General features: G+C 36.3%; 2 protein-coding genes and 1 long non-coding RNA gene across 9 annotated transcripts; 1 reads left to right on the top strand and 2 right to left on the bottom strand.

Annotated features, from left to right (window-relative positions):
• Positions 1 to 4,515: 4,515 nt before the first annotated feature.
• Positions 4,516 to 19,204, bottom strand: LOC103998391 (zinc finger protein BRUTUS). Its single transcript, XM_009419853.3, has 14 exons — positions 18,725 to 19,204; positions 15,297 to 15,605; positions 14,169 to 14,363; positions 13,729 to 14,087; positions 13,135 to 13,363; positions 12,890 to 13,058; positions 11,541 to 12,794; positions 11,261 to 11,432; positions 10,966 to 11,187; positions 8,689 to 8,826; positions 7,414 to 7,648; positions 7,227 to 7,286; positions 4,926 to 4,997; positions 4,516 to 4,857 (listed from the first exon to the last, which is right to left on the bottom strand). The coding sequence occupies exons 1-14, from the start codon at positions 19,025 to 19,027 to the stop codon at positions 4,720 to 4,722; spliced, it is 3,855 nt and encodes a 1,284-aa protein (XP_009418128.2). The 5' UTR covers positions 19,028 to 19,204; the 3' UTR covers positions 4,516 to 4,719.
• Positions 19,205 to 24,163: 4,959 nt separating this feature from the next.
• Positions 24,164 to 34,722, bottom strand: LOC103998393 (uncharacterized). Of its 4 annotated transcripts, none has more exons than XR_010491332.1 (4): positions 34,323 to 34,722; positions 33,801 to 34,182; positions 33,603 to 33,733; positions 24,164 to 24,878 (listed from the first exon to the last, which is right to left on the bottom strand). It is a non-coding gene; the product is annotated as an uncharacterized LOC103998393 (long non-coding RNA). The 4 variants fall into 4 exon arrangements; XR_010491333.1 differs by lacking the exon at positions 34,323 to 34,722 and having other exon boundaries at positions 24,164 to 24,521; positions 24,713 to 24,878; positions 33,801 to 34,302; XR_010491334.1 differs by lacking the exon at positions 34,323 to 34,722 and having other exon boundaries at positions 33,801 to 33,970; positions 34,056 to 34,302.
• A 2,788-nt stretch (positions 34,723 to 37,510) lies between these two features.
• On the top strand, positions 37,511 to 53,014 carry LOC103998394 (chloroplastic group IIA intron splicing facilitator CRS1, chloroplastic). 4 transcript variants are annotated; one of them, XR_010491330.1, is made up of 9 exons: positions 37,511 to 38,469; positions 48,862 to 49,330; positions 49,568 to 49,698; positions 50,950 to 51,300; positions 51,387 to 51,543; positions 51,728 to 52,017; positions 52,114 to 52,173; positions 52,616 to 52,710; positions 52,811 to 53,014. XR_010491330.1 is itself a non-coding variant. In XM_009419855.3 (8 exons), the coding sequence occupies exons 1-8, from the start codon at positions 37,546 to 37,548 to the stop codon at positions 52,628 to 52,630; spliced, it is 2,394 nt and encodes a 797-aa protein (XP_009418130.2). In that variant the 5' UTR covers positions 37,511 to 37,545; the 3' UTR covers positions 52,631 to 53,014. The 4 variants fall into 4 exon arrangements, 3 of the variants coding, with proteins under 3 accessions (XP_009418130.2, XP_009418129.2, XP_064982148.1); XM_009419855.3 differs by having other exon boundaries at positions 48,865 to 49,330; positions 52,616 to 53,014; XM_009419854.3 differs by having other exon boundaries at positions 52,616 to 53,014.
• Positions 53,015 to 72,089: the final 19,075 nt, after the last annotated feature.

The following is a 72,089-nucleotide window of genomic DNA, read 5'->3' as shown; positions in this document are numbered from 1 at the left end:
CTCGGGCTAAAAAGTGCATTTTCCTTGGGTATGCTTCTAGGGTGAAAGGATACAGATTATGGTGTTCTGATCCCAAATCCCCAAAATTTATAATCAGTAGAGATGTTATTTTTGATGAATTATCTATGTTATCTTCTAAAGAGGAATCTACTAGTTGTACAAATGATAGTGCGTAGAAGCAGGTGGAGCTTGAGATTGGTAGTTCAGATTCTTTTAAGTCGAACTCTTCTACTCAAAGAATGCTAGTAGATGGTCCCGAGTCTACTGACGCAGATGATCCAGAGGAAGAGCAATATTCCATAGCCAAGGATAAACCACGGAGAGATATTCGACCATCACAAAGATATGCAAATTTGGTTGTATATGCTTTGTCTGTTGCAGAAGAGACAAGTGAAGTTGGTGAGCCTACTTCCTACTCAGATGCAGTTTTTTGTGATAATTCCGCTAAGTGGTTGATTGCGATGAATGAAGAAATTGAGTCTCTCCATCGGAATAGAACTTGGGATCTTGTGAAGCCGCCTTTGGATAAGAAAATTGTTGGATGCAAATGGGATACCATTGCTGAAAGAAAGGTCCTTGTTCAAAAAATTTATACGAAGGACAATCCAGTTGATATGTTTACGAAACCTCTTCCGGTTTACAAGTTCAAGCAGTGCTTGGACTTGGTTGGTATTCATTGTTGGTGATTGCCCGTTGGAGCTTTTGTGAAGAAGGTGGAGCAAGTTTTGTTGGGACATGCCAAGGTGGAGATTTGTTAGTTTGGTAAGTCTCATAGTCCCACATCGGGAAAATTAGACTTGTTGTCTCGTCTTGGAACTATAAATAAGGGCCTGGGCTTTGAAGTCAGATGTACCACAAGCAGCACAAGAGGCACCACAAGAAAACCTGCTTACGGTTTGGGTTTTTCTTGTTTAGTAAGCTGAAGGTGTTTTATGGCCTAGGAACATCTTCCTAAGGCATTTGTAAATGTCCCTCTTTTATAATAGTAATTTGCTCCTCTTTCTTCCGTGGATGTAGGTCAAAGTCAATTGACCGAACCACGTATATCTGGTGTTCTGATGTTTTGTTTGTTTTTGTCGCTTTTATTCTTTCCGTTTTATTATCTTTGTTGTATAGCCAAAATTATCCTTTGGTAAATTTCCTGGGGCTAGCTCTAACATCTACAAGGACACATAGACAAGCAAAACTTTACACTTGACCTAGATAAGGTAGACTGATCAATCTTGAGAGGTTTACCCACACTTAAGGCAAAGGGTCCCCACTATATCGAGTTGCAGGAGTTCGATAGGAAGTAAATCCAAATTGGCGCTATTTTAATCCTCTCTTTGAGAGGTTGAGATGAGTGACATGTCCTCTAATAAACCAAGGCCCTCCTAGTAACACTTTCTCTCTAAGGTGAAAGAAAAACAAAAGAAACTTGTTACTAGATCAATAATCTGGCATCCACATTCCAAATCTTAAATTTTTGATAAAAATATGCTTAATAATCTCAAGAGGAGGAGGATTGGATTCCCTAGAAACTTGAAGTAGGAAAGGCTGCACCGCTAGTTTGCACCGACCAAGTTGATAGCCTTTGGGTCTAAATCCATACAAAGGTAGGTTTAGCCTTGGATTTTTCTCCATGTCATCTCTATAGTAACGATTAGTTGCCGATTCTCCACACCATGCATATCAATCACATAAGAGATTGGCCCATGAACAGGATGGTTGAATCTTTAGCACTATCGGACTCACTTTTGGAGGCCTGTTTTGCAAAGCCCTGAGGATTGAGTCATCACTTCTATTAACAGTAGCATGTCCCCTTGAAGAGAACATTGGAGAAGAAACTTGACCATCACAAGGCAAAGGAAGTCAAGAGTCAAGAGATGAAGGCGAAAGAAGAATGCTCATGAGAGAGAAGAAAGGGAAGGGGGAAGAACGGAAGACACCGAGCTTTTCGCTAGAGTTAGGGGGATGTCCTAAACTAGGAGACATTCCTTCAAAATATATGTCAAAAATCTTTCTTCTTTTCTCTATATTTTTTTATTAATTGTAACCAGAAAAAACAAAAAAAAATTCATGCCCTTGTGGCCACTCTTATAATCATATATTTATAAGATAATATAAAATAATTATAAGATAATATAAAATATTCAGATTTGACATCATGCCTTCACCATTCACCCTCTTCCCATAACCAAATCCCTTACGCATCTTATTTAACTATAAAATTTTCATAAGTATTCTGATATTATCTAAGTTTTGTTAGAATTCTTTTTGGTTTGATCATCTAGCTCAACCTAAGAGGTATCAAATATTTATAATATTTAAAAACTCAACTCCTAAGATAAAATTTAAAACTATAATTCTATCTATAATATTATCCTTAAGATCCTCATCTACCACCATACCTATCTATATTATTTCATCTCTAACTTTTTCAATATGCCAAATCTAAATTCTAGCCTATAGATCTCTAGATTTTCTTCCTACCAAAAAGTTACTAACCAAATTCTTATTTGCATTGATCCAAAACAATATAAAAACTTATAACACATGCAACTTTATTATTTCATATCGACATGAAGTTTTTTTCATAGCTCAGTTGCTTTAGTTACCACATCATTATCTAACTTTATTATAAAAACTTCATTTTTTATGTTTTATTTCTCACTTCATTCTCTTCCCAATTTACATATATTGTAACTTGAGTACTGGTAGGATGTACATGTTCTAACTTGAGTATTGAAAGAAATATGAATGTCTCCTTCCATTTCATAAACTCATTAGTTGAATATGCTCATCTCGGCACTCACATGTACAACTTGACAATATTCATCTTACTTTTCTGGAAATTTACAATGTTCCTTTAGGTAGTCATTCACCTCGAATGAAGAACTTAATTTTTTTTTTTCCATCACAATAGATATTATTGTTTTCCACTATATTATGAATTTCTTATATATATTAATTTTGAACGATATAATCGTCATAGGCTAGGTATAAGCATGACGTTAATTTAATAAAAATATATTATATATATGTATAATTTGAAATTATATAAATTAATAAAAATATATTATATATGTATATATTACAATATACATATATTATGGCGTTTAATATAGCAGTACAAGTATATATATATATATATATATATATATATATATATATATATATATATATATATATATATATATTATGATATGTGAGGTGAGAGTATATAGATATACTATTACTGACTATTGCATGTATTATAACCTACTCTTGCCTATGTGTATTTTGATTTACTTTGAATCAAAATTTTACCTTTTTATTATTTATCTATCATGTTACATGTATAAATCGATAAAAAGTTGAGTTTATCATGAAAAGTTTTATACATATGATTTCAAAATATTATATATGACATGATATACACTTGCCTAAATAAAACTATAAAGGCTTATATTTACCGAGTTTTATCGATCATCATGAACCTTATTTTATAATAAATGACTCTAGTACCCTAATCATATGGTGGGCAGGGATGTGAACAGGTGTGGGTCCATGCTGATACATATAATATATATAGATAATAACCTTTGAGCATATTTTTATGTATACAATTTTTCAACTAAACATACATGTGATCCTTGTATTTTATGTGGTTGTTAAATATCACTGTGTATAAGAGAGATTTTGTTTAGTAAGTTGAACAAACTTAAAATTTATCCCCTTTTATCACTATATTATTGTTGATTACTTAAATATGAGAATATCCTTTTTCTTATAAAAATGCTAGTTTTATACTCATAAATTCTTTAGATCGATTTGGACTAATGAACGATTTGAGTTACTGAGTTAACTCAGAATTTCCTAAACACTACTTTTCCTCGTCACCTCCTCCCCCGCCTTCTCCGCCTCCTTTTCTATCTAACAATAACTAAAATGACCGAAGGCATATCTATCTATTTATTAAAATAAATGTTCCATATGACAAAAAAACACTATGGGAACAAATCACTCTTTCTTATATTCACAAGATTTAGAAAATTAATTCATTTCAACAAAAATAGCAAGATCAGTGATTCGACTCTATTGTCCATGATCATTAACGTATCCGATCAGATCAGGCGCATCATGAAGCAAGCAGCCTTTGTAAGATGGATAGAGATCTCATGATCTTGATTTCTTGAGGTGGGGTTTGCTAAAGAAGCAAGTCAAATGGCACGTAATATGTATGATAATTCCTATGTCGCATTTGGAAGTTCAGCAGACAAATTCGAAACAGGGGTTTCCTACCAACTTCAACTAACATTGGCCTCAACAGTTCAATGTTCTAGTTAAGACGGCATGACAAAAAAAAAGTTTCATGATGCTAATAATTTAACAGGAGAATTCAGATAATCGCATAATATAAAAATTGCTAGAAGCAGATCCAAAGGATTTTCATTTCAAAAATTATTTGGATTCCCAGATAACACAATGAGTTGAAAAGATCCCAAATTTCTGCTTGCATAGACAACAAAAAAAAAAAAAAAAATTGCAAATAAATGGGGAAAGCCTGTTTGATTTATATTAAAACATTTTCCAGACGAATACTCGCATTTTTCTGCATTTGTGGGAAAAATAAATGGACATACTATGAACTAACAACGAGTGCTACAGCAAAGGCATAAAAAGTTGCTGCTAAGTGCATAATATATATACACACCTGAAAGGGGAAATCGAAAACCAGAAAGAGAAACAAGGATTCATTCACCGATCTGATGTGGAGCAGTTGATTGCATCGGTCTTGATCACCCTTGTGTTGTACGAACCACAAAAGCCACATTTGTGGTAAAGCCAGTGGAAGTGAGATGTGCCCTTTTTACCACAGTCATTACATAGTATGTCCTGAAGATTACCGTATTATAAGTAATCAGTTCTGTGTCAAGCAAGACATATAGAGATAGTTCTGTTACCTGACACCGATCCCAGTACTCCTCAGGAAGCTCTTCAGCAGCCAATAAAGCATCAAGCATGCCGAAGTATACCTGCACGAATAAATCGTGTTTCCAGTATGAAGGGAAGAAAGCCGAAGAACATTGCAGAATAATGTCTTCTGTCAAATATACTCTAGCAAACACACACATGTTTTCAATTGTCATTTTGCATGCTTATGATACAAGGTTCAAATATGTTGTTATGCAAATGACTAGAAGGAACTCTACCTAGGAATGCATTGTGAAACCCATTTGTGAAACTCTACATGGCAAGGACAGTTGTCTTTGGTAGCTCACAGCTGAAATTTTTGTTCTCAGGTAATTACATTGTTGGGATTAGATTGTCACCCGGAAATAATGCATGGCATCTTCATGGAGGGATGTTTCAAAGAAAAATAACAGGTTAAAAGGTCACCCATACATTGTGAAGATTAAGGTTATTCCAATGTCTGCACTGGTACAGTAAATATGTAAAATTGTAATATCAGAAACTTTCAGGAAGGAGTTAAAATTATATGATACAACAAAAGTATCTGGAAAATCTAAAGAAACTAAAAGTCACATCTATGAACTTTGATATAAAGAAAAGGAAAACAAATAAATTTCACTAAAGAATTGAAGCAAGATTTGCAGGATCCCTAATTAGGTTTGAGATTGATTGTGTGATTTAGGATGACGACAAGTTCAGATTGGTTATATCAATTGAATCAATAGTAGTAAACAACAGCAACCAAACAAAACTTGGTCATGATTGACATGATCAGTCAAAAATAATTTGGGATAACTGTGATTGGCTGGATATCATCTAGAACCAGCTGACACCAACCAGAATTAGTTTGATGGTTGGTATCGGATCAAGATCTAAAAAATTGACCAAACCAGTTGTTACGAATCAGTATATTACCATTCTGATGGTCAGTTAATACAAAGACCAGGCAATCTCGCTCGGTCCAATTGAAAACAGAGCTTATACCGCCTGGTAAACTAACTGAACCCAACTTATCGAGTGACAAGTTGATTGGTACCAAGCTATACAGGCTGATTATGAGTAGAGTTTTCTTCAATTTCTGTTTTTTATAGTTGATGACAACAGTCTTTTTCTATTTCCTTCCCTTTCTCTCCTCTGTTTCCACTGCAGCCTCTCGTCTTAATCACCTCTTGGAACTCCTTCGCTGCCGCCACCACGACCCTCATCTCTTTCCCTACCCTAGCCAAACCCATACCAATCAACAAGGGTCATGCTGATTGCTGACACAATTTTGCCCAACTGTACCAGTAACCTACTGGTCTGCTACTGGTATCAGTACCAATTCAAGATTAAAAACTTTTGACTTGGATTACCAGAATCATCTTGGATTTCTATGATCAACAGTTGATCTCAATGATCCCCCCAGACAGTCCGAAGCCAAACCAGATTGGAACAACCCATGTGTTGGAAAGGCAAAATGAACCAATAATAGAGTACTAGTTTTGGAAATTATGTTAGTGAAAGTGATACATTATGTGGATGCTTGAATAAAACTAAGCGATCAGATCAAGCAGGGTGTCTAGGAAAATAGAGATAGAACCTCTTAGGAACATTGGCAATTGAGGAACTTTTCATCAAAAGGGATTTAAATGAGCATATGGGAAAAGAAACATGGAACAGTTGAAGGTTTAAATATAATAAATAGGTATAAAGATTAAAAAAATAAGTGGAACATATGATTCTAGATTTTGTCACATCTCATAATCTAATTGTCTACACAAATTTAAAGAAAAGAGAAGAATGTTTTATTATTTATAAGCAATCAAAATTATAACTTATTGTGGTATGGATAATAATATACAATGAAAAAAGATGGAACTCATAATCAATAAGCTCAAGTTTACAGAACTTCAGCTAAAGAAGCAATGAACATAGTCATCATAATTAAGAAAGATTAGGGATCAAGATTTTGTGCAGTATGTCAGGAAATAATAGGGAAAAATAAAACATGCCAGACAGCAATTTAGCTTTAATATTATGTTCAAGTATCTAGCACCACAAAATGGGGTCAAATGATTGGATTCATACAAGCAGATGCCTATGTGCCTGCACACACATGTGCTTATGCACTCATGCTTACACACGAAATCACAATAGGAACTATATTCATTGTTTCATCTATTTTACAGGGTTTGAGAACAAAGGGACTATAGTATATCCAACATGTATAATGTGAAGCTCTCGAAATTAATTATGCAAACAAATGAAATGTAACTCGATGCTTAGTCATGGAAGAAATATCAATATCTTACAGCCATGTCTCCCAAGGATTTGCTGCAAATTGGGCATGTGTAATGACTGCAAGTATAGGCCTAGACAAAAATAGAGAGAAAAAAGCTGGTTATCAACCAAACTTCTCTCGGTCAAAGAAATGGAGGACAATATAGCTGGTAAAAAATTCTCAAAAGAAAAAGAAACTTAACAGGAATAAGAACATACTTGGAAGCATGCTGAGTGCATGAAATGTCCACACGGCAAAGCTCTGACTGCTTCACTTGATGTAAATAGAAAATCACAACAAATTGGGCAATTTGTCTCTAGACCTTTCTCACGACATTTGTGTTCTTTTAATCTCATTCCCAAGCAACAATTGCATGTCATACAATGAAAGAAGTCTATGCCAAGTCCTTTTCCAACACGACACAAGTTGCAAAATGGGCAGTGGTACACTGTCCTGAAATAAAAATGTTGCAGCATTAACTACTTGAAACATAAGCAATTGTTGCAGCATTAGGAAACTTCTCATTCTTCAACTCTTTTATCTATTTCTCTTGCTTTTCCTTTTTAACAATTTTTTTGGCTGACACAACCAATTATGAAATTATTACTTATCTATGTAATAATTGCATAGTGAGCTGGAAAATGATTCTTTTGTTTTCCTTTTAGTAACAGCTAATGTAGGAAATGTAGGAATGTGAAGGAACTTGAAGCTAAGTGAGCTGGAAAGAATATTTATTTGCTAAATATTTTTAAAACACATGTGAAGAACCTTCAGGAGTATCTACATTGAAATTCCTCAGCCTTAAATTACAAAAAGAAATTGATAACTGAATTAGTATATACAACCAGAATTGTTGATGTAAAATATGGTTTTCACACTACGTGTAAGATGACTAGAAATCCAGATGAATCCAAGGAGAAGGAAAAAGAATATGGGGTTTCTTTATATATCCCAAGGAATATGGCAATTTTTTATATATCTTAAACATCAACTTCATATGACTAGACAAAATTTGAGCACCCAAAGAAAGAAGAAAGATGCAAACCTTCTCTTGTCAATCTAGAAGGACCCAATTGTTTCTCAAGAATGATAACAACAGCTATTACTCAATGAAGTGGACAGAAACAAATAAACTTCACCTATATCAGAAGTCATTGCCACAGAAAAGAAGATCAATTGCTGGCAGCAAAAGAAACTGTTGTGCAGGATGCAACAAATTTTATCTCTAAGAAATTTCAAATATAAACAATATGTTGATGTGCTGAGGTAGACACTATTTGGTAGATTAGGAGTATTTGAATTAATAGACTTCCCTTAAGGCTATTTATATCTATGCACAAAGATACATCTTGAAATTTAATACCTGACTTTAATACTTCGTATAAGAAGTCAAATAGAACTTAACAAAAGTTCTGTTAAAAATAGAACAAAAAGTATAAAAACACTTTTCCAAATGCCAAAGTCAAATAATAAGAAAGCCTATCATCACCAACCTCTCATCATCAAAAAACTTGCAGATATTGCAATAATATTTCGCAATTGAGAAACCACCACAGGATGGCGTCTTGCACGTTGGGCCAACTGGTTGAACCTTTAAACAGCGCATACACATCATTTCAGTTGTTGCTTTTCTGCGAAGGTTGAGAAAATAATGGTAAAAATTATAACTAACATTGGTATTAATATATCACAATATCAGGACACTAGCCAACTGACCGAAAACTGTTTGTCTTTTGAGTAACAACATGGTATTTTCATAGAGGAGGTAAGTGCATAAAATTTGAAATTACAACAAGCCTTACGCCAATAAACTCAATTAAAAATATAAAAAAAAATTTGGAGTAGCCCTATGCAAGCTACATGAACAAGGACTCAATTAAACCTAGGACACCCAAGAAAAAAAGGAGCCCTTTTATCAATATTTTGGGTCCTAAAGCAAAAGGTTCCATGGGCCAAATCATAAAGCTACAAATGTTTGGAAGTCCGAATGACCTTTAGTTGGATATACGGGTCCATAATTCCCACATCAGCTGAGTCAAGCAAACTTGTCACTCATAAACATGGTTCATTCCTTCTCAAGCATCTTTCCCAAGGACAAAACTATGAGCCTCATGAACTACCAAAAGCATGCTCACCAGCCAAAGTGGACGTACCTCACACAGGACAAAAGACAACCATATACCCATATCCAATCCAATTGTAACCAACATCATAATAAAAGATGAAGTGACAGCTAGTAAGACTGTACCAACTAGGTACAGTTTAAAAGTAAAGCTAACTGTAATGCAAACTTGCAAGGTGTGGATTGGCATGCACCATATAAGTAAATAACAAGTACTACAGACCAAGGTTCGTAATTTTGTACTGTACCGGAGTATCGAGCTTAGCTCAGTATGGTACAGTTCGAGTATACCGAGCGATACACGTTGGCGTACCACTCGATATATATATATATATATATATATAATAAAAAAAAAAGAGAGACGTCGCCTCGTTTCTTCTCCCCGCGAAACCTCAACGATGTCACTGAGGCTTCTTCTCCTCGTGCGGATGAGGAGAAGTCGTCGACGACGCCGAGGCCTCATCGCCTCAGACAAGGAGGAGATGACATCTCATCTGCGGCATCCGACGAGGGAGGGCGGTGACGGAACAAGATCGTAGAAGAAGAGTGGCGCCGGATCTCCAGGTTCTCTCTCTTCTTCTCCCTCTTCTTCCTTCTCCCTCGGCAAATACCGCCCCATAGCGGGCAGCGACGATCGAAACCAATCGTCACCGACCGATTTCGTGTGGTAACGGGGCAGAAACAACCCCATACCGCCCGGTAGCGGGCGGTCTGCGTACCGATCTGCTGGCGGACCGGAACAAGCGGTATCATTCGAAATTAAAAACCCAACTACATACTACAAAAGGTTAGTAACTTTGGACACTGTGCCTATGCAATAAACATGAAAATGGTGTGCCTACGCAAGGAACATTAAAATGGTAAGGGCATCACTAATATGCATCAAACTCAACCCATAAAGAGCTCTCGCAAGTGAACTACGACATGTCAGCAAGGTCATGCATGTCTAACAACATAAATGGTTCTTGGCATCAAATGAGGGAAAGCACTAGCCCACAACGAGCTATGTACATTAAGCTGCAATCTCATCCAACATAGAAAATAGTCTCTAGCATTAACAAGCTGAAAACAACAAAACTTTCCTTAAAGAATAGGCAACACAAGCTTTTAATGGCTAACAATATGTTATATTTGTTATGAGAATCAGCCTAGATAAAGTGGACAGTTGTATCTGTGCTGTCAATAAATGAGTCAGTTATGCACCTCAACCAGTAATTAGCTTGAGTTCCAGCTCACTTTAGTCTTACTGAACACTAAGTGCTCACATGAATGTATCAAAATTTTACATCCAAATGTCAAAATACAACAGATTATCATCATCACTGCCTTTTTGCTATAAATCAATTTAATTCCCATAGAACAGCTAACACCATAAAAGCTCAATCTATGTTCCAATGTACAGTCTTGGGTGATTCATAACCAACTCCAATAATACAGTACATGTAGAAATGTATTCTTACAAATCAATTTTATTTTCACATTAAAGAAAGGATTCCTGAAAATCAGTGGTATTAACATTTTATCAACTTGGATATATAAATTTTTAAAAGCAGACTAAACATGTTAGTAATGATGGAACAAGGGCAGAGCATGGTATTATTAGAATTTACACATGGATAAAATATTTTAGCAAGAATAACAATGATACCTGTCCATCGAATGGTCACTAACTTTGTCGTGGCAAAATCTGCATGTGAATAACTTGTTACAACATGCAGCAAGGAGTTTGCAGTTCCTCTTGTAATGCTCACAGCCAAAGATTTGTGTATCTGGATACCGAAAGGATGGAGAGCATCCAGGTATATCTTCCTCATCTATAGCTTCCTCAGTTCTAGACTCAGGTAATTTCTGCTGAGCTGCTATCCAGCGACTGCAATATCCATCTGAATTACTTATTTATGTGCAATACAATATCTTGTGCAAAAGATCAGACAAACACAAACCTCGTCATTAAGTTTTGTATAAGATATGCCTTTCTTCGTGGATCAAGTGTTGGATCTCGTGAAACCTTCCGTATCTCTGATTCAAGCTCATTCTGATTCATCCTAAATATATCATTCCAACCAGGCTTGAACATCTGGTCACATTGCTCAAGACTTTCTTGGTAATCGGTACCTAAATGGAACATTTATATGGTGAAAAAAAGTCAGCACAAAGTTATAAGTTCCACGACTTTAAGAACCACAGAGTATAAACAGAGAAAGACATAATTAAATCAAAGACCTTTTGGAAGACTCGAACTCTCTGCAGAAGATGTAGACAATGGAGGAGAGCCCTTCCACCACTCATTTAGCCACTCATTAAACATTGTATTTTTGGTTGCCTGCCTCCATGTATCCATCATCTTATTTTGTTCCTCTTGACTAAGAGCAGAAGTTACCCATGGTAGCATTGATTGGAGGACCTCTGCTCCTGTTGTTCCTATTATTCGTCCAACAATCTTATCTTGCTCATCAACTGAAAAATGTTTGTCAAACAATGGCCATAACTCAAGCTCTTCTCTGAAGACATGATTATTCAGTGTAACTCGTAGAGATTTGCACATTCCTTGAAGCTTAGTGACAAGCTCATTATGTTTCCTTGTCTGATCAATTAAATGAAGAGAAGAATCAGACTTACTTCCACTTGCAGCATCCTTATTGTCATTTGTTACCAAGCCATCATGCAGTTGTGAAAGCTCTGAAAGCACTTCAGAAATATCTTTAAAGACCTTCTCTTCCTGCTTGTGGTCAAGGGTATATGAATGGCTCACGTTATGAAGAGTTTCTCTTGATTCTAAAGCTGGGAAAACAATATCATCCTCAGCATTACTATGAGCTCTATATAGACCCCACAATAAGCGAAATCTCCCACTGAACTGCCGAAGAATGGCTTCATTGTAAGGTATAAGATTTCCAGATTCATCATCCAAATACTTCACATCTTTGCTAATTGCCTTATGAAATTTAAATATGTTGTCAATCGGCCTCAAAGTATTCTCACTAGTACATGAATTCAATTCCATCTCTGGAATAAAGAGACTGGAGTTTAAGGAAGGAGCAGAAGAATTGTAAGATGAAAGAAGCAAAGATTTTGTTGCATCAAGTGAACTTATTCCCATGTTACTGCTAGCAACTCCTAGACCTGGCACACAGCAGGGCTTTTTGCAACATGGGATAGTATTGATGTCATTATCTTTTGAAGTATTGCTTTCACCAGAATTTTCACAAAATCCTGAAAAGTGGCCTCGTTTAACAGGTCTGGCATTTTTCTCACTTCCCAGAGCAGTCAAGTCTTTCTTACAACCAAGTACACGAGCACACACACACAATTTTTCTCTGAAATCTTCTTCTGATTCAGCGTTATCTTCGAAACTAAAGCAACTGATTGCCTTTGAAGTCAGGCATATAAAGTTGCCAGAATTGGTTATACCCTCACTCCGAGCCTTGCAAGCCCAACCAGAGAACAATGTAACCAGTGCAGATTCAGATGATGAGGCTGTGTCACAAAACATAAAGCTTATATGGATCATTGCAAAACAGCAGAAAATTGCAGCAAAAATAAAGAATAAAATACATGAGAGGACAACCAACCAGCTAGGTGCATATTCTGGAGAAATGAACTTGCCTCCTCATCACTTAGATTTGCAACAAACCATGGCAAAACACGTTCCAACAACTTCAAGGGCATAACACACAGACTTTTGAACATAAGCTTGCGCTGCTTCTCTGGAGAAAAACGCAACCTGGCAAGAGGAAGAACCTAACAGAGAACAAAAGCAAAAACTCAAATACTCATAAAAGGAACTATAGAGTTCACATTTCTAAGATCAGCCTACCTCAGCTTCCTCGTTATGGAAATGCTTCTGAATAGTGTCCATTATTTGATCAGCATGTGAACACAATTCTGAGTAGAATTCTGCAGAAGTAGAATTGGCCCCTGCACTTTGGATTTCTTCAATTAAGCACCTAAACTTGTTAAACTGAATTTTTTCATTTGCATGCTCCTGCAAAAGGGACTCCATTCCATCTAATACTGCTGGAAATATTACTCGATCTTCAGCATAACTGCATGTGCATAAATGACTATTACTAAAATATAGATGGCTGCTAGTGACTAAGTTCAAAAATTAAGGTGAAGGTATAAATTTCTGATCCCTTTTATCACATATTGTAATTCATTATCTCAAACAAAGTTCCTGTACTTCTTTCTGTATTAGGGCATTGTTCAAAGTCAGTACATCTCTTTATATGAAAAAATATGGTTAAGTGCAATCTTCAAAATTTGAATACAATCATTCTATAATTCATGGTTTGCTTTCTTTGGCTATTTGTGTTTCATATGGCTAACATCAAAGAAAAGGTGAGCAATTAACCAAAATTATATGAACTTCTGCTTCTATGCAAGAAAAAATAACAATGACGTCTCTTACCTGTGAAAGATGCATACATCAGCAATAAATTGAAGCCTTTTGTTAAAGGCAGACAAATCAGAAAAATCTCCAGAAAGTTGTATTTTTCTTGCACCTTCTGCTATATCATTTAATTCTTTTCTAATAGCATTATGCCAATGCAATATTTCATCTATCGGATACAACCCAAGATGATCAACAATTTTGCTGCCTGATTCTTTATGTTTTCTTTTTCCAATCCTGGAAAGATCAGATGGACAGATATGCTTCTCATTGTGATCAATAGATCTGTCAGGTGCAGAACTCTTCGACTGAAATTCATCACCATGATTTCGTCCCATGTCAGCCATGCATTTGTCTTTTATCCAAGTGAATATGACCTATGTTTATTTTTGAAATAATGACAGTCAAAATGAATCTGGATTTTCACAAAAGGAATCTTGCAGGAACAGGAATATTACCTTTTTAAGAAGCTTTTCCTTTGGTACTATCTTCCTCATGCAGTTGATCATATCCTGATGTTCATCAGGTGAACTAGAAGAGGAAAGCCAAGGAAGGAACTCTTTCATCATATTCACAGGGATACTACACAAAAACTCCCAAACCAAATCAGCCTGCTCTTCAAATGAATACTTCTCCATTAGCAAGGGGAAGACCTGTAGCACTACCAACTAATTAGCCATGACTTATGTTTTTCAGCAAACATCAAATGGTATTGGGAATTGAAGAATGAACAACACAAAAATGGACCACCCTAACAATTTTTCAGGTATTACACCCCTTCATAGGTGCTTCTCTAGTTTGACGAAGAGAAGTAGTTCCCAGGACCAAAATTAGACATGAAAATAAAATGTTTACTGCTGGACTAATAGCTATATTAGCAAAGATGTTCAATGGTACCTTAAAAGAGCTGACTTACCTATAGCACTAGTGTTACCCAGTCCTTATCACAAATGATGTAAAAGAAAGACAACTAATTACTCCTGCTGTAACTACTAAATTTCTTTGCCTTTCACCCTCACTGAAGGCCCCTACTGGACCTTAGGCTTGACCACCCCTGCTGCTGTAAATCAGTGGGGTGGACACCCATTGTTGGAATCTAAAAGGACTCAGACTAGGCTGTCTTGTCCTAAGAGTGCCAATGATCCTTACTGTAGACATGAATTAAATGGGAAATCCTCCTATTCTCCTTGTCAATCAATGAATCAGCCAGTCTAGGCTTTCATCAATCCAGATAAGACCAAACAATCCTATTACATTTGGATTAGGCCCAGCATGGATATTCTGCTGCAGCTGTTGCTGCTCCTCTCTGCTGTCTGTTGCCACCTTCTGCCACTGAAATTGCCTCTTTGATGCTGCTTTGGGGCCTTGGATGATGCCCCTTGCATCACAAAATAATTTATGAAATTTAATCATATCTAATCTAAGTTGTAAAGAATCATAGATGAATCAAGAGTCTTGTCTGTTAAGTTCTTGCTATTTGACTTTAAAGTAAATTCTTAAAAGTTAAATAAACTACAGGTTTTTCAGTAAACAAATTATATTGCCTTACAAGGAAAATTAAAAGGAAAAATCTAAGAAATACATACCTGCTCTTCTTCCTTAGACATGTGCTGGCTAAGTGATGTTTTTATGACTCCAGTGCGGGAAGCTAATTCTCTTCGAAAATGATCCTCTGAAACAAATTCCTGCTTTTCTTCCTTGGGCATTTGTTGATTAAATGATGTTTTTATTGATGCAATACGAAGATCAAGTTCTCTCCAGAGACGATCCTCACTTTTCATGTGTGAAATTAATAGAACAAACACATCATAGAAAAGATGACTCTCCCCTGTATGTTCGAGAGAATATGTCCTAGCCACGTTCTTGACACGTGTATCAAGAGCCGGAAAGATGACCTGAAAACATGAAGAAAATATACATTGTTAACGACATCATATTAATTACCTTCATGGTCACAACCATTAAGAAAGAATATTTGTTTGAATTATTTTTGATAAATCACAAATAACCTCTTAAAAAGGACCAGGCTATCTAACATAAATTCCAATTGGTGTCCAACTTGAGATATCTTTGGTAAGGGTCGAAATAGAGACTAAACAAATAAGAACTACTTTATATATTCCGTCACTACCAACCAGCAATACTCAAAAAGGACAAAAAATGAATGAATAAGTTCTCCAAAAGCTATAGACCTAGAATAGCCAAATAGCATAAATTTCAACTTCTAGAAAAAAGATCTTCAGCATATGCAAGATATATGCAAAACCAAGTTAAGATGATTTTGCTTTTTACCTTTTTCTCTAAATAGAAGAATCACATAAAAAATGCTCTTTAAAAAATCTTGGGCATGCACAAGATAGAAGATTTAGGTGATTGGGAAGGATTAAGTCATATGGCTCTTGCCAATTACCAGCATCTTGAAAATGTCTCTACCATGCAAACCAATATAATAGGATCTAACAACAGGCTAGAAACACAAAACATGTTGGAAAAGAACATGAGAAAGAAGATCCATCTATGTTCAGGTCAGATCTATGAATTACAATCATGAATATACCAACCCAGATAACCTCAGATAAGGATATGAAATGGCATAGAAATTGCAATTCATAATTATATGTTTTATGCATATTTCTAATAGATGTATAATTTTTTTTCTAAATTATATTCTACATAAAAGGAGAAAGAATTCCATATACTTAAAAGATAACATATTCTTTAGTCTGCATTTCATCTGGGATCTATATTTTACATTTCTTTCTAGAAAATACTGGAATTCTCCTTATAAAATAGGTTTCCAACATAAACAGCAGGGTCTAACTTACACCAACTCTTTTGTCAATTCATCCAAATTATGCAATCTGCAATCAACTCATCTAATAAGGACATCTGATGTTGGATGCTGAAAAGTTTGACGGACGTACTTTTATCAATAATTCATTCAAATTAAATGCTTCGTGTATGCAAATAATCAATTAGAAACATTATATACAGATATAATTGGTATCATGTTATGTGGGAGGATTAAGAATCCAAAAGGTTATAGTGCAAAGGGAGGTTTCATTTTTCCAGACAACCCGAGTTATAATGGCATATACGATACCATATTAATACTGCTTTCGACAAACCATAACCAAGAATATGCAAGTGAAAATGGTCTACACAATGAATGTACTATATAATACCACGTTTTTCTTCTTGATTTCTCATGGTGTTTTCCCTTTTGAAATGCAAAAATTGCAAACAAACTAATAAACTAATAATGCTCTTTTCACAATAGATAATGACATATTCTTTAGTCTGCATTTCACTTGGCGATCAATATACCTAGGTTAAAATATCCTAATCTGACTGGGTAACTTAGACCCTCTTTTTAATGTTTTGCATTATATAGGAAGAAAACAAAGGGTTCATTTCAACTGTCTCTTCAAGTCAGATTATTTTAATATTAGGTTGTCCAAGTTAAATTCCTTTGATCAGATTAACTAATCCATTTTACTTATTAATTCTAGAACATTAGGTGGGTTTAACCAATAACCACTACTTTAAAACTCCTTGATCCTGAACCAATTGCAACGATATGTACAGGAGTAACAACTAAGATTACATATAAAGGTGAATGCCACCCCATATCAGGTGACAGATGCCATTCCGATGACAACCCCGACATAAAAGAATTACCTGTATCAGATGATTATGTCAGGCATAACATTTGACATATAAATTCTGCATTTTGTCATATACTCTCCAAACTATCTTTAGGGACTAAGAAATGATATGCATGACTGAACAAGAAGGGCATTAAACTTGTATATGTGAATCCTGTTTAAATGACCCTTTCTTGTTCAATCTAACTCTTTGTTGCTCTCTTCAGTAAGAACAAGAGATCCCATCATCCTAGCCATGCTTTGCAAGCCACACTAACAAACCCAACAATGGAAGCAAAAAAAAATAAAAATCTTGACTATCTAATACCAACGACAGGGAATTAAAAATTAAGCTGCCTTTTTTATTTTTGTTTTAGGTAGTGAAAAGACTGTGCAGATCTACCTTTTTTTTCTCTTAAATAGCATATAACTTTTATAGATTTACTTTCTTCAAGGTTTTTCTTCCTTCTTTGGTCCTACTGTTTTTTTATGAAACCAGCACAGCAACAGGTGGCTGGCCAGCACAAGGGGTGCCATCTGAACTTAAAGCTAGTTCAAGCAACTATCAGCTTTTAAAAGTCAGATAAATATCAAAGTAGAAATACGTGAAGGTATTTCTCATATAAAGCACATAACCTACAAGAAAAATTGTGAAACTTAAACTTATACAATAACAGTGACATATAAGCAGACAAGCACTCTTAATGTAGCATCCATTTATCCATGTTACAGTTCCAAAAAGGACAATATTTTTTTTTTTTACTTCCAGTAAGCATAAAACCAACTTAAGCCTATATCTCGTGACTAAGCTTAAGCCAAATAATGTAAAATGGATCTATCTGCATGCGAAAAAAGAAAAGAGAAAAAAAGATTCACTTGACCAATAAAGAACAACTTAAGTGACAAATCTTCGATCTTATGAGAAATAACTCTGACTAGCTTTATCACCATAGCAAGCACCAGAAGCGAACAATATAAGGAAGTCCGGAATCAATGACCTATACAGCCATTATTTTTCATAACACATCAAACAACCTCATAATTAGCTAAATGTATTAAAACCATTAATCTCTTTCCCTATTTGCTAAAAAAAATGATGGTTAACACCAATCAACACTCGCTCGAATTTTTCAAATTCCAGTTCATTGCACTGATTTCATCTCTGTCATAGTGAATCCACGTGCAAGTCAAACATGAGACCCCGTCCAGACAAATTCGACAGTTCACTCATGAAATCAATACCCTTTACCCAAAACATCTTATCGACGCGACTTCGGACCACCAACCAAGCCACAAAAGGCAAGATTTTTAAGACCGAAAGAACGGACAACAATAGATAGAGAGAGAGGAGAGGTTGAAACCCATACAGCGTCCTCGGCGTTACAGTGGTGCTGGTAGATGTCGAAGAGGGAGATGCAGCGGTCGGCGAGGGAGCTCACGTCGCCACTGCCGGCGGTGGCGAGCTCGACGGCGTCGTGGTGGAGCCGGTCGAGCTCCGACCGGATGGCCTTCTGGAAATAGACGAATACGAGGATTGGGGACTTCTCCGGCGATTCCGTGAGCGGCTTCTCAGCCGGCTGCGGCGGTGAGGACGGCGCCGGGTCGATCGAGTTGACCACCTCCTGCGGCATCAGGGCGAGGACCCCGTCTCCGGCAAATGGCATCGCCATGCCAACCGCCCTCGACCGATTCGACCCAGAGTTTTGGTTGCACCCCCCCGCCGCAAACCCGCGACCTCCAAGGATTTCGATCGCTCCTCCTCTTCCTCCTCCCTCTCTCTCTCTCTCTCTCTCGCTCTCTCTAATTTTTATTTTCTTTGATTTTTTATGGTATTTAGAATGTCTTATTCGCGTTTCAACGAGCCATTGGGAGAGAGAGTACCTCGCCCGGCGTTGATAAGAGGGAGAGCGGCACGTGCAAAGAAGGTGCCACGTCGGCATTTGAGGCGGTCGCACGTGTGCCCCCCTGCCCCGCTATCCGTTTCCCACCGAGGAGAACTGGCCATGTAAGCGCGCACTTACGGCCCACTCCATGGGCATTTACGTCATTTCAATCCGCCTTCCAGATAAATCGGGTCGTTCCGCTACTCATTCTTGAGCGGTTCAGGTTCCGGCTGAGGTCGATTTACGAGAATGCTCACGAGTGTTGTCCAGATTGACGGTTGTGCCCGCGTTGGCACGATGGCGGCCGGGCGCATCTGAGCCGACCCAATTTGGCTCCGTGCGCCGTCGGTGGATAGCCAATCACCCACTTTGTTAAAGAGTCACAGGGGAGTCGATGTGATCGAACTGGTTCGGTTCGACCGGATCAAAACCGTCTGAATCAAGCGTCGAATCCGCCACGCGATGTGGTGGGGATTGTATTAATGAGCTTCTGAGGGTGATTCAGTCACTGTGCGGTCCATTATTTTGTGCCGGCTCAAGTGTCCAGGGAGGGGATTCCCAGATCCGGTTCGGTCGAAGCGAAGGACATGGAATTGGAATCCATTGAATTGGACAGCTCCAACGAAACTGGGGGAACCTGGAGGGAAAGCGCGGAAGCCGGAACCGTGATCATTAAGTCTCATCGTGATTTTTAACGGTAGCGGAGAGCGTTAAAGGGAGCGGCGGAGCACGGAACGGGCACGCGCGTCGGGGTGGCGAGGAGCGTGCCGCGACCGAGATGACACGTGGATCTCCAGTGCCGCCTATTCCCCGGGTCGGGTCGCTGGGCCCATGGATCCCACGTGGGCAGTGACGATGAAGCGGGACCCACTGAGAGCGACCTCGTGATTCGTGGAGTCTTTTTCGAATAGACGATTCTGCCAGATTATTCCTTGGAGTTAGCTACAATCGGGCCAAGAGCCGTCTGATCTGAAGCGGTCGAGCTGGATCGGATCGGATCGGACGGCTAGGATAAAAAAAAAGTAAAAAAGAGGTAGGTAGGGGTTTTGTTAGCATGAAGGTGAAAGTTTCCATTAGGTTGTTTTGGATGCATATGAAAACTTATATGCTATTCTTCAAAGATAGTGGTCAAATGATAAGAAAAGAATTATTCAAGGGAGAGAGAAAAGTAAGAGGTTAGGTGATTTTATGTTCTTCGAATTCACAACAACAACAACAACAAAAAAAGTGGTAATATTTCATTGATAAAAAAAAAATTTTACCTTCTTTCTGCCAGAGAAAAAGATGAAGAAGAATCGATAATTTAGATTTTGAATGGATTTGATACTTTTGGAGCTTCAAACCGTCTTTATTATTCTAATATTCATTCCTAAAGAAAGTATGACTTAATAAGCTTTTACTATAAGTTATAAATACAAAATTAATTTTGTAGCCCCACAAAATTCTCTAATCAGAGGGCTTTGTATGTATCTGTTAGATTAATGCAAACATTTTGAATTGAAACCTTTATAAATTGTGGCAGAAAATAAGAACAAAATATAGATAAATTTTCAGTATGATTCAAAAATTGAGTATATTATATTATATTATATTATATTATATTATATTATATATATATATATATTATATATGTGGATGCAATTCAGTATGATTCAAATTGGGAAAGCTCTTATTGTCAACTGTTATCCTAAAAAAAACAAATTGATCCTCATGTTAAGATGCAAGTAACTATTATTATTGATTCAAGAGCATAACTAAGGAAGAAGAAGAAGAAGAAGAAGAAGAAGATGATGATGATGATGATGATGATGATGATGATGATGATAGAGATCATGATGTAATCCAATTTTAATTATACTGACCTTTGAGACATTTTTTTTTTAAATTGAATTTTGGAGCCAAGAAGGGTGGGGTGGCTTTTAGGTCAAGGAAGATATATTCTCTTTAATTAAATATAATATAAAAATCAATGAATAATCTCGTGATGTTGAAGCCACTTGTCAACTAAAATGATTCTTCAAAATCTTTAAAAGCAATTAACTTACGATGGTTTGAAATTGAAATGCGTGGATTGGCATGATGGAGGAGGTTGGTCACAGTTTGCACCATGTTCATAGTCCGATACCAAGAACTTGATTCTTTTCGACCCTCACAAAAAGGAAAAAGAAAAAGCTAACCCACAAGTTTATTTCTCTGATGATGATGATGATACCTATGTTGGAATAAGTTCATATTCTAGAACCAATGAAATCTCAACTCCAAACACATTCTTTGACCACAATGTCTCAATCTATCTGAGCTCAGTAGTCATGGACTCTTTCTTTCTAGGAGTTCCAAACAAGTAAGTATTCAAAATTTACCAAGATATCTCGCATCCTTTCTCAGAAAAAAGGACAATCACATCATGCCCACTTAAGTGTGGGTTTATATTGGTTGGATTTTGTATGGCTGAGATGAGAGATGGGTCTTACTCAATTTTTATTTTTTTTTTGAAAAAGAGGAAGCACTTAAATAAATAGGGTCATGTTCATGCCATCACTCGACTTTGCACCTCCTCGTCTCTTATGGGAACTATTAGAGAGACCATATATATATATATATATATATATATATATATATATATATATATATATATATATATATATATATGTTCAAAGCTGAGGTAACACAAAAAAGAAATGGAGGAGGAGAGTTGAGGAGACCAGCCCACTTTTCTTTTTCCTCTTCTCAACAAACGTACATTTCTCCCTCACATCTGACAAAACCGTAGGGTAGGTAGATCAATTCGTAACTTGATAAAAGTGATCAATCATAATCTTAAATTAGACAAAATTACAAGCATATAATATATATATATATATATATATTATTCGGAAACAAGTGATTTTTGGTATTTATCTCTTTAAATTTAAGTTCATTATATATATATATATATATAATATATCTATCTTCCCAAAATCTAAACATGTAAGTATGATGGATCTCCTGTTGGTCGAAACTCTAAATAACATCAATAACCTTTAGAAAATTGAAGCATTTATAAATTTCTGTATATCTATCTTTTAAAATTAAACTGGCTAATTCTAACTATAGTTAAGCATGGTTAAAATGAAGGAATTTTCTGGATGGATGCTAATGAAGTTAATATCTAAATAGTTGGAAAGGGTCAATGTGATGTGTACAACACTTAATATTGTATTGGGATGGAAGATAAGCTTATGGAGACTAACAACAGCTTATAAGTCAAATGATGTGATCCACGAAAGAGGGTTGGACTGTCTCCACCCAAAAATTTTCTGCTCCGACTTTTTCTTGCACAGGGGGAGGTATAACACTCGCGTTTCTATTTGTATGTTTGACCACTGGATCAAACACGGCAAGAGTCGATTTGGATTCATAAGTTTGACATTCGGTTGGATTGTAAGTATTCATAATAAATAAACGATTGCTGCTTTATTTAGCATTGACAGCTCTCCTAAACATAAAATATAATGGACTTTTATGACAATTATGATCAGGTGGTGGAAATAGGTAATCGATCAAAGGTAGCTGCAGTTTTGAAGTTGTAGCATTTATCATCTCATCTCTAAACTCCTTGTTACCTTGTCACCACTCGAGTGTCTGAAAGGCCACATTTCTTTCATTCACACCGAATACGGCCACTGACAAAGCAGTGACTCCCCCATCCGTTGGTAATTGTTGCTGCCTCAGAATCCACCTACCTACGCTTGTGGAACCATGCGATTCTAATCAATTCTTTCTTGACTCCGATTGAATCAATCGTCTTCGAACGATAATGGCCGAGTGGAATTAAAGATTAGATGATCCACTCGTACACTTTGGAAGATGTTTACAATGCAGCAGAGAATCCGAAGAAGAGAGCACATTACTACACACCTTTTCTTGTTTTCTTGGATTTGTACATGTCCAAATCAGGTGGGCTACGGGGTCCCACCCGGGGAAAGAAAGATTGGCTGACTGAATAATAATAATAATAATAATAATAATAATAATAATAATAATAATAATAATAATAATAATAATAATAATAGTGTTGGTGTGATCTGAAAATGAGATGTCATCTCAGACAGTATCAGCTTCCAAGGCTGCTTGTTTCCATGAACATCATCATGCCACCTTGTACTACATATGTTGCTTGCTTCGCAATCGCTTTAATTATTTTATGGGTGTCGGACAGAACAAAAAATAATAATAATAAAGTAGTTTGCTCTTTTGCAATTGCCAATCCACCATCGCTCGCTGCTTTTGTTTTTTAATCTCACCCGACCGATGTTGATGCAGAAAAGGTGTTTGCCAATGAGACCACAAATTAATTATCCACGGCCCCACCTTTTGGATTTAAAGCATTGACTTGTATGCGTACCATAATTTCAAGCTTCTTTTCCTCTCACCTGACTTTTTCTCCTTTTATAACCACTACCGGAAATCAACAATCGATCCATCACAAAGTATACCCTATCGTCGTTGTTATATTCGACACATAAATAACAATTAATGCTTGCTCACTTAATGACGAAAGAGAATTATTATGATTCATGTCAAACATGATCCATTTCATCCACCAACTCCAACTGTAAAATATATTTCATCCACCAACTGTAAAATATATATATATATATATATATATATATATATATATATATATAGCACGCACGCCGTAATAGAATGCAGGTAATGCATATTGACTGATGTGTCTTGGTCATATTAAAAAAAAGAAAAAAAAAAGAAATGCACATATTTCATTGGGCAGATTGCTGAAGTAATTAATGCAAAGAGAGGACACTTCATGATTCATGCCACTCATCGGTCAGTTTCCACCTCATTCTGGCTAACCTTCTTATGATGTAAGACACAATAAAATTATATGTCACTCAGATCAATCTCTTTGGTCCCAAAGCAAAATAATTCAACTCATGAAGCTTTTCATTTAGGTTATCAGAGATGAACAATGAGTTTAGCGTTACCTAACAAGAATTCAGCTGCACCCCACTATGAATGACTATACAATTACATACACACACACACATCTTCTCAGACATCAACAAGTTTACTTGAACACAAAAACAGTTAAACGGCACCAGAGAGCTTCAGAAACTTCATAATAGTGGGCATAGTGCCTGCTTTTGATTTTGTTGTTTCGTGCTTCCTTTGATTAGCATATCCCAAATTCACAAAGTAGGCATCTTTCGGATAAAGTAGAGACAGATATTGAACCCCACAAGTGTCATCTTTTAGATAATATCTGACCCATGAATCTGAACTGCAACAACATATTTAATGTGTGTGAAGCAGATAGAAGAGCCAGGTTGTTTAAGCAAAAATTAAGCATCATATGACAACGTATCATGATTGACATGGTTCTCTCTGCGTTGATGATTAAAGAAAATACCATTGCATCCTTCTGAGACTACTGGCAACATATAAAAACAAAGAATGAGGAAACAAACGAACCCATGTCATGGTTCATCCATTATCTATATTTTGTTGCAATCAAACACCTTTATGGGAGACCAGCAGGTTCCATATTCCTTGAACATCCAAAGCTGAATATATCTTCGACGCAGATGAAAACGTCTCCTTGCTGATTGTCAACCTGACGTGAAAGCATTTGATGAACCTGATGGCAAGTTCATACAAGTCAACATATAAAATGAAAAAGTCTCCTTTTTTTATTTTTCTAAAAGATGCTCTGAGATCAATAATACATATCCATCCAACTATGGCAAAACTCTATTGTTCAAGCTCCTCACCAGAAGTTCTACGACTTATTATTATTCTTATTATCATTATGGCTTTTCAGTCAACCGATCTTTAAATTTACCAATCATCAAATATAGCTAACAAGTCATACTTGTTTGGAATGTTATCAATGTTTGCCATTTTGCTTTTTCATCATTTTCACACATCAAGCCTCCAAGCAGGAAAGCCGCCTTTAAATGTATTCCTAGCAGATAAAAAGAATTGCCATTGGAGGCTATATACTAACCAAGAAATAAAAAAGCCATAGCTAAAGTAAGATATCTGTTTTAAAAGAGGGAATATCAGACACAAGTTTAGTTGAGTAATTCCAGTTCAAAAGGAAAATGAAAGAATCAAGCAATTATTTATCAAAAAGCAGAAATAGCCAAAATTAAACTTAGAAGTTCTAAGGTAGATTTGTATCCATGCTACTGTTTATGAAATGTAAAAGTAATTGCTAAGAAGATCCAAACTATACATGAAAATGTTTCTTTTCTGAAGATAGCCAACGCCAGCACGAATAATGTAATTTGGTGTTTCATGATTCTTTAAGATGCCACAAGATGCATGTCGACATCTCCCGACTATCATCTAGAATTTTTCTCATGGAGAATTTAAAAGTTCAAGCTTAAACTATGACAAGTAAGGTAGACATTTCCAAGTGGAAACTAGCCATTTAACTTGGAAGGCATACTTCACTCGTGTCCAAGGTCTGCCATACCGAATCGTACCACTCGGTACGGGCGGTACGTACCGGTCCGACAGGCTACCAATACGCGGACCGACCGCTATCGAGCGGTATCATTCGATACGGGGTAATATCGGGTGGTAACGGTCAAAATTCTATCGGGCGGTATCATTCGATACGGGGTAATATCGGGCGGTAACGATCGAAATTTCGATCGTTATCGCCCGGTACCACTCGGTAACGGTCCCCTATTTCATTATAATCTCTTAAACTCTCTCTCACTTTTTTTTTCTCTCTTAAACTCTATAAAACAACGATTTGTGAATTCAATCGAGGCTAATTTGGGAAGATTAAGATGAAGAACTTTCTAATCAAGAGGTATGTATTCGTTTTCTTTAATTAGAGAGTAATTAAGATCTTTAAGATTATGATTAGTATGTTTCATTCATATTAAATATTGAATAATATTTATGATAGTATAATAAGTTTAATTAAGTTTTATTAAAGTTATTTAATGCTATAATTAGTCATTTTAATGATGATTTAATCGAAATTTGTTCGATTTTATATCAATTCAATGTCTTTAATACCTATTAGGGTATTTATCATGTTTATAGTGGTGAAAGAGAAGTAATTAGTGAAAAATTAACTATATTAATTGTATAATTAGTGTAGATAAATGATGAATTTATCATAATTTGAATCATATTGGATTAAAATTACATATTTAATTTTTTTTTATGTGTTTAACATATATATGATGGTAAAATAAGTTTAATTATGTTTTATTAAAGTTATTTAATACTATGATTAGTCATTTTAATGATGATTTAATCAAAATTTGTTCGATTTTATGTCAATCCAATATCTTTAATACCTATTAGGGTGTTTATCATGTTTATAATGTTGAAAAACTAATAATTAATAAAAAATTAACTATGTTAATCATCTAATTAGTGTATCTAATGATTTTAATACTTCTTTTATGCATATAACATATTTATGATGATAAAATATTACTAGTTACGTTTTAATAAAATTATTTAATGTTATGATTAATGATTTATGATCGATATTTGATCAATTTAATATGTTTATACTTTATAGTTTATTTGATTTAAATTTGGTAGGATCACGGTACCAAAGGAACAGTCACATGATGATGCATGGGTTCATGTCCAAAAGCTAGATAGAAACCGTCATCATTGGCAATATATTTATTGTGACTATAATGGCAAGGGTGAAGGAATAACTCGGGTGAAAATGCATTTGACTGGTGGGTATCCTGATGTTACAAAATACAAGAATGTTCTAACGAAGATCCGTAAATTATTTCACAGCATGCTTAAACAAGCAAAGGAAGATACATTAAAAAAGAAGGCAAGAGTTGAGGAAGAATATCATAGGGCTACACAGGAACCAGTTTATGATCAATATGAGGGTTGCGACGATCAAGTCGACCCGGATCTCACAGTTGGGATTCGTGCATCATTGGAGCATCAGTATACAGTCGATGAAGCAATGAGGCATCGACGACCTGACTCACAATTGGAGCATGGCAGTGGTAGTGGAAACCAGAGGTCAACCAGCATGAGGCAACCAACTGCTCCTTCTCAGTTAGGCCAAACTAGTAGCATAAGGTAGACTCCATGGTGAACTACCGACACCCAACGGTCACACTCGTCCGCCCAACGTGCAAAGGCAAAGGGGAAGGCAGTAGCATCAGTAGCATCAATGGCATCGTTGGAAAGAATCGAGTCGGGCGACGAGACACCTTCACAATCATATTCTCTTTCTCGCTCAGTCTAGAGACATGACAGCAACACGGACAGTAGTGCCTCGACAGATGATGGCGGTGATGCCGGGCAGTCGTTGGTCTCGTCTACACAACTTCAGGGTGGTGAATAGACTGAGGAGCAATATTTTACACATGCCACTCAAGATTCAGATCATGGAACTCGACAAGGTACTGGTCAAGTTTATGCGCGGAAGGGGAAGGGGAAGGCAGTGGATGAATATGAACAAATGCGACAGAGCATACATGATATAGACACAGAAAGAGGCTCATCGTATTCACAACCATTGTATTATGGAGAATTATACGGGCAACAACAGTATGGTGATAGTTGGTCATCCTTCTCTGAGCAACAGTATGATACAGAACAGCAGATCAATAGCGAAAGTAGAAGCTCTGACATTCACCAATATATGCCTCAAGAGCTGCCTCGGACAAATATGATTCATGACGATCAGTCTACGATCAGCACCACATTGATGCATCAATGACATACGGTGTATCAATACACTATGTTATGGGATCAATTTCATGATTCGGTCCAACAAACGTATCATATTGATATGCAGATGTATCGGATCGAGGACCTCGATCCACCACCCGTGGAGGCCCGTCGTTCGTTTTGGTGGTAGAATCAACAATCATGTATATCTACATATGTGATTATTTAATTCATTTGAAATTTAGAGTTTATATTGTAACAAAATAGTCTAACAATTCAACTGATTTTTCTGTAGATATTTCAATCTATAACGGGTTGAAATACGAACCTCGAACAAGACTACCTTCAAGCCCGAAAAAGATATGTGATACTATTCTTACCTAATTTACATTGAGTTTGCTAAACTTATACTATTACTATATTTATTAGTAACTTGAAAACCCTATCCTAACTTTTTTTTTAATTTTCAGGTATTTTTGGAGGGTTAAATCTGTGAAATCAGGTGTACCGCTCGGTACATCGTACAGTACCGTACGGAGCCCAGGTCGAAGCGTCGGTACGGTACTGTAAGGCGAACCTTGCTCGCGTCTTTGTTTTACTTAGCCATTATTTTATGTAGATGGGATATCATCTATTGTGCCACGTGATTAGCCTTCCCAACTTATGTTATTACTTTTTACCCCTTTTTTAGGGACAAGGCTTGGATATCGTAGTAATGATGATGGTGTTCACTAAATGTGGCTCTAATCATAAAAAACACATCATGGAAAAACAGAGAAGCCAGATTGATAAACTTGTATCTGAAACTTTCATAGAGAAATTATTCAACCCAAGTTAAACGGTAAACAACTTTCCTATGACTACAAACAATATAAGAAGCACATTATATCCATCATACTTCTTATATATGCAGTATTTTTCAACAAAGTTCAAAACCTAGTTTTTTCAAATAATGCATGTCTAAACCTTGTGTCCCAACTTCTCAAAATTGATCGAGACAATATAGCTTGAAAGTTGTCAACCATACTATCTTGATATAAAGATGATAAATTCTTAAATTTAGCCTCATAGATGTTCTTTCGCAGATAAATTTAAAAATTATCATGACATTCAATTGCAGAAAAAATGTTGAACATGATATTTGAGATGTTTGCCTATTGCTGTTCAAGTCCTGGCAACAAATTAAGATGACCCAAAGGCTATTATAATTTGCACGTTTAAAATTAACTTCACTCTATAGCACAAGCATTGTGTGTTGGGAGTTCAACATCTCCATTCACTCTCAGACCTTTTGATCAATTACACCAAATCATGTGTTTTTCAGTGGCTTTGAAGTTCCATAAACTTATGTTATGTCAAGTTTGTAAAGATCATCATCTTCCCCAATCAGCCACCACCAGAAAAATGTTTGAACATCTGTTTAATCATCCTTAATTATATATTTGACTGCATATTAGGTTAAGATTAAATACTGGTCCAAAAGAAGCTGCACATGCTAACTCTTCTAATCAACAAAACAACAAGGCATAAACCAAATTCAAGATGAATTTGACTAAATAGCTCTGATATCCCACTAAAATCACCCTAAGTCTTTTTGACCATTTTAAACTGTAGATCCTGAATCCTTGAGGTGTGTTCTCAAAACGTAGTGATAAGAACTCAAATTGTTGTTGTTGGGTCAATGAATGAAGGACTAACATCTTTGTACCTTTTTCTAGCAAAAGGACAGAAAAAAAATATGAAAGCAAACAACAAGAGATCAACTAATAGGAGAGCAAGAATCCACTTAGAACTTGGCATCACAATGAGGTTACCTAAGGGCTTTGTTTATTGGTGTAAGGTTATGTACTTATTGGCAAGGTATGCAATACCGTACCGTACTAGTGTTTCGAGGTTGACTCAGTATGGTACGGTACCATGTACCGAGCGGTATGCTAGGGCGTACCAAGCGGTACACCTAATTTAGGAGTATAACCCTCCGAAAATACCTGAAACTAAAAAAAAAAGTTAGGATATGATTTTTAAATTAGAAATAAATATAGTAATAGCATAAGTTTAGCGAAATCAATGTAAATTAGATAAGAATAGTATCACATAACTTTTTCGGGCTTTGAAGAATATCTTGTACAATGTTCGTATTTCAGTCCATTACGAATTGTCCTTATGTAAACATACCTCTTAATTAGAAAGTTCTTCCTCTTAATCTTCCCAAATTAGCCTCGATTCAATTCACAAATCGTTGTTTTATAGAGTTTAGGGGAGCACAAATATGAGAAAAAAAGAATTTGAGATAGTTTAATAGAGTATGAGAATGTAATGGAGTGAAATAGGGGAGAAGAAGGGTTTAAATACCATGAGAAAGGGTTCCAACGGTCAATTTGACCGTTGGAGCACTGTATCAGAGTTACCGAGCGGTTTTAAATATTTCTTCCTCTTACTATAGCACTATAGCAATGCTACAGTGTAGCACTGTAGCACGTTCCATCTAGTAGCGGGCGGTTCGCGTACCGATATATCATCGGACCGGTATGTACCGCTTGTACCGGGCGGTACCATTCGAAATTGTATACCATGCTTATTGGTACAAAGTTATGTACACTACACGTTCACAAACCTTGAATTGATGGAATATTGTACATTGGGCTGCCCCTTTTAAGATAAAGATCTACTATGTTAGAAGAACACATAATTGAGGTTAAAATTTCATAAATGTCAGACTGTTCCCAAGTTAACTCTTTGCTTTATTGAGCTTCTATTCTTGTATCTCTCATGTTGCTCTGTTCCTTCTTTCTTACAATTCAACAAAATATAGAAAACACCTATGAAAAAGAATGGAAGAGATTTAGTTGTCTTTTCTGTCCACATATCCTCTGATTTCGGATATATAACCAAGTTTTTTCTGAATCTATCGTCCAAATTATGGTCTAACTACAAATAACCCTCAAATTTGTTTGCCAACTTATCTGCAGTTAGTTGGCCACATAATTAGGTTCTTCCAAATGTATCCACAGTTCTGAATCACAGCTACTTAGTTTCAGCAACTAAAACCCATGAATTACATCTTGACTAAGTTCCCATCAAGTTCTGCTACAGTCACACACAAAACTGTTACTACTTAATACACAAGGTTGCTTGCAGTAGACACTTAGACCTTGGATAAGCTCTTTACAAATAGTCCAATAGTGTGATTCATGCACAAGCCTCCATTTTTTGTGCCGTCACCTTTGAGGATTGCCCAGTTACCCAATATTCAAATGATAACAAGGGGTTTTATGATGTCTAAACAGTAAGTACGCATTAGCACATGGATGTATAAAATAAAGAAAAAAGCAAGGACTGTCAAATCACCCGAAACAGAACAAAATGGGCAGTACATACCGGCCGTTTCCATTTTCAGGTGGTTCAGTCTAAATCTTTATAAAAACAAATAAACCTAAAATATAGGTGCGACACGTCCATGATTAGGGCTTGCACCCGTTTCTCACGACGTTGCTATCTTCGTTGCCATCGTTGTCAGTGATGCAACCATTGGATGTCGCTCGCCCATACGTTGTTGTTTATCTCTCCGATACACGTCCTTGTCTTCTCTTGTTCTTGCCTCTGCTTCTTTTTTCCTCTTCTTCATTCTTCCTCCTTTGTTCCTCCACTGCCTTCCTCTCTAAAACTTCTTCTTCTTCCTCCTCTGGTACGCACCGGTCGTTTCCGTTTTCGGATGGTTCAATCTAAATCTTTATAAAAACGAATAAACCTAAAATAAGTGCAACACACCCACGATTAGGGCTTGCACCCATTTCTCATGACATTGCTATCTTTGTTGTCATTGTTGTCAATGATGCCATCGTTGGATGTCGCCCCCCGTAAGTACGCATTAGCACAAGGATGTATAAAATAAAGAAAAAAGCAAGGACCGTCAAATCACCCGAAACAGTACAAAATGGGCGACCATTTCCATTTTCGAGTGGTTCAATCTAAATATTTATAGAAACAAATAAACCTAAAATACAAGTGTGACACGTCCACGATTAGGGCTTGCACTCATTTCTCACGATGTTGCTATCTTCGTTGTCATCCTTGTCCGCCCATTATCGTTTATCTCTCCAATACATGCCCTTCTCTTCTCCTCCTCCTCCTCTTCTTGTCTTCGCTTCTTTTTTCCTCTTCTTCCTTCTTCCTTTTTTGTTCCTTCACTACCTTCCTCTCTAAAACTTCTTCCTCCTCTAGACTAGCTAGTCCATTAATTTCATTTAGCCCAAATCTTATAAACCAATCTTAGTCTTCTCCACTTCTGATGTGGGACTAATCGGGGTATTACAATTTTACCCACTCAAGGGCTTGATGTCCTTGTCAAGGCCCAACATCGTCCAGATCAAATCATAACATAGTGCGAGCCCTCTCACCATGCCTAAATACTAAGTTAGCTCTGATACTAAATGTCATGACCCGGGCCTGATGGACTAACTAGTCTATCAACTTCGATGGACCCAAATCATTGGTCAATATGCTCAAACTAAAGTTTATAATAATACACTAATCAGACCCTTATAAGGTAATCTTAGTCTTGCCCACTTTCAATGTAGGACTAATTGGAGTGTTACAATGTCGGTCCAACTAGATCACCAAAACGATTCTGGTACTCAAAATGACAACTTGGAAAGAAGTACTTCAAGAGACTCTGAGTACCTATTAATCTTTAAGGAAAGAGAATTTTTTATCACATGAGTAAGATATAAATGCAAAAAGAATATGTCATATAGTCTACGAAAATAATACATTGAGTGGCATAATTTAATTAGAGAAGAGATTAAAAATATATTATTGAGGTAGTATAAAGCACACGATGATTATTATAGTGCTACAAGGATCGATGATAAAGGACAACTTTTTCTTTCTCGGGCATGAGAAAGAAAGAGTAGAATTCTTTTAGGATTCTATGAAAGTTACAGATAAAAAGGTTACCTTTTAGTTAAAATTTTGAAAGGGGGAAAAACATATACCACATCATGCTTTTGTCATGTCATAGAGAAAATCATGACTGGTCAAAGGTTACCAAAAATTAACTAAAAATCATATAAGAAATACTAAAAGTAGAATCATCCACTATATATGGCTTCCATCAATATGTCATTTGAGAGTCAACATATGCAATCTTACCCAACAAGGTAAAGTATTATTTCTTTTGACTTAAACTCTGGCTCAACCTAATGGCACCAAGGCTTAACCTCATAAAAGGTGTAAAAAGAACATTATGACTCGCAAAAAAATTACCACAGGATAAGGTGTCGAATTTATAGTTGGCAGTTTGAATCATATTGTAAATTTCTATGAGGAACAACGTTTTCATAACATTGTTAAAAAGGGAGCTGCCAGATATGATTTCTTCTAAACTGTTTTACAATATATTTTACATTTAGACAAAAAAAAAGATATGTCTAATTACAGATTTGTAAAAAAAATTAGGAATCTTTAATACATAAAACAAGACAACTGGAGAAATACCCTACATCTCAAATAAGGAATGAAAACTTATGGGCATTGGGCCACATACAAATGCAAGTGAACAGCAATAACAAGTGAACAGCAATACCCTACACTATAATGTGCTTTGTAGAAGGTGGAATGTGTAATGCAAGAGAAGGAAAGAGTTAATCCGAAATTCTAAAATTATAGGAGAACATGCCAAGCAAGCCTTTTTCTTTTTTTCTTTTGATGTCGGAGAACTTGAACTGCCTCCAACAGTAGTGACCGAAGTATCTGTATTCTCCACATCAGGTGTCTCCTCACATGTCTTTACACTCATCTGTGTGCTCCCTGAAGGAATTTAGAAAGCATGAATCAACAGAATGTGACAGCGGAACAGCAAAGAACATAAAGGTACCTTTCAATTTTGTTCTCTCCTTCGCCTGTGCTTTGAGTTGCAAACGCTACTTGTGCAATTCCTACTACATGTGCTAATCAGAGAACAAAATTGAAGTCTTGACGGAACTAAAAACATGGGGCTATCTTGAGATCCGCCTAGCAAGTAGATCCTTCCAATTTCACAGAAGTCTTCACGAGGAGATGTCATGGGATGATTCTTGGCACGAATTAGAGAAATTAACACGACGCAAGGAGCAACAGAGTTAGGGAATACCCTGAGCTTGTCGAGCTGCACTTGGGGAGAGCACCGTCGAAACCAACGCGTCTCTGGCTTCGCTTCCTCGTCGCCGGCCATACCGCGGCCGGAAGTCGACGTGCCAAGACCTTTTTTTTTTGGTCTTCTGAAAGAGAATTACAGATCATGCGTTCAGAAGATTAGCCCAGCTACAAAAATCGGTGGCAACATCCCACCACTAAGAATATTAGCCAGCTTGTGGACAACGAAATTTGAAACCCTAAGAACATGAGATCATTTTAGTACCTTGGTCTCCTTCCAAAGAGCTATATAAATAAATTTCCGTCAAAATCTGGATAATGCATTGGCCAACACAACACACCCATATGTAACAGAAACTTCTGGTTTGGCTCTCTCCGACGCATCGCACATCACTCTTACTCGTGTCGAGTCTTTGGAGTAACTCTCCCCTTGTCTGCTTCGGGAGTAAATAATAAAGAAAAAGGTTCATCGTTGTTAATGATAAAAGAAAACATTAATTAAGGCTTTAAATCTGGATGTTGTGGGGAGGAAGCGATTGCGAGGAAGGTTCTTGCCCCTGTTCTTCCAAATAAACTATAGCGAATTGGATATAGCAACAATTTGCAACATTGAGATCCTTGTTCCAGCCAAGCTCCATTACCCTAGTCGTCCAAAGACACCGAAAGTCGCATTAAGATCCTTGCTGATGATATCCCACAGTTCCAAGAATCATTCAAAGAATGTAATCTCCACTTCCACAACAATTTTCACAATAAATGTTTGAACTTTTGTTTAACCTTAGGTTGAATGATATGAGACCATCCCTCGCTATCGCCATGATGCTCACCTTGCAAAGGTTGATAAACGACTCTTTTTATCTTCACATCCGAAAATCATGATAAATTAAATTAAATATTTTATTAAAAATAATTATTTATTAATAAGTATATTATTCATCTAGGGATCATTCCAAACATTGATATTGTTACTTGTATCATTCTTTCTTTCAGCACAACGTTTTTCAAGTCTTAGAATCCCTAATGCGAGAAATGATCTAAAGATATGTATAATCATACTTAGTAAATTAGAATATTAATATATTTTTTATTATATTTATTTAAAAAAAAATCCTAATGAGATCGATTCATCTTTAAACATAAATCTTAAATCGTTCCGATCATAGGTTACTCGAGATGGACATCGAGATAATCGGATAGATCGGTATGTTGTATGCTCGTTCATATAATGGAGGCAGTTGATCTCATAGCCACTCATGTGGGAACACTAAAGATGTATTGCATGTACTTATTGGAGAATGAGTTCATTGATTGATCCGCTTACAGAATGCTGAATGGTTAATGATACCGTACGTTAGATAACGATTCTGTAATCATAGTAGTGCATTTAATAATTAAACTTTAGACACCAAGAATATTATTATTTTATTCTTTGATGTCATATTTATAGGTTTGAAAATTTCAAATCTAGTATAACGAGTTATCGGGAATGATAGCCAACGTTATGAAGGCAATTGAGTGTCAATGAAGAATCATCCACTCTCAGCATCATAAGAGGAGTATCTCGTGTGTGCTCGCTCAGATAAAATCTCTAGCCATGGTCATTCGGATTAAGAGAGAAGAAGTTCTCCGAGAGAATCCAAGTAGAGCGAGACTCGGACAAGATTTCGCATGGGCTTGACGTTACTATACTCGATATATGGTTTTTGGGATATTAGATGGATAAGAGACTATAGATACACGGTAACTACAGATAGACATGTTTGATGGATTAGATCTCTTGTACCGTTTAGGGGCTCTAGCGTAGTGGCATGGTATGTCTATAGTTGATGAGTCAAGTGACTTATTATAGAGATAATAATTCACTATATCAAAAAGAGTTCTAAGTTATAAGGAATTCTGACAAGAGCGACTCACCGCCAGTTCGGTATCGGGCCTAGAGAGTCACACACATATGATAGATATTGCAATGAGTAGATGTATGGATATGAGATATCCATGACGTTCTTATTTTGGATCATATAGATAAGATTCAATTAGATTAGGTAATTAAATATAGATCTAATACCCAATAAGGACAAGATCCATTAAGTGTTAAGTTGTATGCATATCTATAAATAGGAGGAACCTCAATGTTCATAGCTAGAACTTCTGGTGATTGCCTATAATATTCTCCTCTCCTCCTCCTTACTCTAGTAGCCTTGTATTGCCTATGGAGAGTGAGATCTCGTAACGATTTGAGTGTCATCGTCATGTATACCATGTAGATCTTCGCTAGAGAAGAGTACGCGAGTTCTCATTCATCATCTATCGAATCTGAAAATTTTAGAGATATATGATTTCTCTACGTAACACTTTATATATATATATATATATATATATATATATATATATATATATATATATATAATTTTTTTCACGCATCAATCGTCAAGTACCTAATTTTAAGAAATCTAATTTTATTTTTATTTTCTACTCCGCAGCGGGAGGAGATGAGATGTGGATATTAGGTTTCCCAACATATAATTCATTCAATATAAAGTATAATCATAGTTAATAAATTAAGATATTGATATATTTTTTATTATATCCATTCAAAACGAAAAGAACCTTGTTAATCCTACGGTGTCGCAAATGTCTACGATCCCAAGATCTTCACTACCTACGCTATAATAATATCATCTCAAACTTATGAGTTTAAATTTTTTTTTATTTTGTGCTATTTGGTGTCATCCCAAGATTAGCTCTCGGTGATCCTAGAAATTCTACTGGTGATCTTTTCCATAATACAACTATTGGTTTATCAACTTGACATAGGAATCTTTTGTTTCATTTTTGGACGATTATGGATATTATCCATGATTGAACCTTGAAGCTTGATAGATAAGAAATAATGAATGACAAAAGTCTCAATATAAAGAACAGGCCAATACTCTTTGTCTGAGCCCAATGTACTACGAGTGTGATGTTTGGGATGAAGAAAGCAATTCTTAGGAAAAAATATTTCAATTTTAGATTTATTAACTTAGACCCAATTAAATCTCTAAATAAATTTAAGATTCCAGAAAGATGGGTGGGTACATGATCTATCATTTTTACTAATAGTGATAAGCATATCGTGAAATAATATAATGTGAAAATTCTTTTTCACATTATGTGAAAATAATATACTGATGCAATAGAGAAGAAAGATAATTTTATGATAAGTTTGGACAACATTTCAAGAACTTTTATCATAAGTTTTTTCAAATTAATTTTATGATAATAAGATAAAATTTTATGACAATAAAAGTAGCCAGCTCTAATGTTATCCTAGTAATTCTTCAATATATTTAAGAATGAAAATAAGGACCGAGTCACCCGTGACACGGCCACGGCTGATGTCACTTTCCACTGCTTATCCTATTCGTTGTCCCTCGCATCCACTATCTCGGGACTTACGTCACCCGAAAAGTTTTCAACGGTGATTCAGCGGTGTCGAATGTTTTGCTATGTTGTCCTCACCACCACCACCACCGTCGCCGACATATCCCCAAGGACGACTCCAACCTCTTCGCTCCTCCATTTCTCCGCAGCTAATGCCTCCTCCTTCCGCCCTGCCCTTCTCCTCATCCTGCTTCTCCTCTTCCATCGCGTCGAGCTCTCTGCGCTGCTCCCTTCCCCGTCCCAACCATCCTCTGCGACCTCCTCTCAAGCTTCCCCCGTTCCAACTACAACCACCCCACCACATCTCTACCCCATCCCACGAGAAGAAAATTCCCTCCCCTCCGCCGCCGCTGCCGGCGGCCCCATGGCTGCTCCCAGACAACGCTGAATCGCTCAAGATGCCCACCGCCCCCTGGATGACATCCCCCTTCCTCCTCCCTTCCGACCAAGTCCTCGACCTTTCGAACCCTAGCAGAAGCACCAGGAACAAGAAGAAGGGTCCCGGCCCTGCCGACCGACCCCTCACCGACAAGGTCCGGGGTGGCCGGAGCCGCCACGCCATGCTCGGGATTATCAGGAACATCAAAAACCTCCGCCAGGTACACTCCGCCGAGCCAGATGAGGAGACTCCCGCTGTTGCCTTCGCCGATGCTGGGCAAGCGGCGGAATTCGGTGTCCCACTCAGGCCGGCCAAAGGTGGCCGTGGCCAGAGGGCGCCGTGGGTCACGGCGGAGGAGAAACTGGTGTTTGGGAGGGAGAAGAAGGTGAAGGTGGTCACATCGGCGGAATCGGTACTTGCTCCTGAATTGCTGTTCCGGCTGCGGGGCGAGGCGAGGCAGATGACGAGGTGGGTGAAGGCCAAGAAATCAGGCGTGACGCAGGGGGTGGTGGAGGAGATTCGGAGGGGTTGGAAGGAGAATGAGCTCGTGATGGTTAGGATCGTCGAGCCACTGCGGCGCAACATGGACAGAGCTCGAGAGATCGTTGAGGTAACTGGTGCAATTATGTTCCAATCCAGCTCTCATAACTTTTTCTTTTTATATTTTCTCATTTGGTACATTTGTGGAATGAAGGATTACTTCACATTTAACAATTTGAAGAGCTGACAACCGATGGAGAAGAGAAAACAAAAAGAAACTGTTGCAATTATTTGTTTTATTTCGTATTTAACTGTTAGAACCCTTGCAGATTCTAAACTTGGGGTTGATATCTTTAGGGGATCGGCCTCCTTGGAACTCTATAGGGGTTCCTCCCTCCAAGTTACTGCTCAAAGGCTGCAGAAAAGATTCATCTATTGCTTATGAAAAGAGGAGGAATACATGTCTATTTATAGGGCTTCTAAACCCTAACTCCTAATAGGACTTCTACTCAAGACTCCTACTTCTAACCAACTCCTAATAGGACTCCTACTTAAGACTCATATTCCTTTACAACTCCTAATTCTTCTTTAAGAAACAACCTCCTAACCCTAGTCGGCCTCTTTACCTCTTTAATAGGGGTCGGCTTAGGTAGGTTTTACATGAATGTCCCTCTCAATTAGGACTCTCCTAGCTAGAGTCCTAACAGACCTGCCCTCTTCAAATCAGCCTTGTCCTCGAGGTTGACGATTCTTGAATTCTGAGAATTTGATCTTCAAGTCGTCATAGTTCTCCCAAGTGGCATCTTTTGATAATAGGTTCGCCCACTGTATTAGCACTTCAGTAGTGGGTTGGTAGTGGGTTGTCATCGTTGAGTCACAATCCGTCGATCAATAATAGCACTTGGTTGGGTCTGGAGTTCTCCTTGCGTAGTCATATTTGGTGGGTGGCTTTGGGCTATCTCCAAGCACCTATTTACAACTTTTATTTGGCCATCGGTTTGTGGGTGATATGCCATACTCCTTTTCAATTTAATACCCTGCATATGGAATAACTTTGTCCAAAATCTGCTTGTGAAGATGCAAGTAGAATTTGTCACAAGCATAATGCATCCCTTATAGTGTAATTCTTTTGAGTCCCAATTGTAATGAGCCACGGAGCTTGGTGCTTCCTCCAATTTTTTATTTATTTTTTTATAATCTTACTAGTCTCTGAATCTTTCTGCCATTCTATCTTAATATCCTCAAGGAAGTCGCTAGTCCGAAGTGAAACGACTGAAACTTCAGCTTACTCGGGTAGCTGCGAAATCGTATCTGCAAGAACATTCTCTTTCCCCTTTTTGTAAGTTGTTTCATAATCAAATCTAAGAAGTTTTGTTACCCATTTTTGCTGCTCAGGGGATGATATCTTTCGCTTCAAAAAGTACTTAAGGCTTTTTTGGTCGGTTTTAATTTGAAATCATCGACCAATCAAGTAGGGTCTCCACCGCGTTGCTGCGCGCACAATGGCGAGCATCTCCTTATCATATGTTGACTTATTTTGATAGGAGGGAGATAATGCATTGCTAGTGTATGTGAGTGGTCGACCATCTTGCATGAGAATGACTCCAATTCTGACTTCAGATGTGTCGGCCTCAATAATGAAGGGTCGGTTGAAATATGGTAGTGTTAGCACCGGCATCATCGTCATGGCTACCTTAAGTTTGTCGAAGGCAGCGGAGGCTCTGTCAGACCATTGGAAGACATCTTTTTTCAGTAAGGAAGTAACTGGTGCACTAATCTCTCCATAGTTTTTCACGAACTTGCAGTAGTAGCCTGTTAAACCCAGAAAGCCATGTAGCAATTTTATGTTCCTCGGGGTCAGCCAGTTTTGCATTGCTCCAATTTTGAAGGGGTCTACTACCACACCTTTCTCTGATATGATATGCCCAAGATATTCCACCTTCTTTTGAAGAAAGCAAAAATTCATAGTGGTTGTTGTGTGTTCAAAAGGTGATTTTCGGTATGTCTTCTTCGCATACTCGTATTTGATGATACCTGGATCGAAGGTCCAGCTTTGTGAAGATTTGTGCTCCCTTAGCAACTCATCTACTAATGGAATAGGGTATTTATCCTTGATGGTTATGCCATTGAGAGCTCGGTAATCAACACATAATCGCCATATTCCATCCTTCTTTCGTATGAGGAGCACCGGTGAAGAGTAAGGGCTGCAACATGGCCGAATAACTCCTGTTTTGAGCATCTCTTTTATAATCCTTTCTATTTCATCCTTCTGGAGATGTGGATACTGATATGGCTGAGCATTTGCTGCAGATTTGCCTGGAAGAATCGTTATACAATGATCATGCCAACGGGTAAGAGGTAGGTTGCACGGTTCGTCAAATATATCTGAAAATTCAGCAAGCAATGGAAGTAGATTTGGATCTTCAAATTTTGTTGGCTCTCCCTTAGTTTGCTGCTCAAGTTGTACCAAAAGGCCGCTGCATGCTTTATGCAAAACCTTCTTCATTTATTGTGTGCAAATCGTCGTTATGTCGCCCTCACGTTTCCCGTTCAGTATCACCTGTTTCTCCTTACTGTAAAATTTCAGAATTAGTTGCATAAAATTCCAAGAAATATCATATAATATCGTCAACCATTTAATTATGAGCATGGCCTCATAATCATCAAGAGGGAGAAGGAAGAAATATGCAATTATCTCTTGGTCCTGCAGCAATAGTTTCTCCTGCGGGCGCCTACGATCACAATTGAAAATCCGTCCGTCGATGACCTTAACGTCAAACCTGCTGCAATTCTCAATAGGTAAGGCCATCTGGATAGTAACCTTACTATTTAGAAAGTTATTAGAATTGCCCGTGTCGATGAGAACAGTGATCGATTGTTGTTTGAGAAGGCCTCCAACTTTCATCGTTTACGGGTTTGAGTAGCCGGCTAGTGCATGTACCGTAACTTCAATCGGTTGTGGCTCTTCTTCTGCATCTTCTTCTTCATGTTCAAGGCTCTCTTCTGGATGTTCAATGACCTCTTCTTCTATTGGTTCAATCATAAGAAGTCTCCCTTTACTACAGCGATGCTCACGGCTCTACGGCTCGTCACAATGCCAACATAACCCCTTCGCATATCGCTCCCGAAGCTCTTCTCTTGTTGACCTCTTTGGTGTAGGGACTTGGTCGATAGTAGGGGGGGCTGAGGGCTTCAATATTGCTGGTTGAGGAGTGACCCTAGTCCTCCGAGCTTCATGGTTCAATTGCTCCTCTTGATGTCGTGCGAAAGAGATGGCTGCCATAAGTGTATACGGTTGTCGCGCTTTAACTTCTCCTCGGATCTCCGGCTTCAAGCCCTCAATGAAGGTCCTCAATAGCTGTTTTTGAGACCAATCACGAGTTTGATTAGATAACCTTTCAAACTTGGTTTGGTACTCCTGAATGGTGGAGGTTTGTCGGATCTTTGCTAGTTGTTCGTCAATATTCTCGTAATCGGTTGGTCTGAAGCGAATCAGCAGTCCTTCTTTGAATTGTCGCCATGAAAGGACTCCATAAGTATGTTCAAACCAGTCAAACCACTATATAGCATCCCCTTCAAGATGTATAGCTGCAATTTTCACCATAGATACATCCGCGGTTTTGTGGTACCGAAAATATTGCTCCGCGCGCGAGATCCAACCAATCGGGTCTCCTTCTTCCCATCTAGGGAAGTTCACTCTCATGCATGGATAGTTGGGGTCAGTCATATAGCCTCCCCTCCCTTGGAAGTCATCTATTCGGGCTTGGTGTGATTGGGCAAAGCTCTCTCCTTGATTTGATTTCTTCGGGCTTAGTGGTCGGCCCAATCTGAGTTCGGTAAAGAGCATCCGAATCTTATCCTCCATTCGCACCTCCAAGGCTTCGAATTTAGCATTGATTGCCTCCTTAGATACCATAGTATATGCTCCAAAATCTCTCTTTTGTTGTTGGGTTAAAGGCATGTATAGGTTAAGAGAAGTGATGGTTGAAAGGGTTGGTGGATTGGTGGATGTAGGCTGCGGTTTAGCCTTATTTTGTGGTTGTTTTGGGTACAGTTTGAGGGTGTGGTTTGGCAGAGTTTTAGGGTTGTGGATGCAAGTTTTGGATCTGTGGTAGATGGTAGCAAAGGTTTGACAGAAATCCGTAGAAGTTGCAGCAAGTATGTGTTGTCTTGTAAGAGTAGAATTGTCGTCAAAGAAACAACGGTTTCTCGACGTAATTTCCACCAAAAACTTAAGAGAATTGAGGAGGGAATTGATAGCAAAATCACAGTTTATATGACAGCAAGGATATCTAATTTAATCAAGAAAATTTCGGCAGTATAACAACAAGGAAATTGGTGCAAGTTGCAATTGCAGAATTGTCGTCGAAAAATTTCAGCGGGTTACGATGAAAATTTGCAGCAACATAAAATCATTTTTAGAGATGAATTTCTTAATAGATCAATCTTCGATGGAAGCCAAGATGATCTATGAAGTGTATAAGAAATTTCATTCAAAAAAGATTGCAAATAGATGGGTTAAGGCAACGATATGCAGCTGAAATTTTCTGCAGCATAGATTTTCAAGTGCAGCAGATTGGACATAAAAGATCAGTAGCTTATATTAAGAATTTTTCGATGAAACCAAAGGGAAATCTACTGTTAGGAAGTGTCAAAGATATAATAAAAATTTCGTAGAAATTTGGATAGAAAAAGCACAGTAGCAAGATCAAACAGATGGTGCTATGCGGCTTGAATTCTGTAATTCAAGTGCAGCAGATTGGACATAAAAGATCAGTAGTTTATATTGAGAATTTTTTGATGAAACCAAAGGGGAATCCACTGTTAGGAAGTGTCAAAGATGTCATAAAAATTTCGTAGAAATTTGGATAGAAAAAGCACAGTAGCAAGATCAAACAGATGGTGCTATGCAGCTTGAATTCTGCAATTCAAGTACAGCAGATTGGACATAAAAGATCAGTAGTTTATATTGAGAATTTTTTGATGAAACCAAAGGGAAATCCACTGTTAGAAAGTGTTAAAGATGTCATAAAAATTTCGTAGAAATTTGGATAGAAATAACACAGTAGCAAGATCAAACAGATGGTGCTATGCGGCTGGAATTCTGCTATGTATCTTTCGTCGTAGAGATGAAAACTTTGTGACGAAAAGTTTATGCAGCAATATAGGAACGATTTTTTTTTTTTTTTTTGGATTTTCGAATAAGGATAACTAAATTGCAGTAGCAGTAAGGTAGGAAACCAGAACCTGTTGCAATTCACGAGGAAATCAAAGGATGATCCGCGGTGGTGGAGATGATGACGGAATTCAACGACGATCTTTTAAGCAATTGTGGGAATTGCTTTGAGCGGTTGTGGAGGGTTGATGGATGGCTGTGGAAGGGCAGCGAGACGCCAAGAACGCTGCTCTGATACCAGGTGATAGAACCCTTGCAGATTCTAAACTTGGGGTTGATGTCTTTAGGGGATCGGCCTCCTTGGAACTCTATAGGGGTTCCTCCCTCCAAGTTGCTGCTCAAAGGCTGCAGAAAAGATTCATCTATTGCTTATGAAAAGAGGAGGAATACATGTCTATTTATAGGGCTTCTAAACCCTAACTCCTAATAGGACTCCTACTCAAGACTCATACTTCTAACCAACTCCTAATAGGACTCATACTTAAGACTCCTATTCCTTTACAACTCCTAATTCTTAAGACTCCTATTCCTTTACAACTCCTAATTCTTCTTTAAGAAACAACCTCCTAACCCTAGCCGGCCTCTTTACCTCTTTAATAGGGGTCGGCTTAGGTAGGTTTTACATGAATGTCCCTCTCAATTAGGACTCTCCTAGCTAGAGTCCTAACATTAACACTTTCAAGTGAGATAACTGCATGGTTGCTGGTGTAAGCAGCATAAATATTGAAGTAGATGCCTTCCAAGTTTGTATTTATTTGCACCAAAGAACCCTTTTTGTGAAGATTGTTTAGATTTTCTTTGAACTTTGGAAGGGACTATATTACTAAACATTGAGATAGACAAATAAGAAAAGCTATTGTGAATACTTGTTTGAAGATTGTTTTTGCTTGTGCAGAATGGCCGTTGAATGACTTTTTTTTTTTTTAAACTCTATGGAGTCTCATAATTTTCTTTCTACTATCAATAAGATTAAGCATAAGCTAATAAGAAATAAAGAATGTATCTTGAGCTCTATGAACATTCTTTTTCATCGATGATGCACCATGATCAGAAAATGTGTCTGTGTAAAGACTTCCACCATGCTTTGCTGCTTTCTACCTGTCTTTTGGATCTTTGATGCCTTTGAAATTTCTTGCATAGAAACTCTTTGGCCTTTGAATCGTTAACCTCAAATCTTAATGATAATCTTTGTAGCTCAAATTTCATAAGGAAACTTCTTACTCGGGCATTCAGGATAATCCTTCTTTAGTTTTAGTTAATATTTTATAGCAAAATTTCTGGAGACACTGATAACATATGAGCCTCACATCAGTTTCCATGGGATCTATTTTGATTTGAACTAAAAGGAAAAGATGAGATACATTCAAGGCACAGAATACAAACATTTCTTGATGTATAATTTCGATGCCTTATATTGCCTTTGATTTATTATAGAGTGGCCCATACTCTAAACCGTAGATGGTGTATTTTGTGGTAGGTTTTTGGGAGTAATATTCACAAATTTAGAATTGGTCATATCTTATGATCTCCAATTCAGTTTGTGAAAATGCCTATATTGGATCAATAAATCCCAATCAATTAAAATTACAAGTGACAATAATAACCTAAACATAATTATGAAAAAAATAAAAATTCCATGTATGTGAAAATACTAATAAAATTTGTCATGTAAGCATTCTTAATTTTTTTAAAATAAGTTATGTAAAAATATTTGTTAATATAAAATCATTGCTGGTGTAATATGAAGACATATTTTATATGTTGTTTTAAGAAGATGTCTCATGACTCTTGGTCACAATTTCTAGTGAGAGTAGTATTTTCCTTCCCCTTGCCGGGGCCAATTTATTTAGCCAATTGAGAATGGGATTTGGTTGAACTTTCCCCTACTGTGTATCTTCTTCCACATGTACATCTTCTTATTGGATAGGATGTTGCACGGATCAATTTCCAACTAATTTTGGTAAATTTCTAGTGAATGGACTGGCCACTAGTGTTGCTAATATACTAGCAAAACTAGAGACAGGCATTGCCCAATCTTTTTTTTGAAAAATTGGAAGATTATATTAAATAGCATACATGATGCTCACACATGAACTCAAATCTAAGACCTATCACTCGTGCAACAATACACTAACCAACCCGGATGTCTCAACAGAGACATCTATGTCTCAATCTAGAAATCAAGATTATCCAATCTAGAAATCCATGTCTCAACGTAGGTTATGTTTTGTGATTTGCTATTCCTTTGATCTTTACCCATTGTCCCTCCCAAGTAAGTTACATTTGTATAGATTCTTCACAGTATGCAACTGAAAAATTAGAAGCACATGAAATACGCAATCTAGTATATATTTTGGATTTGCTTAGGCCTAGCATTGGTTAAGCCTGTAAAAGCCAATATTCATGGTGTGAATTCTATCATGTTTAGTTGTCTTTTTCATTTGTTTATTGCATTTTGCAAAATATTTGTGGACATTTGAAGGCTAGGTTGATCAGGAGTTTAAATAGGGAAGGAAAGGTCACCAATCAAAGTTCTGTTCTTATCTTTGAATCTTAGAGGACCTGTATTCACCCAAAAGATTGGAAGTTTTGTTGAGAGAAATACAGAGACAATTTTGTGGTGCCTATTTTTATCTTTTTGATTCCCCTGAATAATTATAATGGTTGTTTTTATTTTATTTACTTCAAGGTATCAGCTGATAGAAAAACAAACTGAAGTTCAACTATACTTTTCAATAAAAAATTAACACAAGTTAAATAGTCTATTTGGATGTTATCCAGTGGATAATAAAGAAATCAAATTTAGGCCAGAAGATAGATTATGAATAAACTATTGAAATTTGCCAAGGAAATACCAAAGTTACAGAGTACTGATACCTAACAGCCCTTCAATTGACCCAAAAGGTTACTCTTTTGAAATTTAGTTATAGGGGCAAATTGAAGCAAGTAATTGGATTAGCTTCATCTTCTTTGATAAAAGATACATCATTAGGATTAAAAGCCCAGATATCAGGTGTAGGATATTAAATACAAGGACTGAAGAATAAAAGGATTTCACTTGTTTTTTTCTTCTTTTTTCCCCCTCTAAGTGGGGGTGGCAGTCAATCTTCAACAAGAGAAGCCATGAAACCTTCAGCAGCTGAGTAAGAAAGCAAAAGTGAGAACAAAAAGGCCCTTAACAGCACTAGGAAATTTCAACAACCATGGAGGAAGAGAGAAAGTGGGTAGAGAAAAAGGGCAAGAATAGAAAGACGGTGAAAATTGGATTGAACTTCGTTTTAGGTTGGAAAACATGAGAAGAAAAGAGGTTGAAAATTTGAAGAATTTCTCTTGGTATCTGACTCATCAGGAGGTCAGACAGTTCTACTTCCAAGCTGACCGTGAAATGATTCTCCTGTCCTTTTAAGTAAAATAATGGAGCATTTCTACTATGTTCCTTGAAAAATCTAGGAAAATTGCACAAGATTTGGTTCACATTTCTAATTTGCAAAGCCAAGGGAACTTGAGAGAGAAGAAAATTTGATTTTCCTGCACCATATTTTGAAATTCAAGGAAAATGATAAGCCAAGTTTTTCTACAAGATTTATGGCTGAAAAGCATGAAATAGTGAAGACCGATTTTGGACTGACTTCTAAAGCAGGAGCCATTGGGCGTTGATGGTCAACTTTTGTTGGACCTCAAACCCTGATAAAAAGCATTTATTTCTACTATCTTAATTATTTTTGGGATTTCCTTTGAATGTGTTTTGGCTTATTAAAGACCTAAGATTAGTTCAGCTCCCTGAATCAAAGTGTTTTGATCCTCTGTATTTCAATTTTCAAAATCTAGAAGACTGAAGACTTGCTAATAATTGAGTGAGCTATTAATTTTAATAACTTATCTTCTATATTTTATTTGGAAGTTCGTCTTCTACCTATGTTTATTTTGACTGGAAATTTGCTGTCAGTTTTAGCTGACTTTTGTGTGAAACTGATGAAGTCTGTTCAATTTTGGCTAGTAGATGTCACTTAGATTGCTGTACATCTGATCTTACACTCTTAATCTTGTTATTATGTTATTTTAGGTTTCTTGATTATTTAGTAGCATTCTAGTAGTCAAGTATTGAATCTTGCGTGTGATAAGTATCTGATGAACCTTTATGTAGATCTACTGTTGTCATCTTCCTTTTATACTTTATTCACTTACTTTTTTTGTGTGTTTATTCATTTCTTTATGAATTTGGGAGTAAAGTTCAACATTTCATGTTTGTTGCTAAATTTGCAAGACCTTTCTTGGACGTATAAATTCATTAGCATTGCTTATTCTCTTGCTTCTTTAATAAGAAGAGTATACTCCTAATAAGCTTGTGCTGTGTCGACTCTTGTTACCTTAGTCCCTCATAATTTGCATATTTCCTCTACTTTGTAGTTTGTCCTGTGTTTTACAAACCTTCTGGCCTATTAACTAGGTTGACCATTTGGTACGTCCCATAGTCTAATATCAGGAGATAATGAGAGGTCAGATTTGCATTATGTAATTAGTGACTGACCACTAATGACATAAGCTTGACTATTAAAAGCATTTTTGCTATGGCTTTATGATTAAGGTTGCGGCAAATGGTATTAGAGGTCCTTTTTTGCTCTCTGCATGGTCTGTCATGTGACAAGATGCAAGTTATCTTGTGCGTGTTATTATGATTCTTCATAGGATTATTTCCACAATAGACTTGGAGAATGTTTTTGGGCTATATGCAATCATGCACTGATGAGAAAGTCAGGAATTTGAATAAGGAGTCACAATGGGAAGTAATGGGATTCTGGATGTTACATATGTCGATGTAGTAATTTTTTATTTATGATTGGGCTTAAGAATTTTGGATCAAGTAGATAAGGTTTGCCTTCATAAGTTATTGTGCAAATTAACTGGATCACTAAGTTATCCATGCATAATTCAATTTTCAAGTAATAATGTCTTCACTTTTCTGAGCATTGTATCTTATTTCTCTTTTCTTTGTGTTTCACCTTCATTATCACTATTTTCATATTCATTCTTTCCAAGAATTTATATGTTGAGTGTTAAGCTGGAGTTTGCTGGTGAATGTCTTTCTCACAAATAAGATAGAATCTGAATGCTTCCAACCTTTTTTATTAATCTACATTCCTGATAATATTTATTTAAGATTGTTTTATCAATCAAGTTTCCTAATATGCAGCTTATGAACTTTTTGGGTTAAATATAGATAGTCTCTTTGCATTTTAGTTATGTGTCATCTAGACAACCAAAGTGAAGCATAGCATTTTCTATCTTGTTTATCTTTTTTTATTGGCTGCTATGAATGTTTTGAACATTTTTTTCTCCACAAATTAGCAGACAAAGACTGGAGGCTTGGTTGTTTGGTGCAAGAGAGATTTTCTTGTTGTCTATAGAGGACAAAAATATGAAATGTTTCGAAATGCTCCTAGTTCGCCTAATGCTGTCAATAAAGTGAACCCTGGCATATTTGAAGAGGACAGTGCTATTGTTTCAGGATCAGTTGTAAAGATGGATGGGGAAGTACAGAATATGGAGTCTGGAATTCAAATGGGTGATATTTCAATTGAAGGATCTCTATATGAGAGAGAAGCTGACAGATTGTTGGATGGTTTAGGTCCCCGTTTTGTTGACTGGTGGTGGCAAAAGCCACTACCTGTAGATGCAGACCTACTTCCAGAAGTTGTTCCTGGTTTTCGGCCTCCATTAAGAATGTGCCCTCCTGGAGTAAGACCAAAGCTGACGGATGATGAATTGACGTATCTACGGAAGCTTGCACGCCCTTTGCCCACTCATTTTGCTCTTGGTAATTACTGCCATATGCAGTGAGCTTTTTCCTTATATTAGATTTTAATTATGTATGTTATTACCATCATTTTTGCTCTTAGTTGCTGTTTTCTTCTGACAAGTGTTTTTTTTGTAAATATATGACAATATCTGGCTTTATGTGTATAGATACATGTTTAGTGACAAAGATATATCCATAAAGATGCAGAGATATTAGAGTTTTAAATGTAACATTGTGCTTGTCTTCTGTTGGAAGGTAGAAATAGAAAACTTCAAGGCTTGGCTGCTTCAATTATAAAGCTTTGGGAGAAGAGCCTTATAGCCAAAATTGCAGTCAAAGTGGGAATTCAAAATACCAACAATGAGCAAATGTCATTGGAGCTCAAGGCAAGTATATTAATGTTGTAATTACATATTTACCAATCAAATAAAAACTAAAATAAAAATACATGCTTGAAACTGGAATTCGAAAAATGTAAAATTTTGCTTTATAGCAAGGTTTGCCGTACCGGACTGTACCGCCCGATACGGGTGATACGTACCGGTCCGATAGGCCAGCGGTATGCAGACCGCCCCGTACCGTAACGAACACTGTAGCAGTATACAGTACATCAGTGTACAGTACTCGGTACAGTACTGTAGCAGTGTACAGTGCTCGGTACGCGCGAGTGTACCGCTCGGTACACCTGGGTGTACCGAGCGGTATACCGTACCATACCGGTACCGAGCCCGGGTCGAAACGTCGGTACGGTATGGTACGACGAACCTTGCTTTATAGTATGTGATTGAGTGTTTTGATGGTAGACTGCAATTTTCATTATTTATTTCTAATAAATACAACTTGGAAAAATCCCAATGTATATACTGGTATAAGGTGGCTTTCAAACCAAAAGAAGATATTTCACTGTTTAAAACAAGTGAAAAAAACGTGTATAAGTGAGACTTTTGACCTTTTCAATAATGAGAATAGTGGTTTTTCTTGTGTCTGCCTGAGAAATTTTCTTCACAACACCTTACAATTGGAGTGATAATAAATTATCCGAATTGAATATATCATCTATAGTTTATTAATGGACAAGGTACTGTGGGTCACATTTTTCCCTGTTAGCAGGCAATATTCTCTTTAGGATATCTTACCAACTTTGGTCACTCTTTTAAATGTTGCTCCTAACCTGTTTCTTGAGCACATCAGTTTACTATATGTTAAAGAGTTCTAAATCTTCAAGGACTTTGTTTTCTGTGTATCATTTCTCTTCAAGTGAATAAGGTTGGTGCTAAAATTTTATAACAGGAACTTCAACTTATCATAATATTCTAGGAAATTGTTACAGATAGCTAGATCTGATCAAAGACAACTGCATCAGAAACTCAGTGCTAGGTTGTAATACATGTAGATGAGGAAAATGGTTGTTCTGGAACTTGATTGCCTTTTTCTTTTTCCCTCATAAAGTTCAGCATGCATTGGATATAGTAGTGGGATTTATGACTGAGGTTACCGAATGGTTCCTATCTAGAACTCATTTGCTTTCTTGTTTCCTTCAATTTGAAGGTAATTGATAAGGGTGTTTAGGGATCTATCTTGATAGATAATAGTTACTCTGAAGCTTCATGTGCTTGATTCTGAAGCTCTAAATGCAGCGTCTCACAGGTGGTGTTCTGATATTAAGAAACAAGTTCTTTATCATTCTGTATAGAGGCAAAGATTTTCTCCCTGGTGGAGTGACTAATCTGATTGATGAGAGAGAAGCAGAGCTCAATGAGCAACAGCTTGAGGAAGAAAAAGCGCGAACGGGGTTCACAAACTCATTACGTGCTATGGATAACATACTGCCCAGCTTCAGCATTGTTGGAACTTATATGGAATTTCAGGAAATACAGGCAAATCATATTTCCCTAAACAACCTGAGTTATAGAGGCCAAATTCGAATTGAAGCTGAAAAGGAAAAGTTGAAGAAGGAACTAAGAGAGCACGAGCACAAGCTTTTCATTGTACGACCAAATTCTGACATCAAGTTTGTTGTATTAATGAAGCTTAACTGACATATTAATGAACATTTTGTTTGAATATGCACCAGCTTAAGCAGAAGATAGAGAGATCAGAGGAACTGTTGAGCAAGCTTAGTCTGTCATGTTGCCCTTCGGAGCAAACTGCAGACCTGGAAATATTGACAGAAGAGGAGAGGCAAGCTTTTCGAAAAGTTGGCTTGGAAATGAACGAAATCATATTGCTGGGTATGAACCATCACAACTAACTTAATATCATCTTTTATTAAAATTGTACCCTTTGCCACTCTGGCAAATTCATTCTGCAATGGTATAGATAGAAGTTTTCTGTCTTCAATTTCTCTATGGTATGTGACCGTACTTTTTAAGATGGTACTTTGGATCAAGAGTAATAAGATCTTGGCGTCTGCAGGTAGGCGTGGAATTTATGATGGTGTTTTCGGAAGTATTCACCAGCATTGGAAACATAGAGAAGTTGTGAAAGTGCTTACCAAGCAGAAGGCATTTCACCATATTACTGGTACTGCAAGGTTACTTGAAGTTGAGAGTGGTGGGATACTGGTTGCAGTGGAGAAATTAAGGACAAGTCATGCAATAATTATCTACCGTGGGAAGAATTATGCTCGTCCACTAAAGCCATTGAACAACCTACTGTCGAAAAGAGAGGCACTACAAAGATCTATTGAGATACAGCGTCGAGGAGTAATAACTAGCATTTACTTATAGATTCGTTTTCATCTGTATCCTGTAATATTTCATGACTTTGTTTCTTACTTTCTATAATTTTTTCCTTTGCAGTCCTTGAAATACTTTGCACGCCAAAGAGAGAAATTAATCTGGGAATTGACGCAGAGACTGGTAAGTTCAATGCATCTTCCTTTGCTTTTAAAAGTTTTTGTCTATTTACATTTTATTTCTAGAACAACTGCGACTGACATCCTACAAAGTCCAACGCTATAATGAACAAATATATATATATATATATATATATATGTGTGTATATATATATATATATATGTGTGTATATATATATATATATGTGTGTATATATATATATATGTGTATATATAAATATATATATGTATATATAAATATATATATGTATATATAAATATATATATGTATATATAAATATATATATATGTATATATAAATATATATATGTATATATGTATACATACATATATACATATACATACATATATACATACATATATACATATATATATATATACATATATAGCTCTTGGGAAATAAAATATCAGAAGATAACTATCTCAATTATCTGCTGATTTTGTAGAGAAAGTTAGAATGAAAGTGCGAGGAAAAGGAAATAATTCCTACAGATCTGATGAACTTCAATTGGAATTGCGATTGGACCGGAAACCACCAATGGTATGCATCAAGCTGAATATATAGGTAGTTGTTGTTCCAATGACTTTGCATGTGTACTTATTTTTTCTGAAGTCCCGCCTTGGTGCTTGCGCGATACCAGGTTGTATTCGTTGGTGAGTCAGCATGAGAAAATCCTGCTGGATCTTGATCAAGAATTTATCTGTTCTCCTTTGGCAACTCCTATGTGTCTCATTGCAACCAAAAAAAAAGAAAAAAAAAAATCCTTTTGTTGTTCACAAGCCGAGCTATCAAGAATAAACTTTCAAAAAATTGTACCCATTTTTTGGGTGCTTCATTCTGATTAGCATATTCTGTAATGTTGATATGAGCGGCCCTCGTGAATGAGTTCTTGTGGTATTCATGGACTTCATCGCGGCATGCCATGCAACCTACATGGATCGATATTACTAAAAATAAATAATATGATAAATAAAAAAATATTGATTGATATTGGCCCTATCTAATCCCATATTGATTCTCCATTGAATTGAAAATATTGTTTGATAAATACCACTCTCCAACTAATCTTTTGTGAGAAAAAAATTTATTTTATTAATTTAACAGTATATCAACTATGAGGATGTCTCAATGACTTCTTGATGTACGTACCTAACTGTGCTTATATATATATATATATATATATATATATATATAAGGTTATTATTATTTATTATTTATCTCCAGAGCAATACTTCACAAAAAGGTAGTAGCATCAAAGACGATATACGACAAATAAGAGGCACTCAAAAAATTAGAATCATCCAACAAAGATAAAACCACGACACGTGTAGCAAGTGTAAGGTTCACGGGTGAGATAACCGAGACCCTTGAACCCTTGGGTGAGCATCCCAAGGGTTGCACAGCTTGACGATGCCGGAGACTCCCTGTCGCAATCACTGTTTGCTCCAGGCATAGAATGCTTCGGAACACCGACGCGTCGCTGCTTTCCACACTAGTTTTCCACCCCGAAACCTTTGTAAACTAGTAAATTAGAAAAAAATTGTGAGACACCATGATCGTGGTTCTCGAGATTGGGTGACAGAACAGGTATTGTACATTCATCGTAGCGCCGTGAGGTGGTTGCACCGACGGTCTTCAGTTCTGTTAGGTAAAAAGGATGAGAAAACGAAACAGGGAAGAGGAAACGGAGCCAACCTTGGGGGGATGGTTTGTGGGAGAAGAAACCGATTGAACAGATCAGTTTCTTCGTCGTTAATACGATATTGTCGTCGAGATTCGCTTTTTTGCTCCTCCTGATTTTCATCCTTTTTTCTGTAAAAATAATTTTTTATATTATGATTTAAATCAAATAACATTAAATCTATTTTACGATGTATATTTTTTGATGTCATTTAAAAAGAATTTATGAAATCTATAAAAATATCATCTTTAAATCCAAAATCATTGTTAATAAGGATAACTTGACTCTCATTTTATGCTCTTACTATAATTTCATAATACCACTTAGATTGATGGTTTAGGAAGGGTTGAGAGAGAAACTATAATCCCTCAACTGCGTCTTCTAACGTATTAGGAAAGTTCAAGCATCCCCTAAGGAATCATATGGATTTTTTTTCTATCGACCAATATAATCTAATTAATTTGATTATATATCTTATCTAATTATAAAAGATCACAAAATCTAATATTCTCTCACTTGGTCCATTAGATAAGATATAAAATATATTCAAAATTAAAATAAATAAAATAAAATTTGTTTGAAAATAATTTTTTCTAATTGGATTCCAAATATTTTGAAAAACATTTTATATATGACCATGAATTTTAGAAACAAGCCAATAAGTCTAATAAACATAATAATACTATATTAAGTCCAACTATCAATCCGAGTCATAGCGGTTGCATATCATCAATGTCATACTTCCTTCTATATACCAAAATATTGTTAATCTTTCTTAATATAGTCCATAATAACCCCTATAATTTATCTTGTCAAGATAATCATATTATTATATTTAACTATAATATGCATAAACATAAATGTAAACAGGATAATAGAAGCAAACAACTTTAATTATGTAAAAGAAATATCAATAATAGCATCCATATGCATTATAATATCTTTTATGGCTTGCTCATAAGCCCCATTCTAAAAACATGTTCTTTAAATATTTTATATTGTAAAGCTTTAGTAAATGGATCAATAATCATCATAGTGATGCTCAGGTTCTGAATTGACACTTATTGTTTCTAGACTCTTTCTCTAACCACAAAGTACTTTATCTTGATATACTTGGAACCACAAGAGTACTTGTCATTCTTAGAGAAGAAAATTATTGCGATATTGTCATAAAATATCTTCAATGGCTTAGTAATTGAGTCGATCATACCAAGTCTTGAGATGAATTTTCACAATCATAAAACTTGATTTATGGCTTCAAAGCATGCCACAAATTCAGCTTCCATTGTTGATGATGCAATAAGCGATTGCTTTGTAATTTTTTAAGAAATTACCCCACTAGCTAATAGGAATACAAATCCTGAAGTGAACTTCCTACGGTCGAGGTAATTTACAAAATCAACATTTGAATATCCCATCACTTCAAGCTGATCTGATATCATGTATGTGAGCATGCAAGACTAACTTCGATCAGAAAAGATAAATAGATTAAAGTAGAAAGAATCAGATGTTAGGCCAGAGTGAACATATCAAAAGATTGGACATAGGCTAGAGGATCAGTCGACGTGCCGGCAGAAGGACTTCATGCTATGAGTTCGGGCATTAGGCCGAAGGATCAGACATTGCGCCAAGGAGATCGGAAGTTGTAGGAGTCAACATGCCGATTGGGCAATACGCCGAAGGAGAAGACGATGTGTTGGAAGAACCAATGACATGCCAGACAACATATGATTTATGCTTTGTAATATTTTGTCTAGATCGAGTTAGTTTAGATTTAATTGAGTTGGTATTGAGATGAAACAATGTTAACTCAATTAGGGGCTCATTGGGCTTGAGTTGGGGTTGTTTTGGGCTAAGCCCATGCAACAACCCTTAGTAGGCTTAGGTGGTGGCACCGTTTAGGACTCAGCCTCCCAAATTGTCTAGGCAGTGGTATCGCCCAGACCGACGGTGGTACCGCCCAAACATAGTCTTCCACTATCAAGTGACAGTACTGCCCAAACACAGTCTTCAAGACTATGTCAAGCGGTGGTACTGCCCAGTGTTAGCGTCAGATTGGGTGGTGGTACCTATAACATCCCCCATTTTTAAAAATTTAGTAAAAGGTTTGTTTGTAAAAATAAGGATTATTTAATAATTATTTTATATTAAATGATATTATATTAAAAGTTTATGGCTAGGGCCTAAGAGTAAATATTAGAAGTTTGATATAATTTATGAAAGATTTAGATTTAAGTTAAAAAAAAATAGTGGACATGTGTCATTAGCTAACCTAAGGTTGGTGCCACTTATCTTTGCTCTAAAGATGACACCTAGCCCCTTTCATGCATGCATGACACATTGGAACTTTTGCATTAGCCAAAACCCAAATAATTAGATGAAAGGTTAAAGAAAACAAACCTGAAGAGTTGCAGCCAACGTGAGTTTGAGAAAAGAAGAAGAAGAAGAAGAAGAATAAGAAGAAGAGCTTGAGGTTTTTCATCAATTTTCCCACATTTGGGATTCAAATAATTTTAAGACAAGTGTTCTAACTCCATCCCACAGTAACCTTAATCTCTGTTTCCATTTTTATTCTGCAAAATTTGAAAGATTCAACTGAGAACTAGACATTCTTTCGTTTTGATATAAAGCCATGAATCTATAATTTTTCGGTAATCTGACCTCTATGCAATGTTTCCGTCATAACATTTTGTAATAAACTCTGATTTAGACAAAACCTATTTTATTTGAAAGTAGACAAAAAAAATCTTTATTTTGATACTAAGATCGAATGATTTGGAGTTTAAATGCCTACAAAGACTTCTGTTTAAATTAACCTTACAGATTCTGCAAAATAGGGACTAAAATTTCTGACCTCTTCTTGCTTAACTATTTATAACTTTCTGCTGTGAATTCAGATTCATACAAAGTATGATTTATTTAAAGCTAAACTCAAAATTATTTCTGTATATACCTGATTTGAAATATTTGGAGTACAATTGCTAACTGAAACATCTGCTTTCATCGACCCTATGGATTCAGTAAAACAGAGCTAATATTTTCAGACCTTTCGCTACAAAATTATCTATAACTCCCTGTTGTAAATTCCAATTCTTGTAAAACTTGATTTGCCTAAAACTAGATTGACAAAGCTTTCTAATGACACCTAGTTTGTATAAATTAGAGAATAATTGGTTATCTAAATAGTTTATACAATATTCCTATCAAATTCTGCCAGAATCGAGCTTTGGTCGATTTCGGCTTTCCTTGTTTCTTCTCTTTGGAAATTGATTTCGGCAAAAACTCTTACTTCAGTTAAGCTTTACATTATTACCTTAAATTCTTGTATACTTTTGTCCTTTATTTATTTGTATATATGAAGCTATCATCTAAAGTTCATGTTTGCATCGTAATGATTCGGCACATGCATCCCATTGTTCCGCATTTGCTTTCGATATGTGCCTCTTCCAGTTTCATTTCTTTGGACATTGAATTCATCTAACTTTTTTATTTCTATTGAGCTATATGTGGTTTCTTGAAATCCTTGTATGCTCTTGCTTTTGTTTCCTTTCAAATCTGAATACATTTGTGAAAGATTATGTTTGTATCGTATTGACTCGAAAGACATATGTACATTTTGTTGTTCCGCATGTGTTTCCAATACATGCTAATTCCATTATTCATACTGCCCCTTTGTACTCTGGTGTTTGTGGGATAAATGTGAACCTTTGCCAGAAATGGTAAAGAGAGTTATGCTTAGAGCCCGCGATGCTCTGCCGGCCCCCTATGACTTCACTCAGACGTGGGTGGATGGAGCTCCCAAACGTGGAAGATTTATGTTTGGTGGTCATTCAGAAATGGATGAACCATATTATGTTATGATCCCATTTCACATTCTATCTATTTGATATGAAATTCAGAGCCGACCTAGCACTTGGGCAGGGTGAGAGGGCTCGAGTAGGAAAGGGTTACCCGTGGATGGAGTCGAGAACTCATCACGGCGTGGAGCCACCACTGAGTTAAACCTCATATGCACTATGCTAGAGTACGATGTTTGAGCTTCTATTTCGTATTTGTTCTTTGATATGTTCTGAAATGCTTCTTATGCTTTCGAAATATTTCCATATGCCATTGATACGTTCTGAAGCATTTCATTCACCATTGATATGTTCCGAACTTTTTCATATGCCATTGATATCCAAAATGCTCCTTACATCTTTGTTATGCCTTGAAATTACCATATGTCATCGATATGCTCCTTATGCCAATGATATGCTCCAATTACCTTTCCTCGATTGTATGAACAAAACGTGCTTCGAACGAAATGACATCGTAATTCTGCATTCATGATATCCAAAATGCTCCTTACGTCTTTGTTATGCCTTGAAATTACCATATGTCATCGATATGCTCCTTATGTGAATGATATGATCCAATTACCTTTCCTCGATTGTATGAACAAAACGTGCTTCGAACGATATGACATTGTAATTATGCATTCAAACAAAACATGCTACTGTTTCATCTTGTATCGCTACTTTGTATTTTGATACCTTATTTGTTTGAAACTTGTCCTCTTTGCTATGGATATGTTAGTCACTTGCTGAGCTTTATATGCTCACCCCGTTGATATATAAATTTTTCAGGATAGCTTATCGCTTGCAAAAATATGTAGTTTGGGTTGAGGCAGTGGGAAGCTAGAAGATTTTGGGGCAAATCTTTCGTACTTGATATGTGGATGTTGTATAAGCTCCTTTTGTGTGTATCAATGACAAATCTATATTGATGTATCTTGTAAATATTTGAAAAGTACCTCTCATGTTATGATTTTGGGAATGTTAAGTTAAAATTATATAATGAATGATATAAACATGTGGTACATGTTGGTTTTGTAATTGTATAGATTCTCACAACTATGGATTTATGATGTGGTTATGGTTTAGTTAAGTTGCCTTTGGATTTTAAGAATCATCTAATGACATGATGTATGATTATAAACTGCACAAGTTTTGTGAATTGTGGATTGTAGAGATGAATGACTTGAATGTTTTTCTTAGTGACCTCAAATGTGTGATTGGATCCTGGATTGTTTGTTGAATTATAATATTATCAATTTTGAGTTAGGTTCACACCTCCTGAATGAAAATTAAATTCGGGAGGGGCGTGACAGTACCGCCCAATGTCAATCTGACAAGTGATGGTACTGTCAGTTGTCAATCAGTTAGGCGGTGGTACTGTCAGTACCCTGAAAACATAGGATGAGATCGTTTTAGCTCTAAATTTTAATCCATTTGGGGTCTATAAAAACCATATTCATCCTACTCAGTAAACACATGAATTGAGAACATAAAATGGGGAAAACATTGTTATAATCTTGAGAGTTCCCCTCCTATTATCTAAGAGTGTAATTTCTATTTAAGGGAGGGTTGAGTGGTTGTAAAGGTTATCTCCTAAACTTATGAAAAGGAGAAAAAAAATTGTAAGAGGGTAGTTAGTCTTCATCCATTGAAGGAAGACCATTAGTGGATGTTGATGGCCTCAACGGAGGAGGAATCAAAAGTGGACATACGTCACAACGATTGAACCACTATAAACCTAGTGTACTCGGTTTGCATTTGTGTTCTGCTTTTCATTCTCATATTGTAAACTAATTTACTTGCTTACTACTCTCACTACGTTTACGAATGTGCTTTCAAGTTAAATTCTTTCCGATATCAATTTTCATCAAATGAGAATTTTTAAATCATTGTTTTTATCGCAAGCACTAATTTTCCCTCCCCTCTTAGCACCGATTCATGATCCTAACAGTTGGTATCAGAGCCACGTTTTTCTCTGTTGGATTAACACCGAAGAGAGATAACTTTTTTGGGCTTTTAAGAGGGTCACTCTATCATTGTTTAATGGGACGAACTACACGTATTGAAAAATACGAATGAGAGTTTTCTTGATTTATTTAAACTTTGATTTATAGAATATTATCGAATATAATTTTCAACAACCCTCTAAACCTATGAAAGTGACAATAATATAAGAGATAAAGGACTTGAACAAGTTCTCTCTTGAAGAACTTATTGGGTCTTTAATGACCTATGAAATGACTTGTATCACATATGATAAATATAAGAATAACCTTTCAAAGAATAGGAAGGATTTGACACTTCGAACAATAGAAAACCACTTGAGAGAAAACTCAAGTAATGATAATGATAATGATGACCTTGAACTACTCATAATAAAATTTAAAAAGCTTATAAAACAAGAATCAAAGAATAAAAATAAACTTAAAAAGAACAAAATAACTTACTATGAATGCAATCGGCTAGGGCACTTCAAAAGCGAATATTTGCAACTAAAGAAGAAGATGCTCACACAAAAAAAGAAGAAAGCACTCAAGGTAACATGGGATTAAATGAGTAGCAAACCAACAAAGACGAGGTGGTGATCTGTGCTTTGGTGACTTTCGACAATGAGGTAAGTAACTCAACCAAAACCCCTTTACCTTACTATGAAATTACTTGATGCATTTCATAAGTTATTTTTAAATTAGTTAGTAAGAAATATAAAATATATTTCATAAATTATTTTTAGAAATATAAAAGAGGGATCATACTTCGCTTTCTAGTAATTTTGGAATTTTTTAAAAAAAATTAAGCATGACAATTGCATATTAACTCCTTGCATTAAGTATGAAGAGTTAGATTCACTTAAGAAGAAAAATACATTACTACAACAAACAAAATGATTTTGATTAAAAATACTTTATATTTAATAAAATCATACTTGATGATTTAATGATGCATAATGATTTAAAGAATATTGATTTTTGTGATTTATGGTTTATTGATCTTGATGACTCTTGTGATAAATCTTGTTTTTCGGTTTTAAACGATGATGCATATTTTTGTTTGGCATAAAAGACAAAGACATGCTTATATGAACTAAATTATAGAAATTGAAACACATAAAAAAGGGGAATGCATTATTCTTGAAAATGTCTTTATCCCTAAAATCTTATGGAGTTTTCAATAAGATATTAATGAATCTATTTATATTATTTTATGAATATCTTAAACTATGAAAATGATTTTGATGATTTGATGATTTGAATTTGAATGAGATTTTTTCAATTGAATCATGAACTTGATCTTGATTTCTCGATATTAATACTCGAGATTTTTTTTTGTGAATCAAGATCTTTTATTTGACCTCCTATTTTTTTTACTATGTACTAAAGAGAATATTTATCAAATCGAATCATGAACTTTCTCTTGATTTCTTGACTTGAGGTATCTTTATGGGAATTAAAATTTTTTTTATCTTCTATGATTTCTTCTTTATACCATTTACTAAAGAGAAAAATTATGCAAACAAACCATGATCTTGAGATTTTTATATTGCTCACTATGATTCTTTCATTTTATTAAAGGGAATTATCTAAATGAATCATAATTTATCTTTTGATTTCTCAAAATTATAACTTAAGATTTTTATATGAATCAAGATATTTTATTATTTGTTCTCCTATGATTCTTTTGTTGTTTATTAAAGAGAACATTTATCCAAATTAACCATGATATGTCACTTGATTTCTTAAGGTACTTGAGTTTTATGTATAATACTCCCTTGTATTTATGAATTGTATACCTGATCACTCTTATTTAAATTTATCTTTTTGTCATGATATAAAAATTAATGTAAAGAGAAAAAATTATAATATTATATTTTTTCCTTCTTTTTGACAATAACAAAAGGGGAGGTAAAATTAATAGCTCCCAAATATCAAAAGAGAACCAAAGATTGCTAGTTTCAATATCTCAAAGAAAAGAAAACTTGCTAGCTTGTATATTCTAAAATAATATAAAATTTGCTAGCTTGCATGTTCTAAAATATTATAAAATTTGCTAGCTTGCATGTTTAAAAATGATGTAAAACTTACTAAATTTGCTAGATTACACATTGTAAAAGGAAGTAAAACTTGCTAGCTTATGCATCATAAAGGAAAGCAAACTTGCTAGCATGCCCATCTCACAAGAGAAGCAAACTTGCTAGCTTACGCATCATAAAAATTTTGCTAACTTTTATATATGAAAAAAATGCTAGCTTGCATGATGATATATGCAATGAAGTTTCAAAAACTTGAAATTATATTTGAAATGTAATGATTAGAAATTATATCTCAAAAACTTGCTAGTTGCATTTCTCCTTTTTGTTGATGACAAAGGAGGAGAAGATATGATAATGATCATATATGGTAGAATATAATACACTTTGATATTTTAATACCATGATGATTTGGAATCATGTATGTAATGATAATTTTCTATTTTAAAAATATACATGCTGATTTGGTATTATGTATGCAATACTTTAACTTATGATAATGATGCATGCAATGATGAAATATTCATGATTATAATTACTTTGACTTGAATTCAATTTGAATTCAAGATTCATCTCAATATGATATATTGATAGGGGGAGTTTAGTTTAAACTCTATCATCAATTGGTTGTCATCAGTAAAAAAGGAGAGATTGTTGAATCTCGGATTTTGATGATAAAATCAATTGATGAGTTTATGATCTAATCTGCGTTTTGAGTGACGTAAGACTAACTTTGATTAGAAAAGATAAATCGATTAAAGCAGAAAGAATCGAACGTTGGGCCGGAGGATCGATCGATGTGCCGGTAGAAGGACTTCATGCCATGAGTTCAGGCATTAGGCTAAAGAATCAGACATTGCACCAAGGAGATCGGAAGTTGCAGGAGTCAACATATTGATTAGGCAATACGCCAAAGGAGAGGACGATGCACCGAAGGAATAAACGAAGCGCTGAAAGAACCAATGATATGCTAGACAATATATGATTCGTGCTTTATAATAATTTATCTAGATCGAGTTAGTTTATATCTATTTGAGTCAGTATTGGGGTAAAATAATGCCAACTCAATTAGAAGCCTATTGGGTCTGAGTTGAGACTATTTTGGGTCAAATGAGGCCCATGCAATAACCCTCAATAGGCTTAAGGGGTGGCACCACTTGGGACTCGACCTCCCAGGTTGTTTAGGTGGTGGTACCACCCAGACCGATGGTGGTACCGCCTAGACATAATCTTCAAGACTGTGTTAGGCGATGGTATCGCTCAGTGTCAAACTGACAGGCGATGGTATCGCTAGTTTTAAGTCTCTTAGGCAGTGGTACCATCGCCAATACTCTGAAAACTTAAGATGAAATCATTTTGGCATCAAATTTAAATCCATTTGGGGCATATTAAAACCCCACTCATCCTTGCTCAGTAAACACATGAATTAAGAACATAAATTGGGGAAAACACTGTTATAATCTTAAGAGTTCCCCTCCTCTTCTCTAAGAGTGTAATTTCTGTTTAAAGGACGGTTGAGTGGTTGTAAAGGTTATCTCCTAAACCAGTGAAAATGAGAAAAGAGTTGTAAGAGGGTAGTTGATCTTCGCCTATTGAAGGAAGACCGTTAGTGGACGCCGGTGGCCTCAATGGAGGAGGAATCAGAAGTGGACGTAGGTCATGATGACCGAACCACTATAAACCTGGTGTACTCGGTTTGCATTTCTGTTCTGCTTTTACTTGCTTATTGCAAACTGATTTACTTGCTTATTACTCTCACTACGCTTATGAATGTGCTTTCAAGTTAACATCTTTCCAATATCGATTTTTATCGAATGAGAATTTTCAAACCATCATATTTATCATAAGCCCTAATTCACCCCCCCTCTTAGTGCCGATTCATGATCCTAACAAGATATGATCTTGTACATGTTTAAGCATATAATATATTTCTAACTGCTCATCCATAAGGAATATTCTTCATTTGATTCTTTTCTAAGTCATTTTTTGGGCATTGATTTTAGTTGAATTTTTCACCTTTAGTAATATGTATATCATTGGCTGAGTAAAGTTACATGTTAAATCTCTCTAAGATATGATTAATATATCTTTTTTGAGATAGTCCTAATAATCCTTGAGATTTATCCCTAAATATCTCAATGCTAATAACATAGACTGCATCATTCATTTCGACTATATTAAAGTTCTTGTTGAGAAATATCTTGATTTTGTGCAACAAACCAAGATCACTACTAGCAAGTAAAATATCATAAATATATAATACCAATATAACAAACTTACTCCCACTTACCTTCGGATATATGCACTGATCAATAGTATTTTTCTTAAATTCGAAGGAAGTAATAGTATCATGATATTTTATATATCATTGTCTGGAAGCTCGTTTAAGGCCATAAATAGTGTTCTTAAGTTTACAAGCCCAACTTTCTTTTTCCTTTTCTATGAATCCTTCAGGTTGTTCCAAATAGATTTTCTCATCTAGATCCCCATTCAGAAATGTTATTTTTACATCTATTTGATATAACTTAAGATCATAATAAGCTACTAATACCATAATGATTCTCAACAAGTCCTTTTTAGAAATTAGAGAAAAAGTCTCATTGTAGTCAATGCCTTCTTTCTGAGAAAAATCTTTGGCCATAAGTCTAACTTTATATCATTTGATATTGCTTGCTAAGTCATGTTTTATCTTAAAAACCTATTTACAACTGACTCTTTTACGATTATTGAACAATTCAATGAGTTCCCAAACACCATTCTGGACTATTGATTTTAACTCTTCTTTTATTCCATCATACGATTTTTCAGAATCGTTACTTTCTATGGCTTGTGAAAACGATAAGGGGTCTATTTATATTCATATATCATAATCTGATTCTTGTAGATATACCACATAATCATAAAAAATGGTATGTTTCCTTTTTCTTTAAGATCTCAAGGCTACCAATTGTGATTGTTCTACAAGATCATTAGCGACAACATTAACGTCATGTGAGAGTTCATCGATGTTATTTTATTATTCACTCTCATCAATTAATTTTTTGAATAGGAGATGATATGATAGAATTAACCTGAATCTCCTTAATATCAAAATTGATCATTTAAGATTTTTCACTCTAACTGATTTTATCATTTTCTAGGAATTTTGCATTACCAGATTCTACTATCCTCGTACTTTGATTAAGGCAATAAAATCTATATCCCTTGAAATTATCTAGATAACTAATAAAATATCCAAAAATAGTTCTTCGATCCAATTTCTTTTCATGTAGATTGAATACTTTTATTTTTGCAAGACACCTCCAAATATATAAATATCCAAAAATAGTTCTTGGATCCTTCCTATCTATCTATAACTCAAATGGAGTTGATGGAACTGACTACTAGGAATCCTATTCAAGATGTATATAGCTGTCCTAAGAGCTTCACCCCACATTGACTCAGGTACAAAGGAATAACTAATCATGCTCCTAACCATATCCATAAGAGTGTTAGGATCAAGAGTACTAAGAGGGGGGGGGGGGGGGGGGGGGGTGAATTAGTGCAGCAGAAAACTTTCGACGATTAAAATTGCGTTCGTACGATAAGAGCGATTTTAGTAGAAAATCCGATTCGTAAATCACTTTAACTTGTAACCAAGTAAGATGCAATTAAAGCAAAGATATAAAGGCAGTTTGCAGTTATGATAGAAATCAGAACGTAAACACAAATTGAAATATGATGTTCGTACGATAAAAACGATTTACGTCTAAACGCCGATTCGGAAAATGCAGAGCTTGAAACACGATCGTCTATGTGCAGAAGGCAGTAAGCTTTTGAGGAGATTTGTAGTAAAGATAAGATGCTCAAAGTAAATGCAAACCGAGATTTAGAGTGGTTCCGTCAATCTTGACCTACATCCACTTTTGGCTTCCTCCTCCGACGAGGTCACCAACGTCCACTAGAGGCCTTCCTTCAATAGGTGAAGGCCAACCACCCTTTTATAGTTTCACTCCTTTTGACGGGCTTATGAGACAACCCTTACAGAATTTTCTTTCCTCTCTTATCAAATTAGAACTTGGAAGAAAAGAGGAAGAAGAACTTTCAACTCATACAACACTTTTGAGCTCTAAAAATCACAAAGTAAAATCAGAATTTCGGTAGTTTCTTGGTGCCCTTTCAGTGCTGAAAGGGTGGGGTATTTATAGACCCCAACCAAGTTTGAATTTGGAGCTCAAAACTGTCAATTCCCGAAATTCCGGGATTTGGTGGTTGCACCGCCTGACTGAGGCGGTTGCACCACCTGGCAGAGCTTGAAGACTGAGCCTTTGGGCGGTGCCACCTCCTGTCAGGGGCGGTTGCACCTCCTGCCAGAGCTCGAAGACCAAGCTCAGGCGGTGCCACCGCCTGACTGAGGCGGTTGCACCTCCTGCCAGAGCACGAAGACCGAGCTCAGGCGGTGCCACCTTATGTCAGGGGTGGTTGCACCGCCCATTCTCGCTCGGAGATTGAGCCCAAGCGGTGCCACCGCTTGGCTTGGGTGGTTCAACCGCCTGGTAGAAATCAGGGTCCGAATGGGTTGATCCATTCGGCCCAATTTGGGTTTTTCAAGGGCCAAATTGCCCCAAGATTAAGTTAATGGGATCACCTCCCATTTCCAACTTAATCATTGTGCTAACTATAATATTTCCTAAGACATTTACTACAACTTGCTCCGGTGCGTCAATCGCTTCTTCCGGAGAGCTTCTGGCGAACTTCCGTCGATCATCCGATGAACCCTCGGTGATTCTCCTATGGACTTCCGGCAAACTCCTGGACTTTTGACGATCCACTTGGCGAGTTCCGACGAGCTTCTTTGGCAAGCTCATGGACTTCTCGGATTTGTTCCCGCAGAACCTCCGACGACTGTCCGAACTTCCGTCGAACTCTCGAACTCCCAACGTGATCATTGTCTTGATTCCGGCACAACTCCTACTGCATGCCTTTCTTCCATCGTAGTTAATCCTGCACACTTAAAACAAAACTTTGATCGAGACAATTAATCCTAAGCAATTAACCAAGTTGTCTGGCATGTCATTGGTCCCTCGATGCTTCGTCCGATTCTTCGGCGTATTGTCCTCTCTTGCAGCCTATTGCCCAATCAGTCAGTTGACTCCGCAACTCCGATATCCTTGGCATAATACCCATTCTTCTTGGCTCGATGTCCGAGTCCACGGCCCGAAGCCTTCTGTCGATACGTCGATCGATCCACTGGCCCGACGTCCAATCTTCTGACATGTTCCTCCGGCACAACATGATTTTTCTGCTTTAATTGTCTCATCCTGATTGAAGCATCCTGCGTCACTCAAAACACAGATTAAATCATAAACATATATCAAGTAGTTTCATCATCAAAATACGAGATTCAACAATCTCCCCCTTTTTGATGATGACAACCACTTGATGACGGAGTTAAACTTAACTCCCGGAGTTTAAACAAACTCCCCCTATCAATATGCCATATTGATAGAACCTTGAATTCAAATTGAATTCAAGTCATTGCAATATTCATCATGAATACTTGTAACACGTCATCATGAACTTATGCATAAACTTATGCATAACATCATACTTTTCCCCATTTGTCATCAACAAAAAGGAGAAGTCCAACTATTCTTGTGTTTGGAATATTAGTTTAACTTATTGCATGAAAAACATAATATCAAGTTTTATCATCATGCAGTTTTGAAACCAGAAAATTTAGCAAATGTTACATCATGCTTAGAACATTCAAGCTATCAAGTTTTAGATATGTAAGTTTTACAGCATACAAGATAGCACTTTTAGAACATGCAAGCTAGCAATGTTACAACATTTTAGAACTTGCAAGCTAGCAATTTAGAGATGTTCAAGAAGGCAATTCTTGCTTCTTGAAATATGCAAGTTGCAAGCTAGCAAATTTTTGCTTCCTTTGCAATGTTTGAGCTCGCAATTTTGCTTCCATTGCAAGGTGTAAGTTTAGCATGTTTAATTTTCTTGAGATAGCAACTATTTGCTTCTCTTTATACTACAAGCTAGCAATTTTTATGATATGCAAGTTTTACTATATACAAGCTAGCAAAAATTTTGAAAGCAAATGCAAGATAGCTTTCTTGTGTAAGCTTATGATTCTTGCTTCCTATTGCAATGTGCAAGTTGCAAGTTTTGATTCTTGAGATAGGTCATCTATAAATGCGATGAAATATCTTTCTCCAGTAAAATAAGGAATATGAAGTATATATTAGTATGAATAATCTTAAGGAGTTCTTTACTTATTGTGGTATTTTTTTTAATGTTTAGTTTGTTTTCGTTTAATGCAATCTATATAAACATCAAGTCAACTCCCGGAGTTTAAACAAACTCCCGGAGTTTAAACTTAACTCCCGTAGTTTAAACTTAACTCCCGGAGTTTAAACAAACTCCCCCTATCAATATGCCATATTGATAGAACCTTGAATTCAAATTGAATTCAAGTCATTGCAATATTCATCATGAATACTTGTAACACGTCATCATGAACTTATGCATAAACTTATGCATAACATCATACTTTTCCCCGTTTGTCATCAACAAAAAGGAGAAGTCCAACTATTCTTGTGTTTGGAATATTAGTTTAACTTATTGCATGAAAAACATAATATCAAGTTTTATCATCATGCAGTTTTGAAACCAGAAAATTTAGCAAATGTTACATCATGCTTAGAACATTCAAGCTATCAAGTTTTAGATATGCAAGTTTTACAGCATACAAGATAGCACTTTTAGAACATGCAAACTAGCAATGTTACAACATTTTAGAACTTGCAAGCTAGCAATTTAGAGATGTTCAAGAAGGCAATTCTTGCTTCTTGAAATATGCAAGTTGCAAGCTAGCAAATTTTTGCTTCCTTTGCAATGTTTGAGCTCGCAATTTTGCTTCCATTGCAAGGTGTAAGTTTAGCATGTTTAATTTTCTTGAGATAACAACTATTTGCTTCTCTTTATACTACAAGCTAGCAATTTTTATGATATGCAAGTTTTACTACATACAAGCTAGCAAAAATTTTGAAAGCAAATGCAAGATAGCTTTCTTGTGTAAGCTTATGATTCTTGCTTCCTATTGCAATGTGCAAGTTGCAAGTTTTGCTTCTTGAGATAGGCAAGATAGCACTTTTGTAATTTTTGTTTGGCAAGCTTGTGATGTTCAAGATAACAAGCTTTTTCTTCTCTTTTGAGAAGTGTCATTTTTGCTTTCTTTGCAAAGTGCAAGCTAGCAAAATGCCAAATTAGCAAGAGATAATGTTTTACATGAGGCAAGCAAATAATTTGGCTAGTGTTACATTTGCATCTTCTCTTTAGAGGAGTGTAATTTTTGCTTTTATCTTGAATTGTGTAAGCTAGCTAGTTTGCCTCTTTTCATGATGTCCACGCTAGAAATTCTTGCTCCCCCTTTGTCATTGTAAAAAAGAAGGGAAGACCCTTTTTTCAATTTTCAGATTATGACAAAGGTAAGTATCAATTTTATTTGTGCATCATTATATATTCAAATTAAAACATACACAATTTCAAAAACCTTATTTTTCATGCACGATACTGAAAAATAAATAAATCATTATTAATGGGTATATCATACATGATACTCAAACATTAAAATTTTTAAGCATTTATCAACATGTTGATCATGATACTAAACATTCATCATTTAAAGCATTCATGATATATATCATATGCAATACATCATGTACATCATTATCATAAGTATTGCATGCATCATTTCATATTCATGAATATTTCATCATTGCATGCATCATGCCAAATCATAAAATATACAATAATCATTAATGCATGATTCCTAATCATCATTCATTTTGTAACATGATGGTACCAAATTTGTCAAATTACATTCTACCATACATGATCGAAACTTCTTATTTGTATACATCAAAACAAATTAATGAATATTTCATGTATTCTTATCATCACATAAGGAATATCAAGAAGAATTATTAGGTGATGCGATAAACATTTCATGAATACAAGGAATTGCATAAAAATCATATCATGAAAGATTAGAACATGTGAATACCAAAAGACATGATTTCTTTTTGAAAAACCTACTCCATAATTAATCAAAAGAAAATCTTAGGAGAACGATTAATGAAAAAATCTTGATTCATAATAAATCTTAATTTGTAAATATCATGGAACCAAGATCATGATTTTGGATAAAACTCATTCAGATTCAAATCACCAAAAATCATTTTTATGGTTCACAAAATTCGTAACATAAGTAGATTCATGATTTCATTGATAATATATTTTTCTTTTTTTTAAAGTATTTTATTTTAAATGAATGATTTCATGTTAGCATGCTTTTTCATTTATGTTAAACATGCATCAACATTTAGGATCGAAAAATGAATTTCATCATAAAACCATCAAGATCAATAGATTCTCAAAAATGAATTATTATGGCCAAGAAAACTTTCGACGATTAAAATCACGTTCGTACGATAAGAGCGATTTCAGTAGAAAATCTGATTAGTAAATCACTTTAACTTGTAACCAAGCAAGATGCAGTTAAAGCAAAGATATAAAGGTATTTTGTAGCTATGATAGAAATCAGAATGTAAACGCAAACTGAAATATGATGTTCATACGATAAAAACGATTTACGTCTAAACGTCGATTCGGAAAATGCAGAGCTTGAAACACGATCGTATATGCGCAGAAGGCAGTAAGCTTTTGAGGAGGTTTGTAGTAAAGATAAGATGCTCAAAGTAAATGCAAACCGAGATTTAGAGTGGTTCGGTCAATCTTGACCTACATCCACTTTTGGCTTCCTCCTCCGACGAGGTCACCGACGTCCACTAGAGGCTTTCCTTCAATAGGTGAAGGCCAACCACAATTTTACAGTTTCACTCCTTTTGACGGGCTTAGGAGACAACCCTTACAGAATTTTCTTTTCTCTCTTATCAGATTAGAACTTGGAAGAAAAGAGGAAGAACTTTCAACTCATACAACACTTTTGAGCTCTAAAAATCACAAAGTAAAATCAGAATTTCGGTGGTTTCTTTGTGCCCTTTCAGTGCTGAAAAGGTGGGATATTTATAGGTCCCAACCCAGTTTGAATTTAGAGCTCAAAACTGTCAATTTCCAGAATTTCGGGATCTAGCGGTTGCACCGCTTGACTGAGGCGGTTGCACCGCCTGGCAGAGCTCGAAGACTGAGCCTCTAGGCGGTGCCACCTCCTGTCAGGGGCGGTTGCACCTCCTGCTAGAGCTTGAAGACTGAGCTCAGGCAGTGCCACCGCCTGACTGAGGTGGTTGCACCTCCTGCCAGAGCTCGAAGACCGAGCTCAGGCGGTGCCACCTCCTGTCAGGGGCGGTTGCACCACCCAGTCTCGCTCGGAGACTGAGCCCAGGCGGTGCCATCTCCTGGCTGGGGTGGTTGCACCGCCCAGTATCGCGCGGAGATTGAGCCCAGGCGGTGCCATCGCCTGGCTTGGGCGGTTCAACCGCTTGGTAGAAATCAAGGTCCGAATGGGTTGATCCATTCGGCCCAATTTGGGTTTTTCAGGGGCCCAATTGCCCCAAGATTAAGTTAATGGGATCACCTCCCATTTTCAACTTAATCATTGTGCTAACTACAATATTTCCTAAGACATTTACTGCAACTTGCTCTGGTGCGTCAATTGCTTCTTCCGGCGAGCTTCCGGCGAACTTCCGTCGATCATCCGATGAACCCTCGGTGATGCTCCTGCGGACTTCCGGCAAACTTCTGGACTTGCGACGATCCACTTGGCAAGTTCCGACGAGCTTCTTTGATAAGCTCATGGACTTCTTGGATTTGTTCCCGCAGAACCTCCGACGACTATCCGAACTTCCGTCGAACTCTCGAACTCCCAACGTGATCATTGTCTTGATTCCGGCGCAACTCCTGCTGCATGTCTTTCTTCCATCATAGTTAATCCTGCACACTTAAAATAAAACTTTGATCGAGACAATTAATCCTAAGTAATTAACCAAGTTGTCCGGCATGTCATTGGTCCCTTGATGCTTCGTCCGATTCTTCGGAGCATCATCCTCTCCTGCAGCCTATTGCCCAATCGGCCTGTTGACTCTGCAACTCCAATATCCTTGGCATAATACTCGCTCTTCGTGGCCCAATGCCCGAGTCCACGGCCCGAAGCCTTCTGTTGATACGTCGACCGATCCACCGGCCCGACGTCCAATCTTCTAACATGTTCCTCTAGCACAACATGATTTTCCTACTTTAATTGTCTCATCCTGATCGAAGCATCCTGCATCACTCAAAACACAAATTAAATCATAAACATATATCAAGTAGTTTCATCATCAAAATACGAGATTCAACAAAGAGTACGATATTGCCTTTCAGC

The sequence above is a fragment of the Musa acuminata genome, chromosome BXJ2-9 (assembly GCF_036884655.1).
Source record: "Musa acuminata AAA Group cultivar baxijiao chromosome BXJ2-9, Cavendish_Baxijiao_AAA, whole genome shotgun sequence".
Taxonomy (NCBI): domain Eukaryota; kingdom Viridiplantae; phylum Streptophyta; class Magnoliopsida; order Zingiberales; family Musaceae; genus Musa; species Musa acuminata.
The sequence above is the reverse complement of the archived record's forward strand: the minus strand, read 5'-3'. Positions and strand labels throughout refer to the sequence as shown.

Excerpts from the sequence above, each read along its gene's own strand:
- LOC103998391 (XM_009419853.3), bottom strand. The coding sequence starts at position 19,027 with ATGGCGATGCCATTTGCCGGAGACGGGGTCCTCGCCCTGATGCCGCAG. Across the intron at positions 11,188-11,260 it reads ATACAAAACTTAATGACGAG|TCGCTGGATAGCAGCTCAGC; the intron begins GTTTGTGTTTGT and ends TGGATATTGCAG. Across the intron at positions 7,649-8,688 it reads AAGTTTTTTGATGATGAGAG|GACAGTGTACCACTGCCCAT; the intron begins GTTGGTGATGAT and ends TTTTTATTTCAG.
- LOC103998394 (XM_009419854.3), top strand. The coding sequence starts at position 37,546 with ATGTTGTCCTCACCACCACCACCACCGTCGCCGACATATCCCCAAGGA. Across the intron at positions 49,331-49,567 it reads GCCCACTCATTTTGCTCTTG|GTAGAAATAGAAAACTTCAA; the intron begins GTAATTACTGCC and ends TTCTGTTGGAAG. Across the intron at positions 49,699-50,949 it reads AAATGTCATTGGAGCTCAAG|CGTCTCACAGGTGGTGTTCT; the intron begins GCAAGTATATTA and ends CTCTAAATGCAG.